Below are 72,089 nucleotides of genomic sequence, written 5' to 3' on the forward strand. Positions count from 1 at the left end.
AATTTTTGATTTTCCTCCTCTTCTCTTTCAATAAACACCTATAGCTGGTATTACTCGTTCCCAAGTTCAGATCTAGTAGATACGATACCGAAGCCGTTTCCTGGTGGACGATGACCGAGGCATCCCGTCCTTGTCTGATCGCATAAATTCCGGTAGAGCAGTCGACGCAGTTAAGCCGACCACGTTCAACTAGGTGTACCATACATTATATATACATATATTATACTGTAGCATGCACAAGTGCAGTCTACATACATATATGGCGGGGTGTATTATATATATAGAAACGGGTAAATTGAAGGCACAAACCTGCGTTGGTCTACGAGAGGGGAACAGTGGAAAGGGGGGGGGGGGGGGGAGGGTGACGCCGGCCACATGCCGAAGCCTCTCTCTCTCTCTCTCTCTCTCTCTCTCTCTCTCTCTCTCTCTCTCTCTCTCTCTCTCTCTCTCTCTGTCTCTCTCTCTCTCTCACTCTTTCACTCCATCTCCCTCTTCCCTCTCTCCTCCCCCCGAGATGCAATTTCGCTAATTGGCAAGCATAATAATACGTATCCACCTACACGTAGCCTTGCAGCGCGCCGCGAGGCAACCAGACGGGATTACGCATAGAATCCATTTTCAAAAATTCAATGACTGTTGCACTGGATCGTTGTTTCAAATGTCGGTATAACATGTAATGTCGAATGTTTTGTTTTTTTTTTTTTTTATTTTTTTTTTGTACCGGATTTACCTGATTGCGATGAAAAAAGTAGAACATTCTTCTAATTTTTGTACCTTATGTTCGTAAAAAGCGATACACATCGGACAATTATATTCGTTTTTAAACTAATTTTTTACAAGTTTAATTTATGTGTACGAAAATCTTTACAAGCATAGCTTTGAGCTCCAGAAATGTGGAACGGGTTTTGAATTTCCGCCATTTTCGTGACGGTACTATTCAGTAATTTTTTGGCGTAATATGACTTAGTGTCGTAGTATAGATTTCTCAGGTTAAAATAGCTGAACGTCACGAAAGTCGTGCAAAAAATGATCGATTGAAATGATTTTGGATTATTGACACATAGATATTTCAACTATGTTTGCAAAAACGTATCTGAAATATTCTACCAAGCTTGTTGTTACTGGAAAGTTTTACAGAATGTTTGAAGAAGTCTTTCAGTTTCGAAATTTAAGGCGTATTTTTTGAAAGCATTGAAATTAAAATTCGTTCAAGGCGAGGAATGATCTTCAATGATAATATTCAACCTCAGAATAATCAACATTGCAATATATGTTATTATTTTCGAAATTCACAAACGCATGAACGCCACTATGGATCAAGAAGCTAGCAAAATTTCAAAATTTATATCGACGCCGTCGGAATCGTCGTTTTCAGCATTCATGGCCAAAGCTGTGAATTGTGAAACGCTTGCGCACAGCTATACGAATCGCTACCCATACCTGAACCAGAAATAGGTATACGAGAGCAGTCGCAGATGTGAACCTCGTTACTTCGTTGGCACCTCGCACCTGTTATTATTCGACATTTCGATTCGTCGACATCCTTCGTGCTTCAACTGCACCCAACACCGCGTGTTCTAAACGCCCCGCATAATATGCAATATGCACTGGAAAGCGGAGGTACGCTGCTTTTGCAGTAAAGTTTTGTAAGCTCACCCTAACCTGTCAGCTCAAGCTCATTCTGGACGAATTTTCGAAGGATCGCACTACGCGTCATATTTTGTCCAGTCCACTGAATATTATCAAGCCAAATCAAAGGTATCGGCACGCGGCTCTGATATCGATGGTAACCATCAAGATCGACGGGGTCGTGTGAAGAACATGTGTGGAAATGAAATTTCTGCACGTTTAGACGTTGGTTTTATAGCTTGGAAAAGTTTTTACGAAGTACTGCAGTTTTTCTTGTTTTTGATCAACCTTATCGATAGAAATCGAATTATTCTTTGTGATAGGAATTCTCATTCGAAAAGTAGGATTCTTACTTGAAAAGGCCACAAGACACGAAATCGGTTGGGTGAAATCTTTTTCATGACCACCATACTCGACTGCGTCGCGACAGCGGAAAGTAAATATTGACCATATATCGACGTTATCTTAAAGTAACGGAGTTCCGTCCTGTCAAGTTTTCTGCGCAGTTGACGCCAGCAGTAGATATCAGGTAACCACTTGCAACTGGCGGTGGGGAGAGAGCAAAATCAGCTATCAGGATTCAACCAGATATCGATTCAAAGACTTTTCTGCAATTTATTCAGCATCGTTTTTATCGAAACTACCACATGCAGTCGCGTATCCATGAGAACGAACCGCTTGTTCAAAGTCTTATCGGTATATCTGTCACACAACTCGATGATGAAAAGCATACTTCAGTGATCAGTATTTGATCACTTTGCCATTCGCAATAGATTTTCTTCCGTTCAAGTTGGTCTTGTGTAAATTCACATGACTCTAAAACTTGTCAGCTTTTCAATACCATCATTCGAAAATTGCAGTAACAAATTTTCTTGTCTTTCGATTATGACCCTGCGCAAAAGTGATCACCATTAACATTGAGCCAAAAAATGATGAAACTTGAAGCAAACTTTGAGCGACTAAAAAAAGCTTGAGCCAAGTTCTTCCAGAATCTGAGCTCAGTTTTTAGACTTTCCAAGACACTATAACCAATTGTTTTGTGTTCATTCGAGTACGAGAGATGTAAACATACTACTGGAATTGTTGCGATTAATTCTTCGGTGGTAAGCAACATTTCGATGCTAAGAAGATCGGAGTTTAGCTTTCTGACTTTGGAACAAATAGCACGACAGGATTGTAACAGCCATTTTGCGTACGGGTGACGCCGGATTCTCACAATGCTCCTCAGCGAGCGTATCATTGTTCGAATGAACAGGGAAATTCCATTACCAGGTGGCAACTGTATGCCGGATCCAACAAGCCGGTGATGGTGGATTCTGTTTAGTCTCGGTCGACGGAGCCAGCTCGCTTTGGCTTGCAAGCTTTCTCGCCTGAAACCGCGCGCCGTCAAGTGTTTCGGCCGATGAATGGGATGAATGGCACTCCGCTACCGACGGCTGCAACCCCTCGACTACTTCGAATGAGATGACGAGGACTTGGGTACCGATGAGAAAGGACTTCATACCCATCACGTTCATTTAACCATCACAAAACTTGAACATGCATTGGAAATCGAAGTAGATGCGGGACGTAACGCCACTTATTCTGATGACTTGGAGAAGGTGAGAATTTTAATGACTTTAAATCGATTCTTAGCCGTTTACAGTACCATTCGTAGTTTGGAATCGATAAAGGATGAGAAACTCCAAGATGAATGAAAGTTGAAATACCATGAAAAACCACATATATTATGCTGGGATGATCTACAGCCCAAGTAAAACTTCCGGCCAATTATTCTGATGACTTCAACAAGGTGGAAATTTCAATTACTTTTAAGACATTCACGGTTGAGTGCATAGTGCCATTACTTTCAGACTTGATGAGGGGCGAAAAATTCCAAGGTGTACGAATGTTGAAAATTTCAATACTGTGGAAACTAAATAAAGCATGTTAGAACGGACTTCAGGACTTCAGTCGAGTATTAGGCTTTATATATCGATGATCTGAAGAAGGTAACTAGTTTAATGACTTCAGGATAGATAATAGTATATGTAATATAGTATAGATAGTTTTGGATAGGATCAAGAGAAAGAAAGTCCGAGATGAAAGAATGTCAATTAAAGTTGCAACATTATGGAAAATATACTTAAGAAAAGACGGTTGTAATTTTTCGAGCTTTCGTAGCCATTATTGAGATCATTAACTGAATTCCGAAAACTTTTTCCAACCTAGACAGGTCTGATAGAGCTGATTTGATATTTCATGAAGACGAGTCGAATATGATATGACTAAATTTGAGCTTTTGATTGGCGAGGGTGAAAAATATTTGTTTATAACTAACTGATTATCGTAAAATTCTCGACGGGTTGTATGAAATAACTAAGTCTGGCCAAACTCTAAGTGAGTTGCGAAGAAGAAAACGAAGAAGAAGAACACCGGTATCGAATACCTTTTTTTTTTTGTAAGGTATAATTGAGTGTTTGCTGGAAACTGCGGGAAGTTGGTAAGATGAAGATTGCTTCAATGCGGCCGCAATTAATAAGTTTGAAATAGGAGTGCAGAGTTTGCGGAGTAAGAGAAATAATTGATAGACGTCCACTGCAAAATGGCCAAATGAGATAAAAAAAAGAAAAAAACTCACCCACTTCTTTACCCATAATATTTACCGAAAAATTGATGAAACGAAGTTTGAGCAAGGTACGTATTAATAGCCTCGTCATACCGTTAGCCGACCCAAGTTACGAAATAGCCTCAAGTTTTCACCAACGGCAGTTGGCTAACTCAAATTGGCTACTCTTAGCCGAGAATCCCGGTAGTTTCTGCTAATAATCGCTGCTCATCCACTTCTCCCAGTTCCTCTTTCATCCGGTATTCGTTACCACCGCCGCGCCGCCTACACTCGAGGTCCAGTAAATTTCTAACAGAGTAAAAGTTCTTGATCTATGGACTCAGCGTAAATACACAACAGACCTCGGCATTCTCAGTCTGCGGTGATGGTTTTACTCCTCCCTGGAATTAGTACCAATAACGAAAATACACGCGGCGAAGCTCCCGGATCGAGTTGGTCGAGCTATTAAATTGCTTGGAAATACCGGTTGAAATTTTTCGAAATCTTGACTCAATTTGGAACTCGTCCAAACGAATTCTTACCGATTCGTTGCAAAGACTAAAGAGAATAAAAGTTTTACTTTTTATTAACAGCAATTGACTGAACGCTTCGAGTATAATCGCGTCAAAGTTGTATTTCAGTATCTCCAAGAATTCACTTTCTCATTTTTTTTAATCAAGCACTGGGTCAAAGTAAGTTTCGTAATTGGATCAACCGCTAAATCAATTCTGTACATATTTTGACTGATTTTTTATGCGACGCTTTTGTATCGTGGAATGAAATCTTCAGACAGCTTAAGAATACTCTAGTTACTCAGAACTCGATAATGTCTTTGAGTTTGTGAATTACCGAAAAAAAAGAGCTGAACTTCACGTGAAAAGCTCTGTTTGAATTAACGAGCTTAATCGGATTTGAGAAGTTAAGATGATGAACAATGCCACACCAATATTACAGTACCAATTTGCTGAAAACAGTTGAAAATCTGTTTTTGTAATCCAAATTTTTATTTCTTTCGCGTTAACCGCAGAAATTTCTTCCACTGTGAATAAATAGGATTTATCGCGGAACTCAAGACACGTGTTATATAGTCGCGGACTAACTTTATCTTTGGAAACTAACCAGCAATTTCTGCAAGTCGCCAAAACACGGTCCGTTGCGCAAGCTCGTTTTAAACCTAGCCAAGGTAAATTTTCAAGCTCCATAAAAGCCACATCTTCGGTCGAGCGCAACAGGTTCTTAAGACGTTGGTACAATAATTCAAAAGCTCATTAAACTATAAGCTATTTTCAAAGCGCTGAATTATAATGCAAACAAACTGAAACCGAACTCATGCTGTATGAAAGAAATATTTAATTAACCTGTAAAATCAAACTATGGTTAATCATTATACTTCTGGATTGTTAACATCTGTCAATCTATAACCATCATGATCTCTTTAGTGGGTGGCTTACAAATGTATTCAGAATACTTCCGATGACTTCAGGTATTTTCGAGTGATTTCGTTCTACCTCAAATTATTTCGTGAGAGTTTGAGTGACTTCGTGAGTCAAAAAACTGTGATGACTTGAAATATCTCGACTCAAGTCCATTTAGCCTGCTGGTGCATTTACATGAAACATAAAAATAATCAGTGAACTAAAGGTTTTCGAGGATAGCTGATTTTTTTTTGGGGGGGGGGGGATAACACATTTAACAAAGAAAACATCAAAAATACTTGATCACAGATTTCATGTATAATAGGGGGGGGGGGGGGGGGGGGGGGGGGGAATGTTACGCAAAATTTTGAAATTTTAAGCTTGCTATCTATCATGTTGGATTTTCTTTTTATACCAATAACTTTTATACTTTAATCCAATAAGTTTTTTTCTAAAAAAAAAATAGTAGTTTTTACACATTGATTGTTTGTTAACAAATTATTATTAAGGGTTAAAGAAACTTGAGTACAGAATTGAGATGAGTTTTAATGATTCAACGTATGTTCAATGGCACGCGGATGACTCAAGGGTAATGAAGGCCTCAAATATTGATTTCAAATGACTTAACATACAGTGAGTCTTTGAATAGAAAATATTCCACTGGAAGCTAATTTACGAATTCAAAAGACATTGGGTGATTTTGATGATTTTAAGAAAGTACTGCATGTGACCTCAAATGGAATTAAGTGGATTGATATAAGAACTCACTTGGCATGCAGATAACTTTATGAAGATAAAAGACTCGAATATTGACTTCAAATGACTGTACCAGTGAGTCGATAAATTGAATCATTTTTGAGTGATGCCATTTGACTTGATAAAATGATTTTAAATAATTTGAAGTGTCTCAAACTGATTTCATAAGACTACATTCAAAAGACTTGGGTCAAGTTCAAATGATTTCAAGCTACTTCGAGAGTGAATTCATGTAAATTCACACAGTCTCAAGTGATTCCATTCTCAAGCGTAAACCCAACTCCAAGAGAACTAACAACTGCATAAAAACTTACTCCATAATCTAAGTTCAACTTCAAGTCTCTCAACAAAGAATCTTCAGATTATTTCGACAAAAACTTGTAGGTATAAAGCTCAGAATAGAAGCAGCTTCACATGATAATTGATGGCTATCGGTAAACCCAAATCAAATTCACCAGTTTCTAGCCGTGCGCAATAATGTTTCGCGGACAAAGGACGTTGCTGTACCTACGGCGCTTTCATTGTAATTCAAGGTCCGGATGCTGATCCAGTTGAACCCGAAGCACCCGGAAACTGCTCGAACGAAAGAAACCCCGTCGGACCGTTTCGACGGTCAAACTCAACTGGACCAAATGATTTTTTCTGTCACGGCCGCAACGACGATCAGGGAAAGAAATCGAATCCGACATGCTTTGTATTTCTCGAGTATTCCTATTATTTGTTTGTCCAATTGTATTTTAGTGTAGAAACTCTGGTTTCGGTATTCATATCGATTCTGGAACAAAAACTTTCTATTCCTGCAGGGTGATGCTATTTTCGGAATCACGCGTGTGCTATTTTTACAATGAAAACAGTTTCGTCAATTTTATCGATCGTAAAAACGAAGGATAATTTGATTATGATATAGTTTAAAACAATTCAAAATTAGAATCCAAAGCTCGGCCTCTTTGTGATTGTTAGTTCAATACATTATCCATAATGCAGCTTTTGTCGAGTAGAGTTCAGTATAACAAGAGACGGGAACGATGATATTGAATTTCAACACGTCACAGTGGTTGCAGTGGCCCCACAGACAGAGATCTCCTTTGTCCTGAATAATTTAACCATTATTCAAACGCCTCGTGATTATACCGAAACAGGGTAATAACATGGCTTTCTATTTTCATTGCCGGCAACAGAGTAACGCGATGATGGTATGATTAATCATCAACATTGTGTTTCAACGCAGGTACATCACCGTATAAATTCATCGAATTATCAATAACGAGAATTCCAAAATACATTGGATGAAAATTTATGATAATTGCACCCTCAACATCTTTGTCTAAAAATGTGAAATTTGTTACCCCTGTGATTTGGGCCATTAAAAAGATGTATTGCTGGCAAAATGGAGTGCTTACATAAAGTGGAAGATGAATTGAGTGAATCGATATCAGAGGAAGGTAGCTGTAATTGCCGACTAAACTGATAAGAGGAGAGAACGTTCGTTTGATAATAGGATGAAAAGTGAGCAGCTCTCAACTGCTTTACCTTTTAATTAAAGCAGTTAATAACCATCACTGACATCGATTCTTTCCGACGAACAAGATTCGATTCCTGCGGGTATAAACTCACATATTTTCAGCACCAAGGTCTGGAATTATGATTCGCGAAGGTACGATGAATACCAATTGAAACTATCAGTGACTGATTATTCTTATTTAATTGTAATTTGGGAAATGGTAAGTATTGCAGAACATATTGCAAGAACATCACATAAACGTTGTTGCACCGTGCTTGGGATTTTTTAGATACAATGAAGCAACATCATAGATGAAGGCTATAGGGGATAAGCATGGGTGGGATGTGTCTGCGCGGATTGTGTTTTTTGTAGTTGCTATCGACAAGATATTAAGATTCGCCAACTTTCAGCCCGTAAAAATTTACTCTCAGAGAGTGAGAAGTTATTCTGGAAAAATCGAAAAAAATTCATATTTTGATATGTTGGAGATATCACTATAGTGCATTCGTAAGAAAATTGCCAACTCGGAAAAAAATTTATACCCTCAAAAAGGAAGGGGTTTTATTTTTCATTTTCTTTTATGAACTTGCAATTTTGGTACAATCACCAAAATTTTCGCACACGTGCCTCACACTACTTGACATAATATGTGATATTTACAGAATTCTTTTCTGGGTGCGTCATAGCTAAGAATACTAAAATATTTAAGAATATTTTTTGTAGCAATTCCTGCCTTTTTTATCCCTCTATATGTATATTATATATTTATTAACAAACATATACATATCCAGGCAACTATTGATCACTTTTAGTTAATCTTACGTGTGATTCCGTGTATTAAAAATACGTGCTGGGGTATTTATTATCTTAATCTTAATAACCCAAAACGACGCTAGATTATTGCAACGTTACGCATACTCAATGATTGTCAGAACTTGTTATGTGTTATCATATGTGATGGTAAATAGAGTTCCTCACATGTACCAAAATTTTCGTAATTTTACAGTGAACGTAACCTCGATAAGAAATGTTTTTTTAGACATCTTGTCTGTTTTAACTGTGACGCACTCGAAAAAAAATTTTAAGACAATTATATATCACGTCGATTAGTGTAAACTGTTGTCGTTGCTGTTGAATGGGTGTGACCGGACGCGCAGTTCTGTTAGACCATTGTGCCCGGGCCCGTTAGAGCACCCTAGAGTGTAGAAAATGACGTGCCAACTAGCTTCGCAAACTCAAGCAGCCTCCCCACCACTATTTCCTCGATTTTCTCCCCGCCGGTGTAGGTGACCAAAGAGCTTGCTTGCTTGGGCCCTTGAGTCCGCCACACTGCGCGATCAGGTGGAAGGGAGCCTCCAACTTCTTCCTACATCTGAGGCACTGGGACTCCGTACTGAGTCCCAGGTGCATGAGGTGCGTACCCGTATACTAGTGCCCGGTAATGAGACCCATCGCGTCTGTCAGTTTGGTCCTGTCTAGGTTACTAAGCGTGGCTTCTAAATCCTGCGATGGCCCTTGTAATAGGGGTCTTATGTGAGCCATGCTCGCTGCTCTGTTTAAGAGTTTCACAAAGTGGACCTCCGTCCGGTTCCAGGATAGGTACCTCACGTACCCTGGAGATATACCAGTGAGGCAGTCTTCGTCGCTTGTCCAACTTGAGGCGCCCTAAGTCGCTAGGTTGTGTGTCAGCTCGCTGCCCTAAATACTAATGTGTCCCAGCACACATATAAGGCTCACGCGATTGTCCTGTACCAACCGTATTAGTACAGTGACGCAGTCCCATGCCACCAATGACCCTATGATGTAAGCCATATGTGCTTCCTTTTCTAGCCTTTACCCAGGATATACCTGGTACAAGCTAGTAAGGCATACACTTTGGCTTATAACACTGAAGCCGTGGGTCCCAGAGCGAGCGAAATTCTCACCAGATGCCAGATGCCGCCCCCAGTGCCCGTTTCTGTTTTAGACCTGTCTCTATACCACTCGAGTCCCTATGGTGAGAGCAGTTCATCTGGATTGCTCACGCAGGTCTCTCTGTGGGATTCGATTACCCTGAAAGTGTGGCTAAATTGGTATTTGTTGGGACAGTGGTTTCCGCTCATGGCCAAAATAGACTATGGTGCCCTTGCCCGATGTAGTATGAATACCTGAAGCTGCTTTGCAGTGTTGCAAGTTAATCGGCGAAAACTTGATCCTCCTCGCCGTTATGGGGGATGGGAGTATCCTGTTACCAAGTCTCCCGTCCCCCTTATTCACATGATCCCCAGCTATCTGGTACTCTTCTGGCTGCACCATCGGCACGTGGTTCGCACTTGACAGTGTTCTTTGGGAACCTGCCTATAAGATCATTCACCTGGCTTTACTAAGCTCATGGGTCCTTGGGGGAAAACCCCTGGGCCTAATGGCATCGCCTCTCCTTCTAGTAAGACCCCTCGTGCCCCGGACCCTGAGTCTGAACCTGAGGGGACTACGTCTTCCACCAGGTTAGTCACGCAGAGGGGCTCCGTTGCCCTTGCTTGTTGCCCTTTCCCGTGACGCTACCTTGACCTAACCTGCATGGGGCCTCCAGTCCTTTCTCCTTCCTAGAATGTCCCTTCGCCTCGAGAACATCCCTGGATTTGGCGCCACGCCTAGCACCAGATGAACGGACATGTGTCCATCCTTCCTGTCCCACACCTTCGCAAGGTGGGTCTGGAGATCAGCGTTTTGGCGTTTCAGCCTCCTCATGATGATCCCCGTTTCCAACGGTAGATCAGGAATGAGGATCACAATCCTCGTAAGCCTGGGCAGTTACTCTCTTTCCAAAATTTTTACGGTGCCAAGGCTGGGGCCGTCCAGCGCAGTCAGTTCAGCGCCTCCTCCACAGGATGTCCTCGCCGCACCGGAATTGGTCGAAGCGAGGAATCTCCTCCCCCTCCGGGATAGAGTCCATCATCTCCTCCAGCGCCCATACCACCAGGTCACCCTGCTCGGAACTGAAAGTAGTCCGCAGGTAACCAGCGGGGGTGATAACAACCCTCTGGCCTCCCTTGACCGCCCTGCCGTAGCTCCTGGGCCTGAGTGCTTCCCAGTCCCTTTTTGGGGCCAAGTGACTTTCCGGGGGCGTCCTGTCTGAGGGCCTGGATCTTTTCAGACCCGTTTCCTCCGCTGGTGCCTGGCTACTTGTTTGTCGCACTGCAGTGACAAGTTGCCCAGCAACTGGGCCCCCCTTCATGGAGTGCGCGGGTGTGAAAGGAGGTTCCGCCGCATAATTCGTCTCGGAGGAGTTTCTGGAGGCCGACTTGGCTTTTCTAGTCCTCCTTCTCGACGCCCCACTCCGGTGGGCCCTACGTCGTGTTGCTGTCGGAGGGGCATCAGTCCCGGCTCAGAGCGGGGCAGTCTTCCCCTTGGTTGACGCGATTGCCGAGACTGTCAGTCTACGCTGTGTCAAGCAGACTAACGTCTCTTCATCCACCTGCAGCCCTTCGATCTTGATTTCTGGCATTGTCACCGTCGAGATGATCTCCATTGAGGCTACCTCGTTCTACTTTTCCATAAATCCACCAATAGGTCTTCCGGTCTCAAATCCATAAAAGTCCTACGAATATGCAGGAAGCGACTGTCCACCCCCACAGAACCTGCCATGTGGGGGTAAGGTTAAGTACAATAGAGTAGTGTCCGGTACCCCAAGGGCATCCTTTGTGACCCTGTACTCCAGTGCCATCCAGCCCTCGGTACGATAGCAACCACCTTGGCTTGGGGAGTTGGTTCATGACTGGAGCCTTAGTTTCCCTGGGCCAGTTTTTATGCCAGCTGGGTCTCGTATAGCCCCGACTAATCAGGGCACCACCCACTTCCGTCTCAAGGAATGATTGCCAACAGGCATCCCAGTCCCAAGTCCGAGTGCACCGGGCCTTCCTTGGCCGTTTTCCTACTGCCATCTGAAGTCACGCTCGGTTCGCGTTCAACCTGTACTCCTCACCCAGTACGACGCTTGGGGTCCGAGAAAATAGTGTGAGATACGTGTACGAAAAATTTGCAAGTTGATAGAATAAAATTAAAACTAACATCTGATCTTCTTTGAGGTTATAAATTTTTTTTGAGTTGGAAATTTGTTACAACATATCTAAATTTCAGCGATAGAGTTATTCAAAGGACGTGAATTTTTTTGGAATTACCGAAAATAAATTCTCACCCCCTAAGGGTAAATTTTTAAGGGTTGACACTTGGCAAATCCTAATTTTTTATCGATAGCAACAATTAAAAAAAAAATACAATCCGTGCAGGGGTATCCCACCCATGCTCATCCCCTTATAGCCTTTCATGAAATTTATTTCAGCAGAACTTGAAATATTACAGAAATATTGAACCATCGTAACTTTGCAATATTCCAAATATTTTCGATGCATTGCAAAAATGTTTAAAAAGTATCGTAACAGCGTAACTCTACGAGGTTTAAATATTTCATATATATTACGCATAACGTTACTGCAATGTTTCAATGAAAAATCTAAAGATCGATGCAATTTTCTACATTGTTTTCAGCGCACGCATGGAACCTCAATATTGCTCCCATGTTACAGCATCTGAAATTGCAATACAGAAATATCCTGTCAATGTTTCAGCGTCATTGTGTGCTGGGTGGGAAAATGGCAATCCAGAGATCCCTAGACTATTGTACGTTACGTTACAACCATATAAACAATGGCTGCCTAGCTTGTGTATTTGATGGGAACTAATATTCCGCCGTTAGCTATAATACGAGCCCGTGTATAAGCCTGCCACATAAGATATCCCGTTACGTCATTATTAATAACGCAGTGTTCCAAATAACTTGGGCAGCTCTTGCCGTTGTTTCCGCCGACCGAACAAACCCGACCATTATCGGTTAAACGGTATAACGGTTGTCATAACCAGAAGAATAGTGATTGGTATTTGTTACACTTCACAAGTTTCCTGATCCAAAACTTTTCCGCCCCTCCTTGCGTCGTTGTAAAAATGTTCCGTGCTGCGAAATTTCGAGATTCTCCTTTCAGGACTGAACTTAAATATGAATTCATTCGATGAGAAGTCGCAAAGTCGAAAACAACCAGAACTGACTGACAAAGGCGTAATAAAGCAATTTCAAGAGACATAAAATGGTGAAATATTTGAATGGTTCGTAAACAAAATTGAAAGAAGAAAGTTCCTAACAATAAAAATTTTAGCAAATCGTTAAGGCGATTATCACCAAAGGTGAGGCTGCTTCACCTTCAGGGCAATGACTTTCTCTAAAGTGTCATAATAAAAATGGCAGAGACGTTTAGCGGATATTTCAAAGCCGGGTCGATAAGTTCGAGGCAAAATTGGCTGAACGAGTGGCAGACGGCTTTTACGACAGGCTCGAAAAAGGCCTGAAAAAGTAGCGAAAGTGAACCTAAGAAGGAGAACCAGACTCAAGGCAGACTTAAACAGCGATTTGTATTCGTATCCCGATCTCTGCCACCTGCACGGAGGGCAGTTTCGCAATCGAGCGACTTCCAAAATTGGACGGTGGGAGTGGAAGTTCAGTGGTGAAAATTCATCCCGATTCGAAATTTAATTACAGTCGTGGTACAATTAAAACCCGCGCAAAAATATATTGCGGCGAATACAGAAGAAAATGACGGAAAAACGGTGAACTTATTCGCGGGTAAATAAGAGTTGCAGGCGGAATAGATTCAACCGCGTTGGACGTCAACGACGATCGAGGAGGAGAAATTGAAAAACAAAAAACAAATCCAGGCGAAGAGGAAAAAGCCTCGCTCCGCTGGGAAAATCCATCGCCTCGCCGCCATGGCAAATATTTAATTCCGATTCACCGGGAAAAAAACAGGATATTGGCAATGCTTTCCCCTTTCCTTGAACCAACTGCATGCTATCCACTCTCCGACTGCTCAGCCGCTGGGAAATCTTATTTTCCAGGTGGAGCTAATTCAATGTGTTTCATCCGCCGCTATTACAAGCAGGCTATGCGACCAAAGCACTCGTAAAATCCCCTGAAATCATTGGGAATTGCTGAAATTCCCCGAAACCTGAAGAAATTTATTGGCATATTCTGAAACTGCCGGAAATATATGAAGAAATCTCGTTCAATCTTTTGAAATCCCCCGAAATTCTTTGAAATCTTTTAAATTCCCTTAAATTTCGGGAAAACTTTCGAAATCCCGTGAAATCTATTGGAGGCCTCTGATACGATATGAAATCTTTGAAGGGGGTCTGAGTAGAGCATCGTGATTGTTTTCGATGAATTAAAGTCGGATGAGGATCTTGTAATAAAATGTAACGACTCATTGCCTCATCAACTATCACACCTATATGTAGGGCGAAGGTCAACGCATTGTGAAACGCAATATCCAAATCCTCAATAGTAGTCACGCGGATCAATTTGTGACCCCAAATGTTGTATTCCGATAGGAGCCCGTTTCTGGATTTTGAGAAACATATACTCTGACACTTTTTAAGGTTCAATTTCAGGCTGTTCGTACAGCACCACTCGCTAATCCTGTCATGGTGCTCTGGTGCACTGTCGCCATGAGAAATAATACTTTTACATATCGAAAGATTAATTACGGTAGATCGTTTTGGCAGGAATCCATGCCACCCATTAATAGTTGGTTTCATAAGATGTCACCAAACTTTATCAATCATAGTCTTATCAAATATCCTAAAAGCAACATTGAGTTGGGATAAGGGTCTATAATTTTACTCTCACCATTTCACCTATCACCCGCTTTAAAGATTAGTAACTATCCTGCCTGAAGCGACTTACGCATTGTAATCAAAAGTGGTAAAGCTAAAAATGCTGCGCAATGACTGAATACCTAATGATGTTGTTCATCGAGGCTTGGATCGCTGGTTGGATCAAGCGGCTTCAAATCATTAGCAACATCAGTCTTAGTTGCTGCTACTGTACCAAAAATCACATGATTTGACGAGGTAAGGAATTATGACCGACCTTGGCCTGATGAATGACATCGACTAAAGCTGGAGGCAAGTAGGTCAACGTTACACTGACCGTCTTCTACACGTTGATGATGCAGTACGATAGAGGCCGCAAATCCATTATCCTTTTTCTTACTATTAAATGAAGGTCCATACTTCTTAATGTTTGATTCGATAGCACTTCCCGTTGCTTCGATGAATTCACTGTAGTCGCCCTCTGAAAGGGTTTTCACCAGAAATGTGAGCCTTCTAAAATCCTATATTTTAACCCGTTGTAAATCGTGAAAGCCTACGTTTCTTTTTAACGATAGCATTGTGCGACTCTTGATTGTACCAAGAAACGTATGTCATTGAGAACCAAGTTATTCTTCGATCATGTCGGAGAGGATGAGAAATCGTAACTTATCATCAAATAATGCAAGCATATTGGCCAAATCACGCAAGGATAGCGAATCAATTCAATCGTCCCGAGAGAGTGCGTTGTCGATTGCAGAATAATCACTTACTTTCAAATGATATGTTAATTTCCCGTACTGAGGCTGAGTAAAACCTTGAAGCTACCGAAACTATATGCCATTAGTCTCAACCACTTCCAAAGTAAGTCTCGTGGAGCTGCGAACAACGATTCCAACGACGAGACCATTCTTCATACCATACTATATACTATACCATAATATATAGAATGTAAACTGAAGCATTCGCTGCCGTAGTTCGGAGATAAAATATATTCACATGTTATATCGCGTATATTAAAATATCACCATTTTAATTGTTTACATTACGCAAGACGCTAACTGCAACCAGGCAGGATCAAGCTCTTGTGATCGAAACTCGGTACCCATCGATAGACCTGATAGACACGCCGGCCTTGAGTCGCAGTGTGTCCAGGGATCCATCACAGCCAATTTTGTACTTTTGAACGATTCGAGCAGCTAAAGTTTTCACCAATACCATTGCATACTGTCGCCCTAGAGGTGAAAGACAACAAGGAATTAATGCTCGGAATATCGCATTATCTACGCAATGCAAATCTCTGTGACCCACCAACGCAACCTCTTATACCACCGCTGAAAGGTATGAAAGCATAGGGATGTCTGTTGGCCGAGTTTTCTGGCGTAAATCTGTCAGGGTTGAACTTTTCTGGATCCGTCCAATACTTCGGGTCGCGGTGAATCTCGTAGAGTATAACTGCCAGGGTGCAACCCTTTGGGACACTGCAAGTCTCTGCAATAGATCGATTCCGTGATCATAATTGCTGAGACGGGATGACGTTCGTACTCACCAAATTCAAAGTCAGCCGTTGATTCGCGCAGTATAACGGGGCCAACGGGAAATAGACGGATAGTTTCCTTGATCACTGATTCCAAGTACGTCAATCTAGATATTTTTTCCATCGTCATATCTTCGTTCCCAACAATTTCGTTTACTTCTGCTCGCACCTTGTCCTGAGGGAAAAAACCAAGTAAACGAGAAGTCTCACTCAGACTTATCTACGAGGGACGGTGACAATGTGAACCTGAACTTCTGGGTGCATTCCCAACATCATGAACAAAAACGAGCAGGAAAGAGCCGTTGGATCTTGTGCCTGAAAATGGATTCATATTTTCGCTTAGTCTGGTGCTTGATTAGAAGGGAACAAAACTTGATGACAAATATTGTCGAATTCTCGACTCGTTAATCAAATTACCGGCATCCAGATGTTTGATATCGCGTCTCTGAGGCGAGTGTCGTCCATTTCCTCTGTTTCATCATTGTGAGCAATCAACTGATCCAGAACGGCTGTTCGCAGTTTGTCTGAACCATCATTATCAATCTTGGGCTCGTGGCGTACGTTCTTCTTTCGGGCCACAAGCTGAAAATCAATCAATGCAATCACGGATTTGCGTGGGTACCTCCTTTCTTTTTGGATTCCCAAAGTCATTGACCCGCACTCACAGTCGCCGCGAATTTCTGCAAAACTCCCATAGCACTGGCGAACTGTCGCCCGGAAGTCGTGCGGGTGTAAAGCCAATCCGGATACAGCCAGACCTTCATCGTCCTCTCGTGAGCTAGCGCAATTGCTCTGCAAAATTGAACTCGATTACAAGATCTGAACCCCTGTGTCTCAACTGACCAGCAGAAAGTTAAAGTGCAACATGCCCAAGATAAAAATTGCTTTAATAGTGAACGCACGTCGCACAACAATTTATGAGGCCTTTGTATCCGCCATGTTGAGCTGTGCCAGGAGTTCCCATGACAGTTTCTGGAATGAAATGATTAGCTGGTTAGGTTGCTCGATTTGACTTGTTGTTTCTGTAACCTTCGTTGGAAATGAGGTGTCCGAATTGTGGATTATTCTAATAGTTATGTGACCGAGTATGAGTAATAAGTTATTCCTATACCGGTCTTAACACATTCGAATTCTTCGTACATGAAGTCTGAACCTTTACTGTAGTTCCGAGGGAATTGAATAATTTAGGTCAAGGGATTGGGCGCTCTCTTGCTCTAGCGCATTCCCAACACAAACAAGAGCTTGTTCTTTCTTTAAATATTCGGTGCTCTGTGACGAATAAGTTATTTAGCTTAAAATTATAGAAAGTTCATTAGTTCACCTAAAACCATATCCAAGGTGCAATCGTCCATGTAGTGCATTACGTCGAATTCCCCTTCGCCCACTTTGCCCGCCAAGCACTCGACGCACCGTCGACTTTGCCGATCAAAGCAGTCTATGTATGCATTCAAAGACTTCCCGCTCACCATCGGCATTATGACTTTGCGATGTGCTCTGTGGATGGAACCTAAGAAACCAAACATGTTGAGCTTGACTAACACAGCACTCAATACTATTGCAGCAGCATCGCTGCAATATTCCTACATCGCTATTGTAGATATATTGAAGTTTGATTCCTACGCTATAAGAAGATCAGAATACTGCAGCAGTTGAAATATTACAGGCATATTGCAGCAGTATCGAAAACTAAGTTTATAGTAGCCTGTGTTAAACTGTTACTGTGGTAAACTATTAAATTTTGCAAAGTCGGATCGCTGCTATGTTTCTACATGTGACTGAAAAGTGAGAGATAACTAGTGAACATGTTGATCGTAAAACGTACCTGACTCAGTGACGATTCCGGGACCCAAATAAGAAGCCAAGAAACGGTACTCGTATGGTTTGTGAGATGTAATTTTGCTGTTCATGACTACCTAAATAAACCTGTGTGTTAGCTCAGGAGAACGCCCGATATGCTTCTTTTAAAGATCATCAAAAATCGAAATCAAAAACAATCATAGTCGCTCATGACTGGATGGATACGTGAAATGTGATATTTGGCATTTGCAGAGGTTGGTGCAGTACTCACTTCAACATCTCGAGGATTCTTCACGACCACAACAAGTTTCGGTCCCATCCAAACCCGAAATGGATTGTCGTAAGGCCGGGATACTTCAATTATCCGGTTCAGCAATTCTAAAAATAAGTTAAATAAATGTGTGTAATATAAAAATAATACGTGACGATGTGCATCCAAAGTCCGGGTCCGGTCTCCTCCTGTTAACTTGATTCGTACTGAGATGGAGACAGGTTAGTTAAAATAAGACCGCGATCTCAACGTACTATTATAAATAATAAATTGATTATTCGGAAGGCAGTTGACTTCAGAAGGTCAAGTTTTAATTTTCTTTTCTCACTTCCATTATGAAACCATTCACGCAATTAAAAATGTGGTATGCGTAATGTGCTTATTGAAGGAATTGATTTATGCCTTCATTTATTGTATACGTAAAATATGGCCAGTAAAAATATGTCACCTGATAAAAATAGCACAAAAATGTTGCCCCCATTTTTTTTTCTAGACTATTTTATTTCTATATTCTACCTCTATACTGTGGATAATTTTTAAAACTCGCCATCGGTTCGTATTATGAATTAACCTACATGACAATCATACAACGTTAAAAAAAAGTCAATGTGATCACAAACACATCTTCGATTGTACTACCATCCCCATTGCAGGCAAATTTCAGCGCGTTTCCAATCAGCGGAAGGGCCGGTGGTCCAGGAATCAGTACAGCACTTTGCAAAAATCTCCACTCCTTGTGACACCATTTCCGAAATCCATCCGCCAAAAACCACGTCGCAATCAGAAGTCCGACAGTGACGGTCGAAATACCTGTAAGAGTAGAAAGCGTTGCTGAAATAGCAAATTCGAAGTAACGTTTTCAAAGTCACTGGATAATAATTTTGGAATTGCGTATCTCCAGCAAATACCAGAACCGAATTAATCTCATTTGTTATTCGATACGTGCCAAACATTTCTACACACAAAGTATGAGGAGCAAAGACCGGTAAAGATTGAGCCACGTTGATAAAACTCACCCCATTGCCCTGGCAGCGAGGCTATCAGCTCTATATTGAACCACATTTGTAAAAGAATTCGTCCCTCTACAATAGACGTAGATTATCTTTTTTTTAACGATCAGCCGTGAGCAGCTGCAACAATCAAACTTCATTCGAACGGCCAGCGCAGTCACATTTCTTGAATATAAAGCTATTACCCCCCTCCTCCCCCCCCCCCCCCTCTCCACCGCCCTGATAAACCCCTCCATTTATCTATTCCTTCACCAATAATCGATGAATGCGAGGTGGGGCAGGACACATACAAGGTCAATTTCAATTGATTCAACGAATGAGACGTCGCGCCGTAGGGACGTTTTCTTCCCCACGTACGCGTACGGTTTATTTTTGCGTTCCATTTCGACTTTCGTTGACATAATTCGGGAACCGTAAAATCGAAAGTCTCAGATACCCAGTTGGCATTCATTTATGGACAATTTAAATATGGATTGAATGTCATTCTCTTCGACATTACGATTTTCATTGGGTATAATTAATGTACTGACCACATTAAACCGTCTCTCGGAACGTCCACGTGTTTGTAGTAGATCAGAAATATGTTGAAAGTTATTTGTACGGTGAAAGGTGATTACCATTTCGGAATTGCAATGCTACTGATATTGCATGATGCTGATATTTCGACACTCTTTCAGCCGGCATATATGGCTGATAAATTGCACGACAGTCATCCCAAGTCCAAACATTTCTAATTGGCGTCGGTTGAAACTGCCTTCAGTAAATCGGTCAAATGGATCTTAAAAAAATCCTAGACGATTATAAAAGCTACGAATTAAAATTACAACCTCTACCGTAGATATTCTGCGAGAATTTTAGTCATTCATTTGTCGTTGCTCTTATGTCATATACATTTGCATATAATATGTCATCATGAAACGGTGAAGCAAAGAAAACGATTCATAATGTGAAGAAATTGTGAACTGTTCCATTAAGCAAAAATTATTCCTTATTCTCATTGACTGTAAAAATAACTGATAATCAGCATGTGTGTACAAATGAGTTAGGATTGATTCATTTTCGAAGTCAATTAGTAGTTCAATCTTTTCAAGTTATTTTTCTGTCATTATGCGTAAGTATCGTAAGTTTATTAGGTACTAAGTGGTTTTTGTCACCTGGAAGAAAATTGAATCCCCTCCTAAAAAAGACACGTCTCATTTAATCTCAATTCAATTGAAGAAAAATATTTTGCTAATGTTTCGTGAGAATGATACATTTCTCACCAGTTTAAGTAGAAAAACTGTGGGAAAAATTTAAGCATGCATTGTCACACGATTATGTAAAACATATTGGAGAATTTCAAGGTTGACGAAAAGTGTTCGTACGTAAGTGTGATATTCTTTCGGCAGAGGGTTGGAGTTTTGACAGATTTCAAAGGATGCCACAAATTACGAAAAGTAAAGAAATGAAAATAACAATTATATGCAAATTGGTGTATAATATGCAAAATTAATTCCAAATGGTTAAAATAAAACTTTCATTTGTATATATCAATCCATTTGATTTACAGAGAGATAAAAATGTATGTGCTATGGCAATGTTACTGACTAATGACAAGACTGTCCATAAGACATTTAGTTGATTGAATCCTCTTTTTTTCTGATCAATCGTAGAATATTAAAAATAAATCAAAATAAAGTAGCTTGTCTTAAAAGGATAGACGTTTTCATTTTAGGTAGGGATTTTTCGAAAATTATTATTTGAGTGAACGTAACCGTCAAACTTTTTTTGATTATGGAAATATTTTCGTAAAATCTCCCTTTGCACAAAATACGTGCACTTTACCAGATGAATTGAAATTTGCAAAATTTGTATCGAATGATGGTGATGTAATTTTTAATCATATTACTGTCAATCTAGTCAAAAGAGATGTCAAATTATTAGATGGATCAATAGAATGAATTCACCCGAGCTTAGGCTGTGTTGAAGCTTGTGACAACGGAAACATCGATGACGTTATTCTAAACGAATCTTTGAATAAAAACACTTTGAATACGTCAAATTTCCGCCACACGAATTGCAATGAATAGTTGATTCTATGATTACGCCGATCATAAATCTCAATAATAATGAGATTTTACGTAATGGCACAACATTGATTATACTGTGAAGATAATTTTTCTTAGTGATGACTCAAGGCAAAGTTGATTTTTTTGCCATCATTTTTTCAATGTTTTTAATTTTTTTTTTTTTTTTCTTCCAACAGTCGCAATATCAATTTCACAATACTGGAAGTTTGGGCTATAGAGGAATATGTAATGAAGGTCGTACCAAATTTGAAGTCAATCGATTGAATACAACTCAAGATTTGATGCCAACCAGGTTGAAAAAAGTAGTTTCGAAATAAGCGCGTTTGAAGTTTTGACCTCGGTTTTGACGTTGCTGTCTATAGAAGATTTAACGAACATTTTTCTCACCATTAATTATTGAGGCACTATTGAGGTTCACACTGTGCATTGCTTTACTCAAGTGCTCATAACTTTTTAACTGTTGGAAATTCGACATTGGCTTTGGGGCCAAAATATTCTTGAACAGTAAATTTAAAAAAATCGATTTTTCCAAATTTCCAGACCAGAATACTGGCCTTAAAACCTCATGAAATATTTTTGGGCGTCTTGAGGAATTTTGTACAATCTTGTAAAAACTTCACATATTTGAAATTTGCAAAAATCTTGAAATTTCATAAAAGTTCGTAAAGGTTTCTGAAATCTCAGAAATTCTGCGAAATATTCGAGACGTTATCAATAGCTTGTGGAGTACCGTAAAATCATTTGATATTTCGTAACATCTTCTGATATCGCTCAATTATCCTGCGAAATGTTTTCAACTAGATATAAAATCGTTCGAAATCTCTGAAGTCTGATGAAATTTTTAACGATCTGTAAAATTTTTAGGAGATTTTGTAAAATCCTGTAATTCTCGAATCCGATATCACCGAATATTTCGTATTCTAAACCACGAGCCTTCGGAACTTTTGGGGCAATATGCCATTAGCATTGCGATTTAGAAAGCAAACGATACTTCGTAATTACTAAGTAATGTATACTGTCAGCCTGAAATTGATGGACCGACAGCATAGATGAGTCATTACAACTGGCTACCAGAAGGAGTTTCAGAATTGTATATGGGGTGTTCCATGCAAAATCAACCAATTTTAGTAATCATGATTTTCAATTTTTCTAGAAAATTTTTATACACTAGCAGTAGTATGAAAACCCCCCAATTTATTTGTTACTTTTCTTTTCTTTTTTTCCAGTTTGCACTACTCTCGAGTTTCATAGGTTCTTTTTTAATTATTCATACTTTAATAAATGTCCAAAAAGTGTACAGTGATTGTATTACCTATTTTAATCACCATGCAATCAACTTTTTCATTAATTTAATTATTTTTCAATTTTTCAAATGCTCTGGTAATTTTCATCGATTAGAATCTAAATCAGGTTATCTCCTCTCAAAATTTCTGAGAATACCTCTAAAAAATTAATTTCACCTTCGGTCTGATATCAACGTGCTTTCAAAGAGTAAAAAATGTTACAAAATTTTTTTATATCATCGAAACGTTAAACATTGATCACCACGGATCAATAATTTTCAAAGTGATTGAATTACTGAAAAAAAATCAACAATAAATTCATAGTCTCGGATCAGCTACTATTACCTTAAAAAAAAGTCCGAACGCAATTATAAATGATACGAGGGCTGAGATTTGCTGATTTCGCATGGAATGGCCGATATACGTAAATAGGACTCGGCATGATGGTGCGTCCCGAGGATTATACGGCTCTGAGTAAATCCAGCACGCTTCGACACTAACACTAAGATTCAACGCGGTATATAAAGTTCAGACTGTCTTGAAGCAGCATCTGGCAATTCTGCTCGAGGCATCGGGGTTTTATGACCGCTAAGCGGTTGGAATTGACGCGATCTGCAAAAATCACAAGCTACTTACCAATGCAATTCACGCCATGTCCGATGGAGTGAAGATAACAAATGAAAACGCTTGTTTCAATGGCTTATATGAAGAACTGAGTTGAACGGCAAGCCCGTAATTAATTGATTTGAGCTGGCTTTCTTTCCTCGATTCTTCGCTGGGTAATTAGTTCGGAAATCGAGTTAACGAATCTATTATCCGAGAACCGCGTGTCGTCCTTTCTATATTTCTAGAACTTGATTTTAACCATAAATACACTGAGAGAAATTTTTATTTCCGGTTACCGCTCAGTCCTTAACTATTTTTGTTTTTTACCACAATCCAAAAATATAGTTCTAGGTGGAAAATGAAAATTAGTTTTCTAGCTGTTATCGGAAAGTCTAGTATCCGTTACTATTCTTTCTGATTATGATCATTGTCACTATATTTTCTTGCAACTGTTGCGAAAATTTAATGCTTGCGCAATATTAAAATGATGATAAAGCCTTATTTATTTTTTTTTGCGTTGCAATTACCAAAAAAGAATCGACAATAGCGCAAAAGGGTTACGCGTACCTCGTTTTCTGTTATTCCAACAATATTCAAACAGTTTTTTTTAACGATATCTGTTTTACTGAATTTTTCCAGTTACTATAACAAATGAAATTTTTCTCAGTGTGCAATCTCCATTGCATCATTATTATTTCAGGCACCAGTACTTAATATTCTTGAATTGTGTATTCATTGCCAAATTTTAATCAAAAATTACATTACGTTACAATAATCAATCGGTGGTGTTTTATCGGAGTAAATTCCGGGCAGAGAAATAAGGATTCACCAAAATCAAGCCGGAAAAACAGTTTTTTTGCGATACTTTTCAATACCACGATGATCTCAAAAACGGCCGAATCAAAAATCTGAAACTGATATGACTTAAAAGCCAAGTGAAAAAGTTTCGAAGAAAAAAATTGGAAAAAAAATTCTGGAAGGCAAAAAATTCATACATTTTTTAAAAATAAACACATAAACTGGGTACAACATAATCGTTTACTGAGAGAAAGTAACAAGGAGAAAATAGTATACCTTTACCGGTAAAATGTTAAAAATCGATTAATTTTCGGTAGAACCGGAAGTTGAAATTAAACGGGACGTGGCCATTTTTTATTTTCATCATTTCTTTGTAGAATTCTGTAAGTTTTAGATAATTTTTCAAGCCGTTTCCGAGATCACCGCGGGAGTTTGTCGGACAAATCGATTGGCGGACAGACGATACATTTTTTTCAAAATCAATAAACAAACTTGGAAAAACGTGATTGTTCATTTTTGATTGGAAAAATTGATAAGAAAGGAAAAGTATGGATTTGTCGGTTGAACATTGAGAATCGGTTCATTTCCGATAGAACTGGAAGTTGAAATTAAACGGGACATGGTAATTTTTCATGCCCATCATTTCATTGTAAAATCCTGCGAGTTTCAAATTTTTTCATCCAGCCGTCTCCGAGATCATCGCGAGAGTTTGATTTTCGAGGTGCAAAATGTGTTTTTTTTTTTTTTTTTTTTTCACCAAAGGTAACGAAAAGTAAAAAGTTAAGGGTATCGTGGTGGGTGAATAAACTCCAAGTCAGGGTCATTAGGGTCGTGTATTTTATCGATCGAAAACTTTTACCGAATATTTTTCCCCCACGGTGTGAAAAAGTGTGAATGTTTAACTTGCGGTGGCATTAGCCAGTGTTTCAGAGGCGATTTGCCAACTGGTAGAGCTAAAGATCACATCGCGTTGTGCGTTGTACTTAATTTTCTCCGAGGCTTAATGGCTCCTAATGATTAAGTAGGAAGCCACGTGACCAATTCCCCGTTCACGCCAGCCCTTTAAGATTACAAGATACACCGACTTGCTATCCAGTAATCAGCATGCGATGCTCTCCCTTGCATGTACACACGTAATTTCACACACACACACGCACAGAAAAGCGGGGAATGAGAAACGACGAAGGGGTGAAGCACTAGCCTCGGCTATTAGCCCTCTTTATAGCTTCAGGCCTTTGTTTTTCTGCCCGTTGTTCCTTTACCCTGCAGATGTAATAGTACGCTTTTCAGCAACATCTCGTTAGCCAGCGATAATTATCGAAATGTCGGTATTCGTGTGCTGCGCTTGTGTGTTCAGCGCGTGGATTTAGTTACGCAAGCCCAGCAAAGCTCGCGCCACTGCACGTGTCCGGAACTTTCAACCCCCTAATAAATTCAGGTATAATTATTACAACCGCTACTTCGGAACGCGATATGATGTATTCATGCTCAGAGCCGTTTGGTCCACGCTCAGACTTTCAGCAATATGTTGTAAAGATCTCCGAACCACATCTCGAAGTCGATCTGCCATAAAATCCATCTCTAATCACATGTCCAGATCACGTTGACAAACCTTCGATACTTCGCATGGTCGTCATAATATTGCGTGAAAATGAGACGCACTTCCACCTGTGGAGCTTGCAAGGTTGAGTACCTATCTTAAGAAGTCGACGTCAAGCCTGCGCTGAGCTTTAGGAAGAGCTTTGCTCAGTCTGCTATACCGAAACCTGGGGTTACATTTTATCGCAACGATCTCTCGCAGGCTGCAAGCGGACAACTACCGTGACGCTCCTTATCGGAGAAAGTTATCTTCAGCCTCTATTCATTATACCGTCTTTGAATCCGAAAGTAAGCTACAGACCCTCTTACCGTTCGCTTTGGCTCACGAGATGTTTCAAAGCGAAGGCTTCAAACTAACAGTCTGAAGTCAAGACTGCGAAGAAGATTTTTCGGAAAGCTTACTGTAATAGTGGAAATGTGATGTAGTTGCCAGTTGACTTCAGATGCTGACATAAACGTCTTCATTCCATCGGTGATTGACAGAAGAAATCCTGTTTTGCGCAATCTTGAATCAGAATTAGTCGTCACCAAACAGTGCCAGCAAAATAACTATTCCGTAAAATCAGAAACATCAAAATATCTACAAATAGTAAAAAGTCACTTCAGGAGTCTTCAGAGATCGACTGAACTTTCAAGCTGAAGCGATTGAATAGAAGCAAAGAGGTGATTGTTCGTGACAAATGACACAGTTTGGAAACGGATCAAACATTTTTCTGATTACTTTGATCACTAGACTGATCGAGATACGTTTGTTCTTGCAAAAAATCCTCTTGGGTGAAGGACTCGTAAATCGTTTGGTACCGTAACTATGGAGTAATATAAGTCACTAGGTACCAACCAAAACGGTCAGTGCTGCAGACCTTTTGCCAGACGATCGACCAACGGGAGTTGTTTTTGACGGTCGGCAAGCCACGTACATGGCATAAATACCCTGACCTTAACATTTCTGTCCCGATATTGGCTCCCAGTGGTGTTTCTGCACAAGCTGCCCACTCAAGGTGTATTGCAAACTGGATTGGACTCGAAGGAATAAGGCAGCCTGGCCACGAGATTTGTTCGATGTTATTGGATTCGGAGAATTTTTCAATTTTGGTATACACGGAAATCGATTTTTGAAGTAATTATGTGGTTTTTAGAACATTGAACCCTGATTCTCGGGTTTCTCAAAACGTTGGCACTCTGCATTTTTGATTTTGCTCGTAATGATTACTTCTCACGATGAATGATGAAACAAATCTACTTGAATTCTGGCATTCATATTTTCAAAAAGTGTAAAATAAACGAAATGGCACGAAGGAAACGTGATTTAGGCCTGCAATGCCTATCCTAATTCGAAAAATCAAACATTTCAAATGGCGATGAGAAACTTAATGATTACAATATGGTGAATTTAAAAATCGTTGGATATGACTGACATGAGCTCAAGCTTCGTATCAAAAATCCTATTCGTACTTTGTTCTATTCCAGGATAAAGAAGAACCATACCAAATTTTAAACCACTCTGGTACATCATCGTAAGACAAGTTCCCCGTCTGCGTATGCAAAAAGTACTTTGTACTGTACAACTGCAGTATTATTAAGCATTTGTGATTGACATTTAGGGGTCAAACTACTGTAACATAAATAATGCAAGTCCTAAAAAACCTGAACTCAATACACCAGTGTCAATGATCTGAAATTTTGAAAGTGCAGCACGACATACGTGGCGTGATACATCTTAAAAAATATTTATAATCCCGCGATGCTACGCTGTTGAAATATTTTCGCAACATGATAATCTAACGTCTAATCTAAGGTCTAACCTTGTAAATGTATGTTTAAATATTCAAAAAATAAATTAGAAAAAACATATTTTATCTTATAGAATGTGAGAATTGTAAAGATTCCTGATATTTTTGTTGTATAAATTTATAGCAATAGCCGAAAAACATATTATTTGTTCATTCATTCATCCACTCAATCATTAGCTTCGTACATTACACAAATTATCGGTCGAAAGGTGCATAAAGTAAAATTGTAAATGTAAATCGTCTCTCTTTCGTTAAAAATTGTATTAATAAATCGTATTTCTTAATTTAATCCATGTAAATTGTCTCTCCTCAATTTGAATCGTTAGATACTCTCTGACAGTAAATTTTATATGTTTCGACAAAGTTTTGTCGTTATAAATGTGCGAATGGTTTCACTAATAATCACTCATCTTTTTGTTACCAGTACCGTAAATCAGTCGTTATTATTAATGGTGACACGTCCCTTGAAATCGTAAATTAGTTATTTCCTTTTCGAAGATACATCAACGGGTTTAACATAGAATTTCATACTAATTTAGCGATCATTAAACCTATGTCTTCGTTTAAATATTTTTTGTGAGAAAAGTATTATGGAATTATTATCAAACTTGAAATTTTTCACAATATAGACGACATTTGTAACAAGCAAAATTCGGCAAATTGTGCTCTTATAATAGTTTATCAGTGAGAGAGCCCGTTTCCTAGAAAAAAGGTGAACAGTTACAAAAACGGAGACCACGTGACGGACACGTAGAGTCAATTTCATTTCTAATATTTGTGTTGATTTGAGGCGCGGATATTTGAATCGTTACACGCACCCTGTAAGACGGCTTAGTGAAAGCTACGTTTGTCGCCTCTATCCTCCACCTTTCTTTTTCTTTTTTCAATCCCTACTTACCTTCAACCAAACGTGTCCCTTGTAACGGACTCGCCATTATGCCTAACCTAAAGCCGGGCATTCAGCCACTGACAAGCTTATTAGTATGCGAGCTGCCTTAGGTGCAGACTTGAAAGCACGACGTGTCACATTCACCGGGAACCTACTGCTCCACCGAGACACATTTCTCCAACAACCAGGCCGCCACCATATTTCCCAACCGGTATGATGGCCGACAATTTGTTGCTAATTTCCCTAACTCGCTTTATAGTTTAGCCGTTCAGCCGTTCATCCGCCCTTCGGATCGGCTTGTGGTAAAATCCTCATTCCGTTTTACAGCTGTTCGCAAGCTTGCGTCTTTAAAGCTCACCGAATTCTCAACTCACTTCTCTATTTTTCAACACTCTGCATAGTTTTGCATGGATATAATATTTTTTCACAATAATTTATTCAAAATCCTCGATAAATTATGCGCGTATGAAACAGAAGGCGACGCTTCACCGCTTGTGTAAAGCGAAATGCACGACGTTCTTGACTATGACGTTGAATATCTCGATCGACGCAAACTTTACCTAAAGCCCCTCACTTTCCCTTGGACAACGGGCTAAAATCCTGTCGAATATTCACTCACGATTCTGCCACCAGAACCATAAGCTATATTTTTGTTTTTCCTTCACTAGATTTTGTAAAATTCGGTCACACTCATTATCGACACTCCCTATACTGATTTTGAAGAAACAGTGTCTGATAATTGCAAAAACACCGCGATGTAAAATGAAAGAGTTTTCATTCATGGAAAACACACGCTGATCTCGCGGAGACGTTAAAACTGTATTTTTACTTGGTAAGTCGAATCGTTAAACGAGATCCTCTTGAATCCGCGAGTTTATACACGGGTACTTTGAAGCTCCGCTGTGACGTGAAGAATACTTCAAGTTTCAGTGATAAATCCTAGAACTATCGCTCTGGAATTTCCCAAGCTGGTGAATAATTGTCTCTGCGTTGTGCCGTCGTCGGTATTCCAAGAATCAAAACATCAAAGATTGAAAGAAAACGGAAGAAAGAAAAAAAAAGAAACGAAGAGGAGTAGGTAGTTTGAAACACGGGCGAAACATACTCGGTGATTTTCAAAGTCTTATGGCGGCACGCAATGCGGAGAGAAGAAAAAATATGTACACATTGAAAAACGTCGCGCCGTACGGCGTCCTTTGCTTACGCACCTCAGTAAGCATTGCCTTTGCCTCTATTTTTCCCCATTAAAAAAAACCTTTGAACAATTAGGTGCGCTCGCACCTACGTCGCTGTGTGGGGTATGCACATGAATGATAAAAAAAAAAGAAGGAAGAAAAAGGAGCAACGGAAAAAAAAGAAATTGAATTTCAACACGAGACCCAGGCGTGGTAGTTTCTGAACTTTAAACCAAGAAGCTTCTGCAATGATTTCCTGCACGTTCTTGGTTACTCCAATAAACCAGTCGTTACAATTTTAAGGGCTTTCGTCGCAGGCGGTTGACATGGACTTGGATCTTGCAGGATCCTCCGTTTCTCGGGTCTCCTCCCAGAGGGCGATATTTCACTCCTGCACTCAGACCAAACTCACCGAGGGGTGTTTTAACCCTCTGGTCCCTCGACGCGTGTACCAAGTATGGTCGTTCCGAACACCAAAGGATGTTTAGAGGCCATCTTCGCCCGCCCACTCTTCTCCTGTCGATTCACAGTTCCAGATTCTCAACCCTTTCTGCATTTCTTCTCATAGCGTTCAATATTCCAGAAACATTGCAGCAAACGTTGCTCTACGAGGATTGATATACTCCAGAAGCATTTCGTAACGTTGCAGCTATATTGCAACAATGTGAATTTGCAAGGATTAATATGTTTCGGAAACGTTACGGCAACGTAACTTCGTAACCTCTGAAATAGATATTTCGAAAACATTGTAGAATTTTTAGCTATTTTGCAACATCGCACAGCAAGAATTTCATGTCGATATTATAGTCGGCAATTAGTCTGCAATGTTTCTACTACAATTGCAATATAGAATTATCATTATAACGATGTTTTTGCAGTATTGCAGCGTTTCGAAATAAATACGTGAAAGTTTTTTCCCCGAATAAATGCAATCGATAGTTTTTTCTAAATTTTTCTAACATTTCCCGATGAACTCGGAACAATTCTGTATATTTGGGATATTTTATTATGGGGCAGAGAATGTGAAAATACAAGTTCATGAAAATCAAATACTGTTCAAAACGCAGTAAAAAAACTACAGAATGATTAGAGAAAATTTTATTTTTCGAAAACAAGGCTTTATTTCAGCGTTACTTCTACTTCCAATGGTATATTCTTCACAAAATTATGCAACATTTTAATCAGTTTAATTTTCAAATTGGATTACAGAATCTTAGAAAGTTAGAATTAATCTCACAGAGAATTATTATTGAAAAAGATATGGTATGTATTAAGAGTTATGGCTTTTACATCACAGAGTAATACAAGAATAAACATTCATATTCGACGCACCTTAAGACGGTGGAAACTTGAACATAAAACTAGACGTGACTGTCTATCTACAAAGTTAGTTACTCGAGCGCATCTAGCGGGCTTATTTTCAAGTGCCGTAATTTTTTTCCCAACATAGAAAAACTTTCATCTGATGAATAAAGGAATGTCCAATTGTAAAGTAATCTCGATTACTTCGATACGTATAACATCGGTCAACACAAATTTTGAATTTGAGTTCTAGACGTCAAATCTTGATTTCTTCTACTTAACTAATAACAGAAATAATAGTTTCATTAGATGAAGTTTGCTTATGTAGGAACCACAACGATATTTCTTTTCTTGACAAAAATCACCTATTCTTACAAATATTTATTGTAAATAAGAATTAAACAAATTTTAATATCGCATTCAGATCACCTTTATTCAAAAATAATGTTTTTCCGGTTTATACCATTGACATCATAGATTTTCTTCAATTCTGAAATAGTACTCTCCTGCAAAATTAAACATTTTCGAAACATAGTAATTATCACTCAACATATGATACTCATGTACACAAATCCCAGGCACAAAATCTCTGTAGACTTGCTCTAGCGAAATTATTAAATCGTTATTATATCTACCAAGATTACAAAAGCAAACTTTAAGAGGAGTTTATATGTTTATCCGTTGTTTCGATGTATGAAAAATAAAAAAACAATTAACTCAACCCAGAGCCAAAAATACAATTTTTTTTTTTTTTTTATATCGAGCGGTGTAATCAATGAAACTTCTATTCATCATTGAGAGTAAACGAGCTTTATTTTTTTTTTTTCATCGATTTTGGTAAAACTTATCTTATTTCTAGTTACTCGAGCCGGGAGGTAATTCAGTGTGCAGTCATAAATTAGCAGGACTAGCGAACGGTCACTGCGACAAGGGTTGAAAAAGGTTGATTAAGGCAGAGTTTTTTGTTGGCGCAGGGTCGAAATGAAGGTACACGACACGAAGAGGAGCCGAACAGAGCAGGTAGGCGTGTATTGTACCCTTGCAGAATAATCTAGATTAAAAAGGCAATTTTCGTACATCGGTGGCTTATGGAATGGTATGTTGTAGCTATAACGAACAAGTTCGGCCATACCCGCCTGCGTTCAAGCCATCCCAGGGGTATCGACCCCTATATATTACTGGACGGGTTGCAAGGGGACCGACGTTTATACGTCGACCGTCAAAGCCCGGCGAACTGGTCACATCGAGCCGACAAAATATATTACGAGAGGATTGCAAGGAGGGCGAAAAAAAAAAAAAAAAAAAATAATTACGAAAGGAAAGAGGGAATTTATTTGACCCTCGTCTTTTTCGAATACCACTACGAAAAAACAAGTTCTTATGAAACACGGTGAGCTTCGAGGTTTGACAAAAATTGATCCAAAAATTGGGCGTGCAGAAAGTTTTCAGCCGACTCGCGGGTGAAAAAAAAACGCAAAACGGGGAATCCCAGCTGATTCTCTTTGCGAGATATTCAATTTCCATAATTTTTCAATTATTTTTCAATATAAACCACTTTTTGCATTGTTAGGTCTATGAAAAATAGGGAAATAGAGTTTGTCCTGGGTTATGCAGACCTCTGTGAAGTTGGCACCCCGTTTTGGAAAAAATTATTTAAAACTCATTAAAAAGTGAACATCTCGCCAAGAGGATCAGCTAAGATTTCTTGGTTTGTGATTTTTTCACCGACGAACAGGCCGAAAACTTTATGCATGCACAATTTTTAGATCAATTTTTGACAAACCTTGTGCAGCTTGAAGCTCGCCGTAGAAAGAAGGACACAACATTTTAACGAAAAAAAAAGTACATTTTGGTTCAGCGAAACATGAAAACACAACATTCTGTTTAAGAGACGTGAATTTTTTCAGGGAAAATTTGGACATATTTATACATTGCAAACGATTTTCATAATTTTTGCCATATGTTACCGAGTGTAATCATGTCGGTCTGAACAATAATTTAAAAATAAGTCCAAACTGCTTATCAATGCACAGAAAAAACCAGTTTTTATTTTCTAAGGCTGGATGGCTGAGTGAGAACCGATGGAATAGTCCAAATATATATATACATATACATGCAACGTAGGTAAGAAACGTGGAGTAAAAGTTTTACGAACTGTATGCGAGAGTCTCGGCATATTTCATTTATCGACTTTAATTTCAGTTTACAACAGTTATAAACATTCGTGCAAGTTTCGTTCCCTTTTTTTCTTTCTTTACTTTTTTTTTGTTTCGCTGCTGGTCTCTTTTTGCCGTTTTTTTTCTGATCGTTCTTTACCGATAAATCATACATAATGTACAACCTCGAAGATGCTTATATATCTTATAACTTCGGTTTGGAGGAAACGGGAATAAAATAACCTGAGTCGAGGAGCTGATGGAAGAAATTCTGGTGGGAAAAAGTTGAAAAGCACTCTGCCAAGTAACGAGACAGCTAGTTATGGAAGCTACGCCAAATCAATCGATCAAGCGGCATGAAAACAAGGCTCTTATCTGATCTTATTTCCAACTTTGTATGGTCTGAAGTACGATCAGAATTTTCCTCGGATCGCATTCCATTGCTATTATTTTTATTGGACATTTATAATTACGCGTAGTTGACAGTTACTTGAATTATTCAGTACGTGAAAAGCAACTTCGGCACGTTCCAAATTTAGGAGAAAAAAGCCCGATTGTACGATGAAACATCTCTGAATCGCAGTTTGGACTTTAATCGTGAGGAAATAAATCTAGGGCTTGAACGTTCGAGAATTGCAGTATATAAATTTGTGATCATTAAATGAAGATGACGAAAATAAAAAGGTGATGATTGCTATTTTAATAAGAAGACCTCGGTATCGTGAATTTACACAGCAACTTTGTACATTTTCAGTTTATTGCAGCTTCTGCTGCATGATCGGAATTCAATTGTAACATAATTTCAAAAGTTCGACTCTATGACCGGTAGAATGTATCAAAGGTGGAGAATTTCCGCTTTTTTGTCATTCGATTCCGCAAAATCACGGAAATTCGTTACTCTTTGCCATTGAATATAGTTTTCATTTATTACACGCATGCAGTTATTCGAAATTCAGATTTGGAAAATAATAAATAAAGATAACCGGAGTTTATCCCTGTTTTTCTGGGATGATGAACGAAGTGAGCGGAATAAGAAAGCAGCAGATCTTGAAGGTGTGTACCAAGATTTGGCAGAATTATTCAGGAATAAGGTTCTGGATTACCAGTATGAGAAAAACGGGGTGCATTTACGCGCGAGAATATGAAAACTTAAAAAATTCCCGCCTAATAAAGTTGCCTCGAGGGAAAAAAGATACGAGAAGATTATACGCAAGTTCAGCGTTCTGCCGTAGCGTTGGAATTCGTACGGGTGAAGAGAAGAGAAAAGACGAAAGTTTTATATTCTTTCAACCTGAAACGACAATCCCCCCCCTTCCCTCTCATCCGATTTATTCGCAAACTTTGCGAAATAGACGGAAAATGCCTCGGATGGATATCACCAGGGGTGAAATGAACGTGGGGAATTATTATGCTGGAGAAGCTAGTGAACAACCGAATAATAGAACCTTCAGAATCGAAGGTTCGAACAGTTTGCCGGAGAAAACTGCTTTACCATTGGCGCAGATTGCTCCAAAAATATAGTGAATTTGAAAACTATGATTTTGCAAAATTGTCAATGTTCCCAAACATGCACGATTTTCTCAGTCGACCTGTCTTTTTGAATGATTCGATGCAATCGTTCCAGAAAATCTTGAAACACGTAATCAATTGCAAAAACAAGAAGTTTTAACCCTTTCAGTCATAGTGAGACCGCTACGGTCCCACCTTTTAAAAAATCACCTCAGAGCTCTAGTATTGAACAAAGGCCTCTGAAAATACGTATCTAGGGGTTTTTTGAGTCGCTGATCACGAATATGAGGTCAGATTTTGAAAATTCGAAATGGTGGATCCGCTATAGTCGATCCAATTGGGCAATGTGACAATAAAAATTTCAATCACGTAAAATCTTACTTTATCAGGAATATTCTTTCAAACATACATTAGAAATAAATATTTCAGTTAATTTGAAATGAAATTTGAGATAATTAAAATTCGTGGTTCCTTATCATTATCATTGATATATACATATATGTGCATGCGTGCGTCATAATAGAGATATTGAAAAAAAACAAGTAGAAGAAGAAAACAATAAAAAAACACTAAAAACAGAAAAAAGCAACAAAAAACAAGAAAACAGAATAAAACAAACAAAACAGTGGAACTAGATGCTCTCCACGTCCTCGTCGTTAGTTCCGGGTAGGGCTAAGAGAGAGACACGAATATAGACAAAGAAAGATAAGATGGCACTTGCCATCTTGGATTTAGAAATTATGAAGTTATGACTTCAGATTCGTGATCAGCCATTCCAAAATCCCCCAAATGACTAAATTCAGGCCAAAATATTGAGCAGAAAGATATAAGATATAAAACTTGACGTCCACCATATCGGATCCGCCATTTTGAATTTTGAAAATCTAATGCCAGATTCGTAATCAGCGACCCCGAAAACCCCTGATTACAAAGTTTTAGAAGAATTAATAAGTATTTGAAATTTCACGTCTGCCATATTGGATCCGCCATTTTTAACTTTGAAAATCTAATGCCAGATTCGTAATCAGCGACCCTGAAAACCCCTGACTACAAAGTTTTAGAAGAATTGATAAGTATTTGGAATTTCACGTCCGCCATATTGGATTCGCCATTTTGAATTTTGAAAATCTAATGCTGGATTCGTAATCAGCGACCCCGAAAACCCCCGAATACCAATTTTCATCGAAATCGGTGCAGATGAAAAATGCAAGACTGAAAGGGTTAAGTAAACTAAATCTATGTTTATCGAAAATCAGTTTCGTTATAGTCTAAAGGATACTTTGACGATTCTGAAGTTTTCGATATGTTGGATTGTAAACAGTTTTACAAATCTCAGCCAACTCAAAGACGCAAGGGAGTTATTTTTGTGATAGTTGAACTTTTCTATTTTTGTTATAAAATGGAGATTTCCAGTATTCGGATTTTATTTTTTCAATTATTTTCCATCCGTTATTTCGCTTGCATTGAAGCACCAAGCGCTGTAAAAATTTTCTATAGCTCTCAGGTTAGCGCTACCCTTAAATTCCCACATAAAACTTGTACATTCCTCCAACGTTTTAGCTGCTCTATGAAAATATGATGCATAACCAATGCTTCTGTGATATTGTGTGCCATAAATATACATCGGAAATTCCTAACTACTGCACGTTTCGTCGTCTGCTAAAATTTAATGCGCATGCGCCATAATTCGAGAGCAGTTGCTTGCCAGGGTGACCAACCATCATAAACGTAACCTCAAAAATTTTGTCAGTTATCTCTGGCAGTTATGCTCAACACCGACAACTGTGAACATTTTTGAGGTTACGTTCATGGCAGCGGACCGTCATTTAAATTTACGAGGGTTGGTTATCCTGGGAAACCACTGCTCTCGGATTGTAGCGCGTGCGCATTAAATTTTAGCAGACGACAGAGCGTGCAGTCAATAGGAATTCATTCTGTATATAAAAAACGTAACGAAATTTATGATTTAACCCTTTGCGGCACAGCGTCTCATACATATGTATATATGACACCTTTTTTGAATCGGTTATTCAAGATTTATATTCAATTTTTGACAAATCGCTGTCATTTTCTGTTGCACAATTGATGATTTTGCTGAATTAATGTAATTAATGGAAGGGTATGGGAACTAAAAAAGTAGAACTCGGTAATCATGGGTTTTCAAGGCTGCTAAAAACAAATCCAAAGTCAGAATTTAAAAATTTCAGATGGCAGATACAATGTGGTGGACTGAAAATATGAAAATCAATCCTATTCGCTTGAATTTTGTTCCTCGGGGGTTTTCGGGGTCGCTGAAAACGAATCCGCCGCGCCGTCAGAATTGTCAAATTCAAAATGGCGGATCAAATCGTACTTGGTGACTCAAAAAACCTCTGAGTGTGCATTTTCGAGTCATTCCGACCACATTAAAATTTCCCGTCCGGCATATTAGATCCGCCATTTTCAATTTTGACCCCATTTTTAAAATCAGCGACTTCGAGAACTCGTATATATACCCAGTTTAAACGAATTTAACTGCAAGGAAAAACGTATGCTTCAAGGGGATAAACACGATTCCTGGAAAAAATCCGACTTCGAATACGGCAGAAAGCAAAACCCAAAAGGCATCCGTAGAGGGAATCGGTCACGCACGATACCCAGGCGGACTTCCAATCACCAAGAGTTTGTTTAAGACCGGCTCATTTTGTGGGGGTAAAAAAAAAACACCGCCAGAACTCCCACCGAACGGCCAATAATTAACCGAGAGAGCTATACCATGTTACTAGGTAGTTAAACGCACTAATTAAATAAAAAGTTGATATTAGTTTTACGTGGTCGGGCTTGTGGATGGCCATCTGCTTGAAAGAGCCGTCAGGCTAAACATTCCGAACAACGCTGATCACTTGATCTAATTCATTGAATCCATAATTGGATTCATCACAGGAACTTGAGTTGTACACTTGACAATTACCGAATGCAAGAATTCCTACAGAATCTCATGTGAAACACTTCAAACTTCAACGAATATAGAAAGTGAAGCATTATTATTTGGAGCTCGAGAAGGATTATCGAGATCACTAAAAAACTGCTCAGTTTCTTCGTCGAGCAATCAGCAAAATGTTGATTATCAAATTAGCAGAGAAAGTTTCCGCTTCTAACAATAATGTTTCGGAAACATGGGAGCATGCCGAACCGGCAGTGAACGGATGTTGTTATCAAGTGATTTATCACTCGATGGAACTTGTTGTCTCGCGAGTTGGGCTCCTCAGAAATCAGAGAAACTTGGATACGAATTTCAGAAGCGAGACTGAGGAATGGGGAGAAATTCTCACCCCGGCTTACAAGCGCAAGTAGGCGAAAGTGTCTCTTCCCAGTTGTACGGAGAACACTCGGCGTGAAACTCATTCCGAAGGAAAACTTCTAACTAAATTATATGCCGAAGAGTCGCACAACAGTCTGGAAAATAATGAATGAATAGTTATCAGGCTGTAATGGCTAGGGACGAAATCTCTACAGTTTTCAAATCGAACTTTGAAGCGCAGGATAGAAAAAAAAAAAAAAAAAACGCTGCTGCAAAGACATTCCTCATTAATTTTTAACTGGATTTATTAAGATTGTTCCGTCTCTGCCAAACACTGAATCAGACTCAACTCTATTCATTCATCACTTTCTACGCTATTTGAACACTCTCAGTTTCTGTGTAATCTTTTTCTAAAAAATTTTTGCTTTAAAAAATAGTTGGAAATTCTACATGAACAACTATGTTCCCTTTTTTTAAAAGTTTTACCAAAGAAAGTGAAAAAATGTGTTTATTATTTCACTTCGTCATTGATTAAATTATTCGACAATTTTTTTCGCTATTCGATATTAAAGGTCGATATGTTCACTAATAAAACTGTGGAACAATAAAAACGTAGTTTGAAAAGTAGATGTGAAGGTCTTTCCATTTAAATTTTGATTAAAAAAAATTTTTCCCTGCATTGATTGACAATAATTTTCTTTAAGCACAAAATTAACTAAAGTCTAATGAAATCAAACAAACGATGCCTTTTTCATATTCGAAATACGAGCCAATGATGGAATCGCTTTGAAACTGTGGATAATCGATTTTTAGTTTATATTCACTGGTTTTAAATATTGTCTCGTGATAAAAAAAAGTTCTCACTCAGTCCTTCCATGATAACGCAATATTGTTAGAAAAAATTCGTATAAACGATCACAGAATCGAAAATGTCATTTCATTGCCTTGGAACAGAACTCTGGACTTTTGTGAAATCATTCTTGTGTTCGTCAAGATTTTTGATTCGATTATACATCCTTGATCAATTCTTAAAAATTTCCGTTCTCTATTTGTGTTCGCTCTTCGACATTTGGTGCAAAGAAATTCGATGATAAGATAATTTCTGATCCCAGGGTAAATATTTGTGAATAAAAGTGCTGAAATGAAAAAGGGAAGTGGGATGTTTTTTTATCATAGCTATGACGGACTTCTTCGGAATGAAAAAAAATAAAATAAAAATGAAATTGCTGAATAAAGAGCTTGCGGGTTGCTCTTAAAATAAAGCAATTACGGATAGGCTTACGCAATAGCTTTTAGCCTAATTACATCGTCGGCAATTGCTGAAGCCGATGGCTAACTCCTTGGAATTCATGCTTCGGTACGGCGAATTTCACCTCAGCAAGAAAACCGAGACGAAGGTATAAAGTACTTTCGTTTCGTTTTCTTTCCAGTTTTTCAGCTTTTCACAGTTCTGCTCCGCACAACGCATCCATGAATCAGCAGGTGCCTGACATATTTATAGGGTTCACCTTTGACCGGGAAACAAGACGAAAAACACGAACAATTCGCAGCTTTGTGCTCAGCTTCCGACGGCCATTTGTTAACTGGCCCCAAGGCTGCGACTAAGGATCTAATTAGTTTTCACAATTGTCGCAGCACGACCAGCAACTTAATTCGCTTTCTGCTGGATTTAATTACTTTGGATTACCCACGCTAATTTGTTCAGACACTGTCCTTCTTCGAGCTGAAATTCCAACGCGTCTTTTAATTAGAATTCAATTCAACCCTGCGCGCAAAAAATGTTCAGCGCCATTGCCTTTCTTCTTTTTATTATTCCTTCTCTTCGACTCTGACGGAATTAACTGTGTAAAGCAGAAAGACTTCGGATGTACATTCGTTCGTATACAATGTGGCATGTCTTTAATAATATATAACGTCAATAATCTTATCAACTTTTCACTTTAAAATACTTTTTTTTCCAAAATTTTACATTTCATTCAGGAATTAACAACAAAAATTGATAGTCGAAAATGGAATTTTTTTAATCTCATTTCCAATTGTTCGCTCAATTTTCAAAAGCTTTGCAACACTCTTAGTGAAATCGTTCATTTTCTACGAAGATAATTATTTTTATAAATTTTTACGCTAAATTAAGCATCCAGCTTGAGACACTATTGTTGAAAAATATTTGTTAATCGAGCACGAATGATTCTTCAGGGGGAAAATTTAGCTTGTCAGTAGGCATCGACGTTGGCATTTAATTTGGTTCAATATTGGAAAGACTTACTGACCTATCCGCTTCGTTGTTACACAATTGACGTATTGAAATATTGATTTCAACCGACAGTTAGCGGATCGACCTATTTCCAAACGGACCGCGTTGCTTTGCACGCGATCTGAAATATTTATCATTCGTTACCCCATTATTTGATGCCGGTTCGAATGTTTTGTTTTACCGAATACTTTCTCTCTGGTGGTTGGAACAAAACTTATACATGTAATGTAACATTGTCGGTACTTTCATACTCACTGTATAATTTTCGAAACGAAATTCGTAGACCACAAGAGAAAAAAATGCTACTGATAGTTATCAAGACAATATCATACCACGTTATTCTACTTAGGTCACATCACTTGGCCAAAATAAGAATCTAGTATACAAATTTCAGATATACTATTCTTTTTTTACCGGTCAAAACAACGACGACTTAACCCATTCACTTTTTTTCCACACTATGGTATACAATCTGGATTTCTTTTTTTACGATTTGCTCGAGATATAATGCACATTAAACAATTGTCAAGTACATGAGATAAGCGTAAAATTTTCTGACAAATAGATTGATGCTATTTATTTTGTAGAATTATTCTCATATTTCGAGATAATCACAAATTTTTAAGAAAAAAAGTAATTTCTAAAACATGTCCACATTTCAAAATAGTCCAAAAAGTGTTTCTTTGCTCAAATAAAGACATTTTGAGTCAATACTTTCATTTTTAAGTGAACGGGTTGATTTGAATCAAACATCATGTATCGATCGCGATCTCGACGAAATAAAAATCGCAAAATATGTCGCATCCGTGGGGCTTCTCATGGAGCGGTTTTTCAATGATTTTCGAACGTGCAGTTTGCTCAGAACAATGTCAATCACAGATATCGAATGGTACTTAGGGATACCTGAGAAATTTTATAATTGGCTGAGAAATCAAAATAACAACGTGTTAGAAATGGTGGTGCCGAGGCAAAATCAGATACCTTGGACAAAATCGGAAACCCAAAAAATTAATGATTCAGGAAAGGAGCAGTATAAAAAAATTAAATTCCTGAGATAAAATGGGATACCTGCAGTATTAAAAAATTTAGCAATCGGAGGAAGGAGAAAAATAGTAAATCAGATGCCTCCCGAAAAATGAAACGCGGAGGGCGATTGAAATTTTAAATGTAAAATAGACAAAAATTTTCGATGCTTATTATTTTTTTTTCATATACTAAAATTGACTGAAAAAATCAACTTGATGATTGAGAACAATGTTTATACATCCAACGTAACATGGAAACAAACAAACACATTGAATCTCAAAACTCTCTTATACTTCACAAAATCAAATTCAAAAAATCATAAAGTTTTTATATTCATAGGGGATTTTTTTTTTATAAAACGAACATATTTTTGGGGCGCAACCGGAAAAAATCCAAAATCACCAAAATAATGGACACCCTAATACGTACACACTAGGATGGTCCTTATTCCGGATGTTGACAAATTTTTCAGGACTGATCCCCAAATCGTCTCCAAATAATTAAAAAACAATACCCCAATTTTGCTTATATTTTCATCACAATGAGCAGCCTGTGACAAAATAAGGCAGCTGGGGCGAAATGGGATATCTGTAAAGTGAAGTTTTTCGAGCGCTGCAGAAGAGCAAAATGGGATACCTGGGTAAAAAAGCCACTCCAACAATACCGAATTTCGAATAATGGATGATAATTATTAATTTTCAGTAAGAGAAAACAATGCAAATGAAAGAAACATGGTTTTTTACTCAGCATCATGATTTACCCAGGTCCACGCTATTTTTTCAAATTCATCTAAGAAAATCTAATTAATATTTTTTCAACTTGTTTATTATGCGTGTTAATATAAGTCTTGAAGTACAAGAAGAAATTTTTTTTTCATTATTTTCAAACAAAATGGCGGTGGAGTGACTGATGAAAGGAAATTCCTTTTTTGTGGATAACTTCCACGGACGACCACCTGTAGATCGCAATTTTTAATCTAGTACAAAAGACGTAAAAGTTTTTAAAATAAGATGCCAAAATCTAGTGAAGTAGATAGAATTCTTCCCAAATAAAAAATTTTACAAAAATCGCGTCAATTTGAGGGAGCTGTTTTTTTTGGGGCAAATTAGCCACAAATCTATTGCCTTCGTGTTGCAGTCTAACCTGAACGTAGACGCGGTGTTTCAATACAGCGGACGCGTTCATAGTCACGACTCATCACGTCAGATGGCGCTAGTTACCACGATTCAGCTCAGAAAACTATTAGGAAACAGGTATTTTCGTACCTAGGGCGTAAAGTAGCACGCCCGTGGTACGAAAAATATTTTTCGTCCTACGTAGGCGTAAACAGGATTTACCGGTTCGCTTACCGGGCTCAATATCCCGCTTTACGCCTACTATGACGATAATACCATTTCCTAACAGTTGTGTGATGTTTCCTAAAACCTTTGAACTGTGGGAAATCGGGTACTTTGCGCGTCCGCCACAGTGCACAATGTCCAACTTTCCGTGCAGGTGTTACAAAAATATACTTTTTGAACAATGTCAAAAATTTTCCCTCACATACACACTTTTGAGCACCATTTTTAAATAATCAAGCAAGCATTTAAACCAAGCTCTCAAATTACCTGCAAATCGGCATCGTGATTTCACTCGAAAAATCGACTTTTTGGACCATGTAAAAAATTTTCCGTCGCATACAAGCTTTTGGGCATAATTTTTCAAACAATTAAAGAATCATGCAAACCAAGCTCTCAAATTACCTGCAAATCGGCTTTGCGATTTCACTCGAAAAATCGACTTTTTGGATCATGTGAAAAGATTTCTCTCACATAGACTTTTGGGCATAATTTTTTAAATAATTAAGCAAGCATTCAAACCAAGCTTTCAAATTACCTGCAAATCGGCATCGTGATTTCACTCGAAAAATCGACTTTTCGGACCATGTAAAAAATTTTCCGTACCGCATACGAACTTTTGGGCATAATTTTTAAATAATTAAGGAAGCATTTAGCCAATAAGAAAAGATTGTTAAATAAATTACAAGGCCGCATTACCCCTTAATAAGTTGTACAATACAACTATTACATATCCATTGTGTCGGAAATCGGGTCTTGATTTTCAGCGAGCCTCCCCCAATGTTCCCGGGGGGCAGTCACGTCTTGCGCGGGATTCAATTTGCACCGCCCTCGTCCTTTCCCATCCCTTCTTCCCTCTCCTTGGCTCTCCTGCTCCCCCTCATCCCTGCCTCTGGACCGACTAACAGGCGTTCTGCGTACGCACGGTCAAATTTGAGTGACGTTTGAGACGTTTTGCCGACGCGGTTAAGTTCGAAGCTGTCTGCACGAGCCGACGAGCGGACGATTAAGCAGACGCCTGAGTCAGCCGTTTTTGACGGATGCAGGGCCGAGTCCTGAGAGCCAAAACTTTCGAAGATCTCATCACTTTTATTGTCGAGAAAAAAAAGTTCACCTCTTTTGCTTTGAAAACTCGTCCGATTTCTACCGTCAGCTCTTCATGCTTACTGCGTTTGATTGGTAATTGAATCTGTCCCATGACAGGAAAATTTCACCAGAGACAGATTTTCTGTAACGATGAAATGTTGCCCAAAAAATCATAATCAGTTTGACTACTCAATCACATTCTCTTTCTGTTTTAGTGAGAAGCTCGGTATAACACCTCACTTCAATGCATCATATTTTTTGCATCAAAGTAATCGTACTATTATTCAAAAGATTAGACTAACAATCCGATTTTGGCCATCGACACTTCGAATTTTTTTATTCAAAAAATGTTGTAAAGAACATTAAAATTTTTGAGCACTTGCTGAAAATGGCACAACTGATGGTTGAGAAGTAATAAATTTCTCTTGCATTCACTCTTCGGTCAAAAAGATTCAACTATAAAATATTTATCACTTAAAATTCTCACAAGGGAAGCATAATTAGGTTTTCATTCTCTAAAAAATGAATGACTATGAGCTTTTGATTCTAAAGATATGTAAAAAACAAAAAAAAAAAATGAAAACCTCCACATTCTCAAAATATCATTTCTTTCTTTTAAATCGGTTTCGGTTGGTTTTTTTCCCCACGTGAAATTGGCTCCAATGCGAATCCAATGTTACGACGTTTTTGTTGATACAACTTTTCAATTTCGAAGTAGCCGCTGAAAAATCTAGAAAAACTCTTTAAAAAATCAGGAAGGTGTACTCACGTATGATGAAAAAAAAAATCAAATAAAAAAATATCGATAGTGTTGAAATCTGGAGGGTGGTCGAGCTGAGCTGAATCCCCTATAATATTTTTCACATAAATGATGGACTCTTTCATCGAAATTCAACTCAATAAACTTGAGATTCACATTTCAATCCCTGATTTGACTTTCTTTTTTTTCTTTTATTACTTCACGAGCACGTGACGTGCGAAAAATGTATTCGCAATTGGTACTCCAGCTCGATTCCTCGGGCGACGAGTTATGAGAATGGAAAATTAAGAATGGCAATTAGCAGTCGTCAGCAAGCAGACGGGGCACGATGCGAGCGTACATGAATGCCCCCAGGGAACGTCGCTTGTCAGAGTATTAAAATAAAACGTCTCCACCCTGCATAGCGCCTGTCATGATCGGATGAAAATTCATCGCCCCACATCTCGCTTTCAACTTCACTGTTATTAAAAAATTGTCCATGATTATTAACCGCGGATTTTCTTCGCATGCAACAAATTTACATTTCCTTTCGCTATTGCCGAGTCTTTTGAAAAAAAAAATGTCAGCCTCTAAGCTTGATTTCACTACTGAATTTCATATAATTCTTTGACATTCCGAACTTCGTTGACTGTGAAAATTCTGTTTGTTGGGAAAAGCTTGTTTTCAATTTCTCGTGAAAAAAGATGATCCGATCATTTATCACAAAGATGTAACGCAAAGTAAATGTTGGTGAAATATCGAAATCTGACAGTTTTCGATCCGCCTAATGTTACTGCAAACGAAAAGAGCTCGCAGAATATGTTTCCAGACACATGATGAATGTTTCAAATCAGTCGAAACTCACCCTGCGCACATTTTCTTAAGGGAAAATATGACACGCGGTTTGAGAAAAAAAATTTCTTGAACGTCCAACATCACTCTATTTATATTATCCGTCAAAATTTCAGGCGTAATTTATGCCTCGCGTTTGCCTTTATTTGTATGCCAAAAATTGATCAATCCGATTCAATTGCATAAAAGTTGTACAAAATAGTCTTGGATTGACAGAAACAAAAATGATCAAAGTAAAGCGATCCAGTTTCAAAAACGTAAAATGGAACACTTTTAGGTAAGTTTTGCTTCCGCTGGGTCAAAACCAAAGTTGAGGAAAAAGTAATTCGAAAACGGTGGAAAAAAGATGGTAAAAATATTAATTAACAAATTCTGTAATAAACGGCTACGAGTAGATAACAAAGGTTCGTATATCAAACTTGCGACTCGTAAGTTACATGATTCAACTGTTAGAACGGTAAAGAAAGAAACGGGGCAAGGAGTGGATTCGAGAATAAGTAAGGGCCGGAGAATTTACCCCGCCATCAAAAACTCCTAAGCTGGAAAAGTTTAAATTAATTTAATTCACTGTCGGCTGTCCGTAAGTGTCTAAAAGTGTCAAAACGTTAGAGGGTTGCGTGCGTGCCTGCCTAACTTTCCAACAACGGGTTAGAAACGGGCATAAGTACAGCGCTGCCACTCAGAGGCCGAAAAAGCAGAACAAGTAGCAAGGCCCAAGAGAGAGAGAGAGAGAGAGAGCGAGAGAAAAGAGCCGTGCCGAAGTGAGAAAGATTATTCGCAGTGCGAAAGCCCAAGTTTATTACCACTTGCCACTCAAATTAGTTGCCATGACGTACAAAGCCGCCAAGCCTAATCCGAAAAAAGCATAGCTATCGCTGCTGTGTAATTTATTATTTTTCAATCTCAAAACGCATCATCGAGAACATTTCTTTCAATGAATTTCAAGAACAAGAATTTATCGTGGACCTTAATTCTGTTTGAAGTAAATTGGTTAATCTACACCTCATTTAATAAACTTCACATGCTAAATGCAATGTAGTTCGTATTATTTTACCTTGAAATTATAATACACGAACATCAAAAAATATTTGTGATGTCAATGAGTTTCATGGACAAAAATTACTAATCATGGGTTCTGATTCCGTTCCGAGTAACTGTAGTTGATTACATGCAAAGATAACGTGAATTCTACGGTATTACTTGTAACGAGGAAGAAGATGAGAATTCGGGAATCGACTCAGTATCTAATATTATCTTCTTACTTCTTCACCAGATTCGTGAAACTGGGTATGACTATCGGTATTTTTTTGTTGAATTTCGTTGACGATAAGCATTCAACATGGACTTTGATTCTCTGTTATCAGGTAACCTAACTTGATTGTGTAAACACGATGTAGCGACGGCCGCCATTTTGCCTTAAACGAAGAATAAGAGAGGTAGAAAATGGACATTCACAGCAATCCATGACTAGACTCGATATTTAAATATCTTCTTCACCTTTTACCAAAATCATAGAATTAGGTATATCCACGACTGTTTTAGCCTACTAACAGTGAGTGTTTCCATTACTGGTCAGATTCGTAAGGATGAAAAAAGTGTTTTCAAATAGGGTTAAGCAAGCTGTTACTGCGCATCGCGTGTCTGAATTACACCCGCATGTTTTAATTGGCAGTAAACAGACGTGGCTCTAGCACACATACCGAGCATTGTTTGGTATTTGGGGTTAATAGTTTCGTCCGGAAGTCTGCGGTCTGCTTTTCGGATCGAGTGACTAACCGGAGGCGTGAAATTGGCTATGTGAGATTTCGGGACCAGCTTCTAAACTGCCTCTATGCACGCGAGTCAGTTTTCTAACTTGACGCGTGGCTCTTACTTGGTTTTCGAACCAGTCATACATCTACAAATTATTGAACCATGTCTAAAGGCCAATAAGTCAAAAAAATCGTGTATTTTCTATTAAACACTTTCAATATTTTACATAATATCTCGGTGCTCTCTTATAGAGCAGTTTCAATTAAAGTCACATTCACTCGCATCAAACCGTTAGAAAAGTTTCTGAAGCAACACCAGAAAACGGTAACCAGATATTTTTGATCCATGGCCAGTTTCAGCGATCGCAATACTAATCAAATTCTGCCATGTGGATGCAGCATAATTACGGGAGATCAAGACTTTGTAACGTGCCGCTGCGCTTGTCCTACGCGGAAGTTGAGGATCGCACAGGCGTGCTATCGGGCCCCGAAATAAAAATAAAGCAAACAGAAGCAAGATTCAGAATCAATGTTGGGTGTCAGGCACTAAGTGCCAACGAGACGAAAACCCGGCGCAAACAAAATGTCAATGAATGAAACAAAATTTAATCAAAAAAATTAACCTAACCAAACGATACGCTCAGCCGGTAAACGGGAACGTGAGGCGGCAGGGGGGATGAGAAAAAAACCAGATAGTTAGTGGGTAAAACAGAAATTCGTACGGGACGGATAAGGCAGACTTTGACTATACCACCTTGTACAAGCCAAAATTGTGGCAATACCGTAAACGTCGGTATTACAGAACACGACGTACCGCATTGTTCACGGTGCAGAAGGTCGCGGGAAGAGTGAGGAGAGACGAAGAAAATACAATATAAGAATAATACAAGAAAATGTACAATAACAATTACAGACCGACACATGATAGAACAAAAATAATAATACTGTTTACAATACCACTGTTAAAATTACGTCCGGCATGATCAATGCGTTGGAAAACGAGACGATACAGTAAAAATATGAACTCGATATTTTGTACCAAACTATTGAGTTATATAAATGAGGGAAAACAATATTCGTAAGATATGACGCGGTGGAATGTAGGTCTGAAAACACACGGGCTTATAACAAGACGCGTCTAAGGTGGTGCCCACCTCTTCAAAAGAAAGAACACACGCACACGGTCAGTAATCCAACAAAAACTGACAAAATTTAAACACAATGTCCTAGACTGAAATTGACATAGAGATTAACAAAACGCAAAATAATCGGTAAATAGACGAAATTTAATAAGGTGCGACGTTGTTCACACGCACTCGCACATGCGCTCACTCACGCTCACCAGAAAGTGGGATGTACCATGTAGTATAACAATAAAAACCGGGGCGATAATTGCAATTCTGCAACAAATTGAAAGGCTCACCATGGTAAATAAGAAATACAGAATAGCAAAACGAATAATCCAAATTAGAAAGTGAACGATACTTGAGGTATGTTAGTACACAAAAGATATTTGACGATACACGAAAGCAGGTCAGGTCTCGGTAGTAGCTAGCCGAGAAGTGGCAAAGTAAGAACCGTTCTTTCCCTCGCGGAGTTCGTAAAAAAGAACGATAAATAGGTGGCGTTGCTATCAGGGCTTGCAAGTTAACTGCTGTTAGGTCGCCTGGCAGGGCCCGCGGCGCTCAGCAGTTCGGCCATGTTTCTGACTCGAATTTATAGCCCGTACTTAGACTTGAATGCGGTCCAATTCCTATTTCTCACTTACAATGCTGAAGCGGTCCATTTGAAAAGTTGTCAATTTAAACAGGTTATGTTTGTCATGATTGTGTTAACGTTGAAACCGAGTGCTATCTTTTACAAAGAATTCCAAATTATCACTCGGTTTCAATTTTCACACAATCACAAGAAACATAACCTATCTAAATTGACAACTTATTGAGTGAACCGCTTCGGTATTGTAATTGAGTGACAGTAGCTTCGGTAGTGTAATTGACAGTGTGGTGGGACGATAACTTGCCAAGTAGAGCATCTTCGTACCGATAATAGTATCGACGTGGTACCGATAGACGAAGCTGGTTTTCAGCCCACCGAAGAAGCCAAGTAATAGTCACCACCAGTAGACGGAGTGATAAGTGGACTGCGGAAGATCGTACTTCGTAGCAGCGTTACCAACGATAAGGAAATTTCTCTAGATCTAGAGAAATTAGAGTCCGTTCAAAGAAAAAAGAAAAGTTGTTTTCTCATCAAGAAATATGGTCGTTGTGTCCGGAAGCTGAATAAAATCTGAAGATCTCTGACAAAATCTCGAGACTGATAGCGAAAGCTCTAAAAATGGTCGGTGAAATCGAAACTACTGACGAAAAATCAACCAATTGTGAGGTTCCTGAGAAAAAATTCACCAATTAGATAGCGTCTGCAATTTTCGAACGCACTTATTCGACAAGTTGGTGGTTCTAAAGATTAAAGACGAAAACATTATATAAATGAAAGTTCTTTATATCTTTATATTCTTTATACTTACAATTCAGATTGTAGGATATGAATCCGTCTATGTTACTTCGTTCGGTAATTATCACTATATCTTTCTCGGAAAATTTTCGATGTTATAAAGGGAAAAAATTATACATATTATGTATTTTTGTATTTATTGAGTTTCAATACCGTCAAACATCACTTTAGAAAATGAGAAATATGAATAATTATTGCGGCACCATGTAAATAAAAAATCTAAACAATTGCATTGGCGGCATTTAAAGAAATATTCGTCTGGTAGGTTGGCATCGCTGCTTCGTAGATCTGCCGCTAGTCTTCGCCAGGGATTTCAAAATCCATACTAACTGACCCAATTCTATTGGGACTCGAGGGAATTCGTTGTCCCTCATCATCTGGTCGTAATAGTCACATCTATACATTAAGCCACCCCGATTGGATTGATTCTATCTTCAATCGATTTTCGGTGGTGTGTTAATTGATTAACCTACCCGAACGTTTGTCGGTAATTAATTTATTTATAAATTGATTGATAAAACTGCTTAGGGTATTTTTTTCGTCAGGTCCTTAATGAAAATGCATTTCAACCATTTCAATCCAAATCAATGTGAAATCGTTTGTCGGTGAATGATGCTTCTTAAATTGATGTAGCTTGACCAAGATCAGACTGGCTATAATGCGAGTGGTTTTAAAATATTTTTCTGCAAACGTTGTACATGAAAACCTAGGAAATATAGATATAATGACTACACGGAGAGACTTTTGCTATCAATTTTCGATTTATTGCATATCCATTATCATCATAAAGTGTTCGTATTTAGGGATAAACTATTGCTTAATTAAGTCACTTGTAATTTCAACAAAGCGCACAAGTGTAAAGTTTCTTAAAATCTTGTTGTTGGTTGATATGATAGAGCATTCGAGAGAAGATTAGCTTTTCTCTCATCCTCAAATCTCCTAAAATATTATCCCCCAGATTGGCTTAGTTATGTTGAAGCGATACAATTTATTCATGTAAAATAAATAGTTCTTCGAAATTTATTATCCTTTGTTCAATTCATAACAAAAAACTGACACATTTCAGATATCACTATTTTCAATGTCTTAAAATTTGATAAATCTCTTTTCAACACTGTAGGCATACTGTGCAGAAACTTTACTGACTTTTCTACAACATTAAGGGAGAACTTCATTGCAATAGTGAAAAAATTAATTTAAAAAATGACGATTTAAACGGTAATAGAGATGATGAATCGGTAATTTCATATATTCATCACTTCTCACTGACAAATCTGATTTACCTAACTCATTATCCTACTCAATTTTACTAGTTTCTGACTATAAGAGAGAATCCCTGAACATTAATTTTTATTACAGAAGTTTTTTTAAATCCGTGTACACCTTGCAGATTGAAAAATTGTGTTCGATGGAAATAATCGATGGCTTTACTGCCAAGATTAAACAATTTGAAAAATCAGTCGAAGAAAAGCAATTTAATTTTTCATGAATTGTCGATTGACCAAAAACTATGTCAACAGATGCACGTAGTGTAAATTCTTAATATTATTATACGTTCTTGCATACTCCCGACATTATAAATAATCCAAATACAAAACAAAAACTTTTTTGTTGACAACTTATGCGCATGTATGAATTAATTACTTACCCGCCAAGCACGAACGACTCAACATTTCGTGTTTTATTTCTCGATGTTCTTTACTACTTTAATATTGAAACCCTTCATTTTTCGGCCAAGCAAATGTTGAAATAGACTTAGCAATACTTTAACAAACGAATTATTAATTTTTTTTACCAAAATGGGTTTGCAACTCAGGTGGTTTCAGGGGATTTTAATTATCCTGAAAATTATGAAGGTCAGGTTTCGACCGGATTCCCACATTTTTACTGCATGCGATCGTTCCCGATCCAGAACAAATAATCAAGTTCAAGTGAAATTGTTAATGCCATTCCTAAGTCATTTTCCAAAAATGAATACTTTTCAATCCAGCAGAATCGCAAAAACCCATTGTCCAAATATTAATTCAATTTAAAATCGATTAATTTTGAGCAAAACCGGCCAAGCGATTTTCTGAATTATTACAGTGCAAACAGAAATTTCTTTGTCCGATGCTGACTCAAAAGTAGATAGTCGAATTCAAATGAAATTCAGTCTCTATTGACAATGAGTTATCCAATAAAATGAACATCTATTTCCCCAATATTATTCATTACTTCCTTAAGTGTTACTCTCGTAAACTTGACTCATTTTGATTTTGATTTGAGTTCTGAATAGGGCATTTTTTCTGACCAAAACATCTAATTCAAGTTCTTTGTTCGTACAGTAACTTAAACACAGTTGCAAAGTTACTCAGCAGTATTCAATGCACCAAGAAAAAAATTGACAGAAGGAAAAAGTTTTAAAGTACTGACGGAGGCAAGCTAGAAAATTAGATGTCATCTAACTTCTGAAGTATCAGCATGGACAAGTCGATTTATTTAACGATACTAAATGCGATTGGTCGCTGGGTTTATCAGCTAATACGAGATTTGCATTAGCTCGAGGTCACGAAGGCGATTCGACTGATAAACGAAACAGTGGTGACTGGACTTTGCAGTTGCGTAGGAAAGGCGTAAAGATATAAATGAAATTACAGAGTCAGCGCGTATATTGGAACAGGTATTAATTTTAGCATCGTGACAGTGAAGCTGGTTCGCGCCTCTTTGAAGTATCCAAAACCGTCCGAGAGCCAACAGCCATTGAGAATTCGAAAAACACGAAACGCGGCGATGAATCAACGACAGTCTATGCGAAAAAAATAAATAAAATAAGATCTAAGACGGACTGAGATTCAGGCGTTGATAAATAACCTATTTTGACGCAATGATCCATCGAAAAAATTTACCGCCGTTATACAGGCTGATTTATATTCCAAACTGAAAACTTCGTCAGGCTGCGTTTTAAGCGTGCAGTAAAGTCCCAAATTACGACACGCAGCGTTTAAGGACAGAAGTTTCCTTGTTGAAAAACATTCGTTAATCCGAACACGGTTTCTCAAATTTCGAGAATCTGAATCAAATATGTCAAACGGTACCGTAAATTCTCTTTGCCTTTCTGTTTCAACTGCACCGCGTGTTTAATCAATCAGTTCCTTTTGGACTAGACCCAAATTCTCAAATTTCGGAGACCAAAGTGACGATTCACTTATACTAAAACCAAGCTGATTGCGTCTTGAGTCAGAAATTTGTATCTGTCATTAGCCGAATGATGAATACGAAAGGGATCCAATTTCATTCGCGAAAGTTTTTGCGATACGCTTGATTATAGATTATGAGTGTATTATATCTTCATTCGGAATCAAATTTTGTATTTAAATAGACGAACTTTTGAATTCCAGAAACTTCTGAAGTTTCGAAACATCGGTTATATATTTCATGGAAATTTTTTGTGTACATGTAAAACAGAGAAGCGAATATTAATTGAATTACGTGCACAGCATATGTGAAAATCACAAAAGATTAATTCACTTATGCCATTGCATACGTAAATAAAAGAAGTCAAACCAAATTGCTTGCAATAACCTCAGTTATGTTTTATGGGTGTAAGATGAAAAATTTGGTACAAAATTATCTTATGTTTCGAAGCAAAACTCGGATTTTTCTGTCTTTCCTCACGAAAAGATCAAACTTTACCTAAAAACGGATCATAGCAATACAACCTTAATAACGTCAACCTCGTCAAACCGAGATTAGAGCTTGTCTCTTGTCCCTTATTGTTCTTCTTTCACGTATATTCTTCTCCAGCTCGTTTCACGAGCGAAAATGTCCTGACCTTTCTTATCGAAGCTCGGATGCCCTCAAATATAACAAGATTGGAGCGGCCAATGATTCATGACAGAGACAGTAAAACGGGAAAAGTGGGGACCTGGATACAATGCTCGACTATTCATCCCTTCGGCTTCGAGAATTTCCACCAAAACAATTTCCGAGAAGACTCCCAACGTTTGTTGTATTCACGTGATTCCTTCATTGCGCAAATTTCGCACCAGTGAAGGGATGATTGATTAATTGGCTAAAAAAAGAACTGAATGAAATTCCACATCTGTTTCAAATCAGGATACTTTTCGACTCTTGTTATTCAAGCTTTCTCCTTCGCAACCAACAAACTTGGGTTCGACTATTCAAGACTTTTCTTTTGGTTTGTAACCCTCTATTAACAACTGCTAAAAAATTAGTCTTTGCTTTTTCACACTTGGGAAATAATAAGCGTTTAGTAATTTCCGGCTCAATTTCCTGCTGTATTTTGGAATTAGTTGATTATCCGTTACACGTAAACAGTTAATTATTCAACAACTTCAGATGGTTTCATTTCGCTGAATATTTTCACTGTCTTATTTATAAATGCCTGAAGCATAAAAATTTGTAATTCATTGTCAGGTAACTTTTTAAAACGTTCGGAAAAGTGATACTATTTGTTGTGTCTTCGTTGTAATTTCTCAGCTAACAAAGTGACTTGTGTGTGGAATCCAATCTCAATAACATAATACATGGCATTGGCTTTTCTCAACGTCAGACATAAAACCGTGCTTCGAGCGTTTTTTTTATCAGCTGAGGCAGTAAAATAGGAAATAGAATTCACAATCAGTTCAAGTGTCAAGTGTCCTAGTTATGTTATGATTCCTTGGCAGCACTTCTGTGAATATAGATAATATCCCAACTATTAATAGCTGCCAAGGAATTGCATATTAAATGTATAACGTTTAGAGAGTGAGCTATTCGTTGTGGAAACATGCATTGCTTCTAATAATTTTTACATCCCCAAGAGATTTTAATAACTGTACTATATGAATGGATCAAAAATTAATAAGTGATATCTGTTTTCCAATATTTTTACATTTTAATTGCAATCGTCTAATTAAGAATATTCGTCTTCGGAAATTACGAAATAGCTTTTCGTCTCGATGTTACGGTTGCTGGAAGTTGTTAACCAAAGGCTTTTATCGTAATATTTGGAAGTCATTAAAAGGAATACTGAAGAGGGTAAAAACACTCACTTTTTGAAGTAACCGAAGAGAAGAGGATAATCTGTTCAGCACGAGAATTCGAGGCACTTGCACTTCACTCTAACTGCACTTTGAATTTTAGCACTGTGACGATCAGCAACAGGATTTGAATTTATTCCATTCTCAACACATCTCTGGATTACGAAAAACGAAACACATCGTGACGGATAAAACAATACCAACGATCGGTGGAAAATTTAATCGTCTCTATTACAATTTCTCTGACAATGAGTTATCGATGAAAAAGAATAAGAAATTTCCGCGATTCAATCTGAATAACGCCGCTTCACTTTGAGGAGCAAATTAACTCGGAGGGAGAGGAAAAAGTTTTACTCCAGTCGAGTTAGAATCCGACTCGACAAATGGTAAACGGAGTTATTATCACTGCAGTGATCATAACGAAGTGATTATGGTGAAAGTAACGCCTCTACAGCTCCAAAGTTTATGCCAGTATTTCCAGGATCCAATCTTCAGCTTTCACAAACTCTGAAAAAAGCTCGAGGACTTTCAGCTTCAATCGAACTGCTTGAAGCGTCACAGTGTAAAAAATTTGAGCTTTCGACTTTACTAAGTTGATATCCGCTGATCTGTTTTACCGGACTTTAACCTTTGAGTGTCGAAAAAACATTCGGATGGCGAATTTTGACACCGTGAGTTATCTTTGAACGGCACTTAACAGAATTCGACGGACCGCAGCGAAACCGAAAAGCAGAAGTGGTTTGGCTTCAGAGGAACGGACGCGAGGACTGTGAAGGCATAGGCACCGATCATCACCGTTCGGTTAGCCATTCCCTCCCACCCTTTCTATTTCTCTCGCTCGCTCTGTGATCACACACTCGATAGTTCAAGATGACAGTACTCAAGCTCCACCGAGGTATGAACAATGTGTTTACTGTTTATATAATACTTCGTACTCTGGCGGTAGCAACGTAGACGAAGTGACACTTCACTTGGAAATCAAAACAAATTTGTCGTAACACCTGCACGGGAAGTTCAACTTTGCGCGCTGTGGCGGACGCACAAAGTACCCGATTCCCCACAGTTCAGAGGCAGTTAGGAAATATCACACACTGTTAGGAAATGGTATTTTTGACACAGCGTGCAGTGAGTTCGTTTTACCGTGCCTGCGGAATGTGCGATAAGTGAATGTTACCTTTACAGCGACATCTAGAATTGTGATAAGATACTCCTGCGCACTGTGTATTTACCAGATTATAATCGATGTAAACAATTGCGGCGCTAAGGAGCGAAGGTGACGCTCGGATTACTAACATCGATTACAAAAGGTAATATTAGCTTGCCTTTGTGTAGGTACCAATGCCACTTTCATCAGATCATATCGCGAACTTACCACAACTTGTGTCAAGAAATAATATACATAACTCGCGCGGGCGGGTGACCCTGCACTTGTCACGTAATGTACCATTTCCTAACAGTTTTCTGAAATAAACCGGTATAACTATCGCCATCTGGCGTGATGACTCGTGACTACGATCGCGTCCGCTGTCTGCAGCAGTGCGTCTACGTTCGGGTTAGACTACTTTACACCTGTAAAGAAAAGTTCGACATGAGAAAATTGTAAACGTGGTAGACTAATCCGACGAATACACGTTGCTGCAATACAACGAACGCGATCGTAGTCATGAATCATCAAGCCAAATGGCGCTAGTTATACCGGTTTAGCTAAAAAAACTGTTATAAAATAATGCATTACGATACGAGTGCGCAAAGTAGGTGATTTCCGCACGAGCGGCGTTTTTCGCCCGAGCGTAGCGAGTGTGGCTACACCCACGCAGCGTACGAGTATCGTATAATATTTTTCCTATCAAGTTGCGCAAAGTTCGACAGGTCTACCAAAGAAGACAAAGACGACGGGATGCAAGCCGGCGCTCGAGCCAGCGAAGTTCACACGGGTGACTATACATAACGTAATAACACAGGTACGTCTCGGTATCGTGCGTACGTTCTTATACATTCCTGCACGCTCTTCACAGCGTATGGGAAACTTTGGAAACGCAAATGCGGGCGCAAAATCGAACTTTGCGCACGATGATAGAAAAAATGATGCACAATACGCGTGCGCGTACGTAACGCTTGTATCGTAACTTATTGTTTTGATTGATTTCTACCTCATTGTGTGATTCGGATTGATTTCCAATGTATCGAGTAAGAGTGGGGATAAGAATATAGAAATATTAATAAATAGAAAGACCACAATATCGAACTTAATTTGCAGAAATGAAAACTGTAGAAAATTGTAGATTGGTGGAATAAAAAAATAGTAAGGTTAAAATATAGAATACCCAAATGTAAAACCGTCAGAATTCGTCTCGGTGATGGAGAATCGTACACAGGTTCTGGCATTTGCCGTTCTATGTTATGAACTTTCTGTATTTTGTCTTTCTGTATTTCGATTTTATATATTTTCGATGTTCTACATATATTTGGACCTTGTACATTTTGATGATTCTACGAATCAGATTTTCACGTCATTTTTTAACGATATTTTGATCCTTCTATCAATTGGTATTCTATCTATCTATATTCTATCAGTACAAGTATTTTCAAATTATAGGCATTGAATACTTCTAAAATAGATAGATTAAAAGATTTTTCAGGACATCTTTTGAAATTTTCAATTCTGAAACCATAGAATTTTGTAAATCCGAAACCTTGGTAAATGCTCGAAACAAATCGTTCTAACATTGGACCAATCTAAAAACAATCGGAAGAGGAAATGAGCCGTGACTTTTTATGAAATAGTCTGCGAATAAAATGAGTTATCGATATAATAGTAAGATTATCAATGTTCATAATTTTGGTATATTATATATCTGTGTATTTAAAAAGATTTTCATAGTTCACACAGATAATCAGATAAATACTTAATGTACGACTCTCATTTGAAAATTTATAAAAAATGTAAATTTTTGACGAAACAACCTCCTTGATACAAGACAATTCCGAGGCTCAAAGCTTTGTAATAATAAACTAATATAGAAAAAAGCTATTAGGCTTTAGTCAAAAAGTGGTCGTGCAAAACGAAGTAACCACAAGCTCAAACTCGAAGCCTAAAACAGTTTTCGGTTCATTTCGAAACCAAGCCTTGGTACGACTTTCTCATGATGTCCGCGGCTTTCATCCACTCCGTATTACGAGTTAAGCTCTCTTTATCCGAGATAAATTAGCCCGGCAAATAAATAACCTTATCTCATTCCCCCGCCTTTGCTCGACAGCAATAGCCAACCCTAATTGGAATTATCCCAGCCTTTCATCCAGCGTCACAATTTGTCAGAAGCTAGGCCAGCTATGATGGTTTATCTTACTTCCGCCAAGGCTACCCGTTTTCCAATTAAATTCCTCTCACATTTGGGTCAAGCCAGATGCTGACCAAAAACAAATCTTGTTTTAGAGTGCTGCTCAATCAGAATAATGATGGTAAATTTTTTGAAGGTTCTAATGGACTCTGGTGAAAGTCCTACTAAATTTTTAATAGTTGACAAAAGTGATTTTATTCAGATCAATTTTGAATTCACTAAAATCATCTTCTGAAATATCTCTCAAACATCTTCTTTGGTATATTATTCATGAACTCGTTGTTTGATTGTAAAGATTTTCTCGGAGATGTTTATACTTTAGGTTCATCAAATTTTAATTTTGAAAAGATCCGGTGTGAAAACTTTGGATTGTGAATATCTACCGCGTTTTACGGAGTGTTCAAATTATCCAAAAGTAAAGATTAGTTGCAAGTACAGACAATCAGAGTTCCTGACAATATAACATTTTTCCCCATAGTCGTTGACAGGAAAGTCGAGATCTCAGGATAAGGAATTATTTCAAGACTAAGATCGAAAATCCATCGAGAATCAAAATGTTATTCCCAAATTTTAAACATTTTTTTACAGAGAGTTCACGATGATTCACTGATTACCCTGATAGAGATAACTCTTCAGTGACTCCTGAACTCTATATCAATGTAATATTTAATTATTCATCAACAACGATTAGTGCGAGCAATATGTATCTCTTGTGATAGAGTTCGTTTATTTTTCCATGGACTTGAAATCTAGAAACAAAATCATTGGCTTATTTGCGTACTTTTCACTCGTTCATTTTGTGGAAAAAGTTTTCACTGGACTTGGTGAAAAGGTGACAAGTTCAGCTCGGACGAATCGAAAAAGGCTGACCAGTCAAACTCGCTATAAAACCGCAAGTCTGACTTTGCAAAGAACCTGGCAAAGCTTCTTGGAATATAATTTGACCGCATGAGTACAGCGGGAAAAAGTTCGTCGACTTTCTTCCACGGTGGTGAAAAAGGGGCTGAAATGAGTCGAGGGCGAGGAAATGAGACGGTTAAGGCGGGTTTCGCTCCGGTCAGCGGAGGATTACTTTGTGCGATTTTAATTGGTCCTGTGATCTCTTGTCAACTGAATTCAAATACGGGCACAAGAGTTTGAACGGAGGAAAAATTTTTTACCCGTTACAGGCTTCCGATTGGGATAAGCCACGTCACATAATTTTATTTTATTTCTCTTCCAGTTTATTATTCATTTTTCCATACGCTGTTGATGTACTTTACTGGATTAAAATTCGATATGATAAATTAAATTACATCCTAGAAAATTACATTAAAATTTATATTTAAAGAAAAGATAGGAAACATTTTTGAGGATTTACAAAGAAAATGAATCGCCGTTTACAATCTTTTAGACGCAACGTTTTGACGATATGTTCACGAAACAGTTCGATCAATATACAAATTAGGAGAGTGACCTACTGCAGGTAGAATGTAGATCGTCCATAGATTTTGTCTGACCGTATGCTGGCTGAAAATTATCTAGTTGGTTGTTCACCATAATTTAGCCATCAATTAAGCGGTGAAACTAATGAACAATTACCAGTCAGTAGTAAATATTGTGGGGAAAAACGACGGAAAGCTAGGCCATAATAGATATAGAAGGCCGGTTTTAGATACAGATACCTGTATCGAGATTTTACCGACACTTGGCCAAGTAGCAATCGCTTTTGCAGAACGTTCGAAGGTGAGGAAATTTCCTAAATTTTCGGTAAGATAGAGCTACGAAATTAACCGACGATCGATAACGTCGAGCAAATGATCCGTTGATCGATAAAGTCAATTAGAGTGGGGATATCCCTCATCCTCGAACATCTTAGACAAGGGTTTGTGTCTTGACCAAGTATCGGTAAAAATGTTGGTACAGGAAACTGTATTCAGAACATGCGTTGTATATCTACTGACCATATCGGTATATGGTTGTGTGAATAAGGGTGGAAGCTCAACCGCAAACGTTCCAAGGAATTGCATCCGCTGTTTTGATGCCTGTGCACCGCCTTTTAAATCCATTATTGTTGCAAATATTTGCGAAAATATATGTCCGAGTACTGAATGCGGCATGTGAAAATTTTCGGGGTTAACTTATTAAGTTATGGAAAAAGTGATTATCTGGAAACTGAGTGAGCCGTGCACAGCTTTGGAAAAACTCAGATGAAGATCAAACTGATATTCTTGATAAAAAAATTTTAAATATGCAAGGTGAAGAGACCGTGTTGCCTATTTACTACGCACAGTACTTCATATAACAAGAGTATATCACAGGTTTTTTCACCAAGTGTGAAATTGAGGTTAGAGTCTCGTAATGTCAGATTTGCTTGCGACTGTACATGTCCGGAGTAAAGAAAAAACCACTTTTACCTTCTAGAACTTAAAAATGCTTTTTATTGTTCTCCACGCATGCGTAATCATGACTCGCTTTTACCATCGCTAAAACGGTTTCCTTACGTACCGATCACAAACATAAAAACAATGGGTGAAAATTCTTGTATCATATAAAAAATATTTTAGACCTGTCTAAGAAAAGGTTTGATACCACAATCAGATGTACTACTAGTGAGATCATTTTCTTAAGATTGAAAAATGATTGTTCAATTCACGCAAATGAAAAATTATCGCTTGGTTGTAATTTATGCTATGTACAATATGTACATGAATTAAGCATGCCCTATCAAACAACGTCAACGAAATATACGCCTGTGTGAATAGATAGGCTGATTCAAAGGTATCAGATAACGAATGATTTAGTTATCCCATTTCACTAGATAGATGCCTGGAGCCCCTCTTAATAACTGCTCATCTTATTCTCTGTTTTTCAAATGATAGCACCAATGAATCCTCGAGTTACTTGTTATATTTACAAGCCACTTTTTCCCAACATTCTTCTCCAAAATCAAAAATGTCCCACAAAGTTCTTCAATTGTGTATTTCATTTGAATCGTTTCTGAAGCTTGAGTTATTATTTTTCCATATAATTAATAAATACCTTAAAATGAGCTACCTAGGAATATAATTTTATTATTCCCCATTACCTGTTTCCGATCATTGAAACCACTGTATTCTATTTCACCCTCGGGTTTTATGTGCGAAATTCAGTCTGAATGAGGAAAAGGATTTCCGCAATGTTACAAATGTTTATAAATCTCACATTAATTGTTGTGTCCCAATGATCATGACTTTACAATGTTGATACATCGTGTAATAGATAATACGTCGATCTAGCTCTAAATGCGAATCAAAATAAAAGTTAACCTGCAAATGTTGTAAAGTGTAAAGCATTGCCTCCACAACTGCAACGGCCTTCGACAACCTCTCGAATCCATTTTCGATGCGAAGAAAAAGAAATAAAAAAACCATTGAAGTTTATGAATGCCTTAATAAAAAAATTTGTTAATTCGTATCAATGTTTTGACCCGCGCTGTATTTTTTTTTTTGAATATTCGGCGGGAAAGTCAATATCAGAGAAAAAATATCAATCACACCGCATATACATACATTTACGGTACTCAACCTGGATATAAGATGTAACTCCAGTTGCCTGTTTCAGGCGCGCGGATCGTTCCGCTGTTGGAACAACTCATAGCATACAAATTGACATGTAGATTTTTACAAGTCTGCTCACGAGGCGTAAATTTTCCATCGTTTCGGGATGTATACAATATCATTTCGTTAGAATAGTAAGGACTTCTCGTTAGATATAAAATTCGAAGTACATTTTTCGTGTAACTCCAGGATTATATGATACTTTTGAAACTTAGATAGTTGAAATTTATTAACTTAGATTGTTATCCTCGGTTTCAAAGATTGATATATGCCGACTTTTGGTGCCTCAGTCATGGCAGAATTTGAAGATCTTCGAACATGTGAAAGGGCAAAAATATGTGTATTAAATGAAATCATCAACAGGTTGATTGGATTGGTCAATAAAATTGTGTATAGAGAAAAGTTCGGAAGTCGTAGAAGACGTTCGTAGAAAGAAAAAATAATAGTAAGATGGTCAGGTATGTTTCCAACCCAAACAATTACGTGCGATCATTTCCTGACTACGCTGTCCAGCAAATCACCATCTGCATCTGTTGACCAGCTAAGCGTTGAAAATTGGGCAAGATCCATGTTGAAACGTTCGATATTTTTGGCTATTCAGTCATTGTTGATAAGGCGTATTTTATTTGGTTGAAAATTCCTCAGTGCAACCATTGTCTTGTAAGATGTGGACTCATTTGTACATTCAAAATAAAGTATATGCCTGGATAAATATGGATTCACAGTAATTGTTTGCGCGTATAACGAGCTATGTATATGGCACTTTCAATAGAAAAAATATAACTGAATCAGAATAAACATTCTCGAATTTCCAATGAAATATTATGATTTGTGTGTAAAAATTATATCAGCATGACTAGAATTTCCTCTGAAGTTAATACGATTTGTTTTCATGGAATTGTCTGGTCAACACAGAGGTGAATATAGGTGACTTATTGTTAGAGTAACATACTTGATTACGGAATACTGTTTGAGAGTATACATCAAACAGAAGCTTGATATTATCATTGTTAATCCCCAATCAGGGATTCTCTATGTCTGGCAACAGTCTTACATATTTCAAATATAAGTTTTTGTGCACGAGCGACTAAATCCACCTGCGTAAGTCTCCGTAACTGCTTCAATGCCTTCACCTGCTCCGATTCACTCTTTGCCTAACCATCGCTACAGATGAAAATAGCTAGGTGAGATTTCATTATATCGCCTGAATTTTGATTTGATAGCTAAAATATTTTGAAGCTGTATGAAAATTCAGAGTATGGACACCATTAGACATTTAACACAAGCCTGTATAGGTACATACGTACTATAATACTTAAGACAAAAGTCAAACGTTAGAAAATAGACAAAATTTCCAAAATGCTGGCTGGTACGTTGCTCAGTGTATCTTTAGTTGCCTATGCGCAGGCGGAATAACCATGCTAGATGTCCTGTTGTGCGCATGCTCGAAATAACCCGGTATCAAATCATAAATTGTATGCACTTTTTACGGGTCAGTCTCGCTATTTTTGAAAGAAGGATACAATTTATGATAAATTGACTTCATAATTTCTAAGATTATGAAACCTGAAGCAGAAATTAGATTATAGCTGAATCCGACATAATATATTTGATTCATAAACCTAGGTTTCAGGCATTCATCTTATTTAAGCCATACTCTTCGCCTCTAATTTGGGTATCAAGTCTCGAAATTAGCTTGTTTGTTCTGATTGTTATCGTCATATAATGCAGTATAATCAGCAGTAGATATCAAAACCCAGATAACAAAATGTTTGCTAATTGCATTGCATTCAATATTGTACATATGACGACGTCGTTATATCTAACTGTTCGGAAATGTGGCACTTTACGCACGCTCCACAAGTTTTTTAAATCCAACTTTTCAAGCAAGTATTAGAAAAATTAATTCACAACATTTGAAACAGTTTCTCAGCATTTGAGCAGTTTCTATCCCTGTGAGAAGATTTCGCCGACCAATGAGATTGAATTATTTGACGCATGCGCAGTTGATTTTCAAGTTTCAAGAGATTGTTCCGGTATGTAAGTGTGACGGAACTACCAAAACTCACAAACTTAATTTCTAACTCAATCTATCGCAGTTGGAATAATCATTCGCTTAGCTGAATTAACTAACAGAGCTCTATTACCTAATGGAGAGTACAACCTCTGCAAATATCGCCACAATACAAATTTTACGCCGTGATACCAGGACCGCCCTCTCTTGTGGGACAGATCACCGGGGAAAAAAAGGATTCCCGAGTGCCAGAAGCCCAGATCATTACAGGACCACGATGTCTCGAGAAGGAGGACAGTCCTGGCCCGGTAGACGACTTCGAACAATACGCCGCTGGTGCTGTGTCGCAACCGGTGTACCTTCACGACACAGCCTTATCGTGTCTCGTCCACATTATATCCAACTACAGGCACGCAGTGATGAGTTACCACAGAAAAATAACAGTATACGTGACCACACTGTCGAATAAAAGAGTTTGTAGCGAAGACACGGTAACAAGACTTGGCGAAGTTATTCAGATAGTTGGAAAAGATGCTAAAGATACGACCGTTCTCTATGAAGTCTCTTTTATATCCGCATTGAGACGAGGGGTTTCAGAGGGTCTGGCCGTGGGCAACCACCCCCACACCCAGTGTAGTGGATAACCACATGTCGTCCTGGATGCATGTAAGGAGGCAACCCAGGCTTTCCTCTGCAGGTTTCGTCTCAAGCCACTTTCTCTAAATTATGGGTTGTAACCGAGTGCTGAGCGAGTATACCTTTCAGGCCTTGGTTATGTCGTTTTAAAAGTATTTAACAATTGTTCGTACATGCTAAGAAGGTGGGAGAATTTTACCTGGCTCGTTGCTGTCAGTTGTGGGCCCGTGCGAGCTTCCTCGAATCTTACCGGTCGAACCCTGTGAGCTCTTAGGCTTACCATTCCAAGCCCGTGGAAAGGCATTTGAAAAGACGCAAAAACAGGTAAGGAAAGTGAAATGAAATAAGTAGGTGCAACTAAAACTAATCAAGAGGGACGAGATTCCTTTTGCGCTACACGCTAAATTATAATAGCGCACTAGAAGTAAACAAAATGAAATCAATACGCAAAGTGCTCCATCAAAAAAGCTCGTTACAACTATTAAATTGGCCAAAAGACTTATAATACACTGGTATCGTAGAACCACGTTTTTCGAATTTTGACACGGACTAGTGTGTAAAATTTCGGTCTTGACAAAAAAAAAAAAAATAATAAAGTGCTTTCAAAATAATCATTTTTAGTTAATATTTTCAGCTCGAGCAAACGGTTTTATAGTTGGGAATTTCCTTAATACAGTCCAATGTTCCCGAATACACGAATACACGAATACAGTAAAAATAACAAGACAAGTCAGTACTATAATATTTTTTTTCAGCAGATAGCTGTAGAGGACTATATGTATATATATATATACTCGGGATGGCTATAATATATATATATATATATATATATATATATATATATATATATATATATATTTCTCTTGAATCCACGAATATCATGCTACACGTCACGGTACTCTATGCATACCCTACCTTTGAAATCCAAAATGCACTCGACAACGCGATGGAAACGTTCAGGGGATTCGGTTAATCGACAAAAATGCGGTTGTTCGGCCGACTGCGCTCTGTATGCAACGTACTTTGTCGGGAACACTGACGCCACGGCGTCTGGTTTCCGTTATCATCAGAGGTCGGGGCTTTCGCTCGAAATCAAACTGGAAAAACGGTATTACGCGGAAGTGTGCGACAGCATCTTGAAAGCATACATTTCTCTGTGCAGTCGAATTCCTTGACACTGGGTATATCTGGGGTCTCAAGATCGCCGATTTGAGAAGTAACGTCAGACCTGAGACGTTTTCAAAATTCAAAATAGCGGATCTAATATGAGCAATTAGGATCAATTTTTATATTTTCGGTCCGCCATATTGGATCCGCCATTTCGATTTTCAAATTCTGACATCAAATTCGATTTCAGCGACCCCGAAAACCCCCGAGTAATAAATTTTAAGCAAATCGATTCAACTATTATATTTTCAGTCCGCTATATCGGATCTGCTACTTTGAATATTGAAATTTTGACGTTGGATTAATTTTTAGCGACCCAAAAACCCAAGAATACCGAGTTCAACTTTTCTAGTCCCCATTTCCTTCCTGAAATTACATTTATACGGTAAAAACGACATTTTTAACACTTTTTTGGTCTATAGCGCTAGCTATATTTGCGGAATCGTCATAATCCCTCTTGAAACATCAACATTGACACCTCAGGAGTCCAATTATGCAAAAATTGACTCGTAACATGAGGATTGATAAAGAACACTAGACTGTTTTTCAAAGATGTAGCAATTATTGTAATACACACTCCAAGAGGTAAGAATTTCAGACAAATCGATTTCTTGACGTTCCGTTCATTTGTCAATAATTGGTGGACTGGCAGGATACACATTAGGAGTATATGTCATACGAATAAAAAAAATAACTCAATCATAATATGGTGCATGATGTGAAGAAAAAATTATGAGCTATATCTATTTTACGAGAGTTTCCAACCACTTCTTCCGCTACAGCAGCTTCACCCGCTTCGCTGATTGGCGCTTCGTTCATCCAATGACAAACGTTGCCGACTTTGCAGGGAAGTTCTCGAATCCCTTCCCCACGTGATCTGCCACTGCCGGACGCACTCGGCCACGTGGAAACTGCGCCACGACCACGGTCTTACATACAGGTCTTGCAAGCAACGAAAATTTGAGTAGTGGGGGTAGCCGCGTTATTGTCCAGATTTTTTTTGCCACTACTAGTCACTACGCGGCTCTATCAGTTATTCATAGACACATGAGTGACATTCACGGTCTTATAGACAAGTCTGGGCACTCCAAGCCCCTTCCTATATAACGCAGCGTGACCGTCTTGAAGCCTGTGTTTCTCAATTTGTACACCAAAGACCGGAGCGCTGCAATCTCCGAGGCCTGTGTGAAACAAAGAGAGGAATATAGGGCAGCCGTCTTTTTCTCCGTGCGCTTGCGTGCTAAATAGGCCTCTCCCTCACTAGCGCTAGCGGCGAAAATTCACAACATCGGCTTCATTTTCGAGCACGGTTTTACAGCCGGAGTGCCCAGACCTGTGTATACAACCGTGGTGACATTGCAACGTAAGGTTATCTGTGTATGAGTATCAAAAAGATTGGTTAGGGTTCCGCCAAATAATAATAATAAGCTTATGAATAACTCGTAGCGCCGCTCTTGTGGCCATAAATTGTACTTTTGTTTCGGATGTGAACTGACAACTCCCCACCACGTTTGTTGCAAGACCCGTATGTAAGACCGTGGCCACGAGGCCATCGTCATTCGTCTAGGAATAGGAGAATCGCCTGCCGGGGCAGCTCCGGGTAGACAGGCGAGTTGACGGGGTCAACGGGAACCTGGGGCTCTCAGACCGGACATTGAAGTCCGGTCCCTCAAAGAGCATCGTTGTCATTTATGTAACCGTGCCTTTCGAGATCCGTAAGGTAGCTTTTGACGAGGCCAGGGCGTGCAAGCTCCTCAAGTACAAGCCCTTGGACTCAAAGCTTTGAGCTTGGAAGGCGCGGTTGCCGGGAATGGGTTATGGAATGGAATAATTGATACAATTTCACTCAGGCATTCGTTGACTTATTTTAATTTTTAAGATATAAACATTTGAACATTACGCTCCCGTATCGGATAGTTTCGGACCACTGTGCGACGCTCAAAGAAACCGGCATCATCTTGCCCACTTTTGCGAGGAGTATTCTAGACATCTCGTAGCTAACAATTCTAAACATAAGCGATATTATCTGCGAGGAAGCACGAAAAGTTAGGCTTGTTGCAAGTATGAAGCAAGCAGCGTCGCAAACCGGAAGAAATTAGATACCAACAAAATTTTTGTGCCCTCCTAGTCATACACATTTTTAGCTAAGGGAAAATGAATATCCTCAGCCTATCAAACATTAGCAACATCACTACTACATCTCGAAGTAATATGTTTTAGAATCTTGTAGCTATGAACTACAGAACAAATTCAATTGTCAAACAGATGTTATACGCTAGTGACTTATTGCGAATAACTGATGGCTGGCGTGGGTGCTATTTAGGACAGGAGGGGGGGGGTAAAAGGGGGGATGGTGGCGGTGAGAAGAGAGATAAAAAGAGAGAAAAGAAAAAGAGAACGGGACAGAGAGAGAGTTTAGGGGAATGGGCCAGGAAGAGAGAAAGGAGGTTAGGAAGAAGAAGAAGAGAATCCTAAGGAGTGTTTTGATTGTTCGTTTGCGATTATGTTTTTTATCACTGAGGTGGAGTGCGGCTGGAGCCGGAGGTGTTGTGATGCCGGTGGATCGACTGGCTGACAGTATTCTTTCCCGGCCAGCAGCCGTAGCTTTATAGGCCGGCGCGGACCATGGAGAGAGGCTGGCCGGCCGAGTTGACTGCGCGACGCGGCGGCGCGGGCATTTGCGGTGTGCATAAGGTTGTGCTCGTTTTGCATAAGACTGCATGTAAAACTGCCCGCACCGGGTCCGTTCGCGTCTCTTGGGCCGGCTCTGGCACGTGAGCGTCGAGACGAGGGTTGCGGGTAACAGAGAAAAAATGAAACATTGCACTTCGCTTCGAAATGAATCATATGTCTTGTCAGCTACCGTTTCGCAAGAACTATGCTGAATTAGTTCGTAAAACTACCGTTTCGAGTTACCGTTGATTTCAGCAGTTACTGCCTTCGATTCGTCGAATAGCGGATTCTATTATCAATTATCGCAGTGTCACTCTTAAAGAAAATTTAGTAAAATCACGCCACTCTGTAACATGTATACAGTTCTAACAAGGTTCTAACTACGGTCAACGGATTTTTTAATTTTTTTATACTTGAAGTACAGAATGGTCCAGACCCAAATAACAAAACCCCAAAGCCATAGGGCTAGATATCCAGAAGTTTTCGAAAACATGAAATTTGAAAAATGAAGTTGAAACACTTGACAACGAGGCTCGTGACTCTCCGGGTAGCGCACGAGTCTAGTAACCCGTAGATCGAAGGATCGAGTCCCACTGATGAACTTTTTATTTGTCTAATTCTTTTAACGCCTATACCCACATCATTAACATGAGAATGTTTATAATGAATGAACTTTTGTCTACAAAAATCAAAAATATGATGTAAGAAAGCTGTTTATTTTATATTTTTGCGCTACCCGGTGAGCCACGAGCCTCCTTATCACGTGTTTTGACTTCAGCGTATATCCCTCGCTCGTAATTTTTCTATATTTATCAAAATTAATTTTTTCGAAAACTTCTGGACACTTACCCCTACGGCTTTCGGGATTTGTTATTTGGGTCTGGACCTTTCTGTACATTAAGTATAAAAAATCCGTCGACCGTATATTCCCCTTGATAGACACGTTAAAATAATAACATATAAAATATATAGACATGTTTTTATATTATAATTAAATAATCTATTATATAATATATAGACACGTTAAAAAACATCATCGGTCTGTAATATTATAGTAGAAAAAAAAAACACATGGAAATGACGCAGTTAAAGTAACACGCCTAAAAATTACCAACTTAAAAATATCATTCCATTTGCATATACATCTCACCACATTTCATTATATTAGAGGAGGGGGGTTATTGGATTATAATATTTTAGGCTATTCCTTGCAAGTATTCAAGATCACCGTTGTACATACGAAATAATATCCCACGAGTAAATAGAGCAAGGTAACCGCGATACATAATAATGATTTTTTCCTAAACTGTGTTCATAAGAGTCATATTGACAGTGTATTATTTTGATGTGTTATTTGGACGTTGTGTTATTTTGACATTCAGCCGTTTGACATCCTCGTAGTAATGGAGATGATATCAATATTGAAGTTAATTTGTTCCGCTATTTTATAATATTTGACTATTTTCCCGGCCGTATTCGCGATTGGTTTCATCTCTTTCGATTGAAGATAGGATAAAACTAATCGTCTCACTATCTGCAGTTAGGAGATGGGATGAAACTACTAGCCCGGAAGTGATGGAACCAATGGCAAATATGACGGAAAAAATAGTGAAATATTACACAATGACGGAAAAAAATGAACCTCACTATTAGTTTCATCCCTGTTAGTACGAAGATGTCAATTTCCATCTCATCACTTTGAGCTGCAGACGGCGAGACTAGTAATTTTATCTTATCTTTAACCCGAAAAGATGAAACCAATCGCGAATATGGCGGGAAAAATAATGAGATATTATGAAAGGATAGAAAAAGTTAACCTCAATATTGGTTCCATCTCCATTACTACAAGGATACCAAACTACGTCTCGTCACTTCAAATTGCAGACAGTGAGGCGATTAGTTTTATCCTATCTTCAACCGGACGAGATGAAATCAATCACGAATATGGTGAGAAAAATAGTGAAATATTATAAAAAGACGGGAAAAATGAAACTCAATATTGATTTCATCTCCGTTAGTACAGGGACGTCAATTCGAACGCCTGATACTCTTCGTGTGAGTGATCCCAAGTCGTGGGCGTCATTACATGCAGATACGTGAACTGAAGAGAAACATTTTGAAATTTTGAAGGTCTCGTCTGTGTTTCGCGGGATCGGTGGTATGCTTGCTTCAATATTGCGCAGAAGTTCAATGCCTGTTTCTGTCGCGGTCAATGTCAGTTCAAACAACTCTTTGGCGATGCTGGAATGATGGGCGGTTCACAAGCACGGCACTCGGCTATCTGCGTATGTACCGTTCAATCGATTTTCAGAAGATGATGCGATGTCATTGTTATAGTTTTTTTTATAGTTATAGTTTTCCGACAAAATGCGATGTCATTGTTATAGTTTTTTATAGTTATAGTTTTCCATCGCGTTACGAGATTTATAACTTTAAATGTTTGATGTTCGAACTGAGCCGAGTCGTTCGGTATTTCTCTAGTGATATTTTGATGATCCTATAGCATTGGCGAATTTATATCAACCACATACAAATACCGAGTGCCCCGTCCCTCGCAAAACCCGTACAAAAATTTACGCGAGTTATGGGAAATTGTACGCGAGTTACGAATGACTTGAAATCTCCTGACTCGCGCATGACTCGCGTAAATACATGAGTTGTAGAGAAGTTAGGGGTATACCTGTAATATTGAAGTGTACTCTAACTCGTGTACAACTCGCGTAAATACATGAGTTTTATACGAGTTATGTACTGTCACTGACTCGACTAATTCACGCAAAATCTTTCGTAAGACGCATAATTACGTGAGTTAATTCGTCAAGCTTTCAACTACATAATTTCGAAAACACTCGGCACGTTTGAAGAACCGAAAAAAATAATAATATTTTTAAGAGACGGCCTATTGATGCTATCAATCGTGTTACTATCCAGATAAAACACTCGTATACATAAAATCTAAATGATCTTCTAAAATACGTATCAAATCCGTAAAATGCATTAATTACGGACGATATACATATTATGGACGGTGTCATTTAGACTATATCTATATGTGTGTTCCATCTGGGTTTGAACCTCGACAATTATTATTTTACAATGCATTTTTTTATTATCATTTTTAAATACATCGAGCGTGTTGGTGAGATCAGATACGAGTCAGCTTGTCGAACAATTGCGATACATCGATGTAACACAAAGCTTGTAAACGTCGGTATCGAGACGAGAAAATTACGAATGAAGACGTTTGCGAAGTTATGACATTCAACTAATTTTCTAGCAGATCGATGCGCGACAATATGTTCGCTTTAATTATAACGACCACACTGAAGAAACTTTGACAAGTGTATTGACAATTATCTGTAGTGATATACGTTTGATACAACGATAAAAGATACCCACGAGCATCGATGTGGGTATCTTTTTCCAGATTTGAGGTGACATATAGATATCCGAATGGCAATCTCCAAATTATGGAAACCCCACTAAATAAGAGGTCACGACGTGACAATGCCTCGTTTCACAGTCACAATCGTTGATCGTCAAAGCGATACAAAATTGTAATCACTTTTGTCACAAATCATTTACCCCGGAACACCATTTTTCCAGTTTTGTTTCTACGACGCTGTAAAACAAAGCATCACCAATCATATGCCGTCGTCAATCCCAACTACTGCAATGCGAAGGCAATGCAACGAAATTACATTCCGAATTGTGGCAATACTACGCGAGCCAGATCATGATAAACTGACGAAACGGGCGCAGTGTGAATGATTCGCAGCCACAACGAATATAGAGTTTTTATCGACGGTAGGAGGCTTACAGGCGGTCGATGAAATAGAGATCTATCTTCGTTAACGTTACAAGTAACCACCGACATATGCCAGCAGATATCAATACTACTGCAATGAAACTGCCACGTGTGAATTTCAGGGCCGTCGCTACTTAAGTGCTTGTAGGGTGTTTGTACTTTCCCTTGCCAAATCAGTACCACGGTAAAATAATGATTGCAGGATTTTTCATCACATGTATAAACAAAGAACATGATTAATTGCAGAGGTAAAACTGCAACGAGAATAATATATGATGAAACGGGTACACTTATATATATATATATATACATTAGGGTGTTTCAAAATAAAAAAATTTTCGATTTTCCAAGGGGCCACACCTGAAATGGTTAGTTTAGGTAGAAACAAAAATTCTGGCGAAAGATGAGCATTGTCGGTTGAGTGAAAGATCGGGCACATTTGATTTTTAATTTTTTTTTTCTTTTTATCGAATTTATGATGAATAATTGTTAGTAAAATTTTTTTTCAAATTTGGTCAAATTTCATCTTCAGCAGTATCCCACTTGTCAAAAGAATAAGCTAATATCACTATTGTCAACAAACGTCACTGTATAACGTCACTGTATTTGCTCAAGAAATTCGAGATTTGTTGCACAATATTGCAAAAAAAAAGGGGGGGGGGGA

General features: G+C 38.4%; 1 protein-coding gene across 2 annotated transcripts; it reads right to left on the reverse strand.

Annotated features, from left to right (window-relative positions):
* Positions 1-15,537: 15,537 nt before the first annotated feature.
* LOC107219858 (cytochrome P450 4C1-like) lies at positions 15,538-54,977 on the reverse strand. 2 transcript variants are annotated; one of them, XM_046731618.1, is made up of 12 exons: positions 54,224-54,977; positions 18,808-18,978; positions 18,169-18,275; positions 17,923-18,013; positions 17,422-17,607; positions 17,003-17,072; positions 16,766-16,892; positions 16,518-16,682; positions 16,347-16,415; positions 16,113-16,275; positions 15,875-16,054; positions 15,538-15,798 (listed from the first exon to the last, which is right to left on the reverse strand). In XM_046731618.1, exons 3-12 carry the CDS (start codon positions 18,214-18,216, stop codon positions 15,641-15,643), a joined length of 1,257 nt encoding a protein of 418 aa, XP_046587574.1. In that variant the 5' UTR covers positions 18,217-18,275; positions 18,808-18,978; positions 54,224-54,977; the 3' UTR covers positions 15,538-15,640. The 2 variants fall into 2 exon arrangements, with proteins under 2 accessions (XP_046587574.1, XP_015513686.2); XM_015658200.2 differs by lacking the exon at positions 54,224-54,977 and adding an exon at positions 19,185-19,313.
* Between the last annotated feature and the right edge of the window lie 17,112 nt (positions 54,978-72,089).

This window comes from Neodiprion lecontei, chromosome 2, assembly GCF_021901455.1.
Source record: "Neodiprion lecontei isolate iyNeoLeco1 chromosome 2, iyNeoLeco1.1, whole genome shotgun sequence".
NCBI lineage: Eukaryota > Metazoa > Arthropoda > Insecta > Hymenoptera > Diprionidae > Neodiprion > Neodiprion lecontei.

Excerpts from the sequence above, each read along its gene's own strand:
- LOC107219858 (XM_015658200.2), bottom strand. The coding sequence starts at position 19,230 with ATGTGGTTCAATATAGAGCTGATAGCCTCGCTGCCAGGGCAATGGG. Across the intron at positions 18,276-18,807 it reads ATTTGCCTGCAATGGGGATG|AATTGCTGAACCGGATAATT; the intron begins GTAGTACAATCG and ends ACTTATTTTTAG. Across the intron at positions 16,416-16,517 it reads TATCAAACATCTGGATGCCG|GCACAAGATCCAACGGCTCT; the intron begins GTAATTTGATTA and ends ATCCATTTTCAG.